Source organism: Oncorhynchus mykiss, chromosome 12, assembly GCF_057628025.1.
Source record: "Oncorhynchus mykiss isolate SJ-2025 chromosome 12, ASM5762802v1, whole genome shotgun sequence".
In the NCBI taxonomy this organism is placed as follows: domain Eukaryota; kingdom Metazoa; phylum Chordata; class Actinopteri; order Salmoniformes; family Salmonidae; genus Oncorhynchus; species Oncorhynchus mykiss.
Window position 1 is genome coordinate 36,110,743 of NC_143033.1, and position 72,089 is coordinate 36,182,831.

Consider the following 72,089-nt stretch of genomic DNA (forward strand, 5'->3'; position numbering starts at 1 on the left):
TTGACTGCACAATATGGCGGATATCTGTTTGGCTGTTTTGGTCTCTGAGCGCCGTACTCAGATTATTGCATGGTGTGCTTTTTCGGTAAAACTTTTTTGAAATCTGACGCATTAAGGAGAAGTTTATCTAAAGTTCCATGCATAACACTTGTATTTTCATCAACATTTATGATGAGTATTTCTGTAAATTGATGTGGCTCTCTGCAAAATCACCGGATGTTTTGGAACTGCTGAACGTAACGCGCCAATGTAATCTCTGATTTTTTTATATAAATATGAACTTTATCAAACAAAACATACATGTATTGTGTAACATGACGTCCTATGAGTGTCATCTGATGAAGATCATCAAAGGTTAGTGATTCATTTTATCTCTGTGCTTTTTGTGACTCCTCTCTTTGGCTGGAAAAATGGCAGTGTTTTTCTGTGACTTGGCTCTGACCTAACATAATTGTTTTGTTTGCTTTCGTCATAAAGCCTTTATGAAATCGGACACTGTGGCTGGATTAACGAGAAGTGTATCTTTAAAATGGTGTAAAATACTTGTATGCTTGAGGAATTGTAATTGTGAGATGTCTGTTGTTTTGAATTTGGCGCCCTGCACTTTCACTGGCTTTTGTTGAAGTGGGACGCTACCATCCCAAATGTCCCAGAGAGGTTAAAGCCTTCCCCAACCAGAAACCGTGGATTGATGGCAGCATTCGCGCATAACTGAAAGGCAATCAAACAAGCTAAGCGTCAGTATAGAGACAAAGTAGAGTCGGCTCAGACATGAGAGGTATGTGGCAGGGTCTACAGTCAATCACAAACTTCAAAAAGAAAACCAGCACCGGTCTGCTGTTCCCACATGCTTCAAGAGGGCCACCATTGTTCCTGTTCCCAAGAAAGCTAAGGTAACTGAGCTAATTGACTATCGCCCCGTAGCACTCACTTCCATCATCATGAAGTGCTTTGAGAGACTAGTCAAGGACCATATCACCTCCACCCTACCTGACACCCTAGACCCACTCCAATTTGCTTACCATATAGGTCCACAAACGACGCAATCGCAATCACACTGCCATAACCCATCTGGACAAGAGGAATAACTATGTAAGAATGCTGTTCATCGACTACAGCTCAGCATTTAACACCATAGTACCCTCCAAACTCGCCATTAAGCTCGAGACCCTGGGTCTCAACCCCACCCTGTGCAGCTGGGTCCTGGACTTCCTGACCTCATACTCAATATCAACAAAACAAAGGAGATGATCGTGGACTTCAGGAAACAGCAGAGGGAACAGCCCCCTATTCACATCGACAGGAGGATAGTGGAGAAGGTGGAAAGTTAAGTTCCTCGGTGTACACATCACGGACAAACTAAAATGGTCCACCCACACAGACAGCGTGGTGAAGAAGGTGCAGCAGCGCCTCTTCAACCTCAGGAGGCTGAAGATATTCGGCTTGTCACCAAAAACATTCACACATTTTTACAGATGCACAATCGTGAGCATCCTGTCGGGCTGTATCACCCACCGCCTGGTACAGCAACTGCTCCGCCCAAAACCTTAAGGCTCTCCAGAGGGTAGTGAGGTCTGCACAATGCATCACCGGGGACAAACTACCTGCACTCCAAGACACCAACACCACCCGATGTCACAGGAAGGCCAAAAAGATCATCAAGGACAACAACCACCCGAGCCACTGCCTGTTCACCCCGCTATCATCCAGAAGGCGAGGTCAGTACAGTTGCATCAAAGCGGGGACCGAGAGACTGAAAAACAGCTTCTATCTCAAGGCCATCAGACTGTTAAACAGCCATCACTAACATTTATTGGCTGCTGCCAACATACTGACTCATCGCTAGCCACTTTAATAATAAAAAAGGGGATGTAATAAATGTATCACTAGCCACTTTAAACAATGCCACTTTATAAAATGTTACATACCCTACATTACTCATCTCATATGTATAGTCATGGCCAAAAGTTTTGAGAATGACATAATATACATTTTCACAAAATCTGCTGCGTCAGTTGGTATGATGGCCATTTGCATATACTCCAGAATGTTATGAAGTGTGACCAGATTAATTGCAATTAATTGCAGTCCCTCTTTGCCATTCAAATGAACTGAATCCCCAAAAAACAATTTCCACTGCATTTCAGCCCTGCCAAAAAAGGACCAGCTGACATCATGTCAGTGATTCTCTCGTTAACACAGGTGTGAGTGTTGACGAGGACAAGGCTGGAGATCATTCTGTCATGCTGATTGAGTTCGAATAACAGACTGGAAGCTTCAAAAGGAGGGTGGTGCTTGGAATCATTGTTCTTCCTCCGTCAGCCATGGTTACCTGCAAGGAAACATGTCCTGTCATCATTGCTTTGCACAAAAAGGGCTTACAGGCAAGGATATTGCTGCCAGTAAGATTGCACCTAAATCAACCATTTATCGGATCACCAAGAACTTCAAGGAGAGCGGTTCAATTGTTGTGAAGAAGGCTTCAGGGCACACAAGAAAATCCAGCAAGCGCCAGGACCGTCTCCTAAAGTTGATTCAGCTGCAGGATCGAGGCACCACCAGTACAGAGCTTGTTCAGGAATGGCAGCAGGCAGGTGTGAGTGCATCTGCACGCACAGATGAGGCGAAGACTTTTGGAGGATGACCTGGTGTCAAGAAGGGCAGCAAAGAAGCCACTTCTCTCCAGGAAAAACATCAGGGACAGACTGATATTCTGCAAAAGGTACAGGGATTGGACTGCTGAGGACTGGGGTAGAGTCATTTTCTCTGATGAATCCCCTTTCCGATTGTTTGGGGCATCCGGAAAAAAGCTTGTCCGGAGAAGACAAGGTGAGCGCTACCACCAGTCCTGTGTCATGCCAACAGTAAAGCATCCTGAGACCATTCATGTGTGGGGTTGCTTCTCAGCCAAGGGAGTGGGCTCACTCACTCACAATTTTGCCTAAGAACAAAGCCATGAATAAAGAATGGTACCAACACATCCTCAGAGAGCAACTTCTCCCAACCATCCAGGAACAGTTTGGTGACGAACAATGCCTTTTCCAGCATGATGGAGCACCTTGCCATAAGGCAAAAGTGATAGCTAAGAGGCTCGGGGAACAAAACATTGATATTTGGGTCCATGGCCAGGAAACTCCCCAGACCTTAATCCCATTGAGAACTTGTGGTCAATCCTCAAGAGACAGGTGGACAAACAAAACCACACAAATTCTGACAAACTCCAAGCATTGATTATGCAAGAATGGGCTGCCCAGAAGTTAATGGACAGCATGCCAGGGCGGATTGCAGAGGTCTTGAAAAAGAAGGATCAACACTGCAAATACTGACTCTTTGCATCAACTTCATGTAATTGTCAATAAAAGCTTCTGACACTTATGAAATGCTATCTAAAGACACTGAGGCAGCAGACTGTGAAAATTAATATTTGTCATTCTCAAAACTTTTGGCCACGACTGTATATCCTGTACTCTCTACCATCTACTGCATCTTACCTACGTCGTTCGGCCATCGCTCATCCATGTATTTTTATGTACAGATTCTTATGAATTCCTTTACACTTGTGTGTATCAGGTAGTTGTTGTGAAATTGTTAGATTACTTGTTAGAACTAGAAGCACAAGCATTTCGCTACACTCGCATTAACATCTGCTAACCATGTGTATGTGACAAATAAAATTTGATTTCTCAGAACAAGAATAGACTGACGAGTTTCAGAAGAAAGTCTTTGTTTCTGGCCAATTCGAGGCTGTAATCGAACCCACAAATGCTGATGCTCCAGATACTCAACTGGTCTAAAGGACAGTTTTATTGCTTCTTTAATCTGCACAACAGTTTTCAGCTGTGCTAACATTATTGCAAAATGGTTTTCTAATGATCAATTAGCCTTTTAAAATGATAAACTTGGATTAGCTAACACAATGTGCCATTGAAACACAGGAGTGATGGTTGCTGATAATGGGCCTCTGTACGCCTATGTAGATCTTCCATTTTAAAAAATCAGCCATTTCCAGCTACAATAGTAATTTACAACATTAACAATGTCTACACTCTATTTCTGATCAATTTTATGTTATTTTAATGGACAAAAAAATGTGCTTTTCTTTCAAAAACAAGGACATTTCTAAGTGACCCCAAACTTTTGAACGGTAGTGTAAGTGTGTACCACTCTAGGGACACAGCACACTGTCACACAAGTACACTTAGACATGGACTCTTGAGGAATGAGGAACTCAAATTATGTGCAAAAAGGATTTTGAGGAAGCACACTTTCTTTTTGCTCTCTGGCCTCTTTAATTTTCAAACCCTGTCTTCATGTTCCATTCATCTCCATCTTCTCTGTGTGAGTCCTGTGAAGGCTCACAGTGCTGCCTTGTTGTGGAGTGCTGCCTACTTCTACAGATACTTCAGCTGTGGTGCTGCTGAGTGCATTTCAAGTCACCGATCAGGTGCAACAGTGTTTTTCTCTATTTCACATAAAACACACTCGTATGTGCATGTATGCACACATACGTGATTGCATTTTCACACACACAAGCACTCACGTGTGCACATAGTACATGTGCGCACACACACAGAGAGAGAGAGAGAGATCTGCATTTTCCCAGACTGTTGTCTTTTGGCCTTGCTCTGTTTTCCTCTCCGTCTCTCCCGCTCTGTGCAGTCACAAATACTTAAGGTTCGGTGCATAAAGGAATGAGTTGTTGTTGCCTTATTTGTTTTGTACTCTCCCTGTGTATTATGCTGCTGTAGAGAGGAATGGGAAAAGCCTTTGATGCTCCGTTGCCTAGCAGATGCTTTCAGTTTGCTTACTGAATCTCTATACTGAGCCCTCTCATTCTCCTTGGCATGACATGGGCTATTGACTGCCACTGCAGATGGGATAACAGGGGCCTGTGCTTCCAAATACCGTTAGAGGATGGAAATAACTTCGACATTCCACACACATACTGCGCGTGATGCAACAGAGGGACCACTCCAAGACCCAGTTCAACAGCACCAAAAAAAAACAACTCTTGGAAATCTCACAGAGACAGAGAATGAAAGAAACTTGCAGTTTAGTTACTAGATATATTGGGCTCTTGGCCAAACAGGGTGAATATTTTGCAAGTCATTTGGCATGGCATGGAACAAAAGAATGCAATTACCACGCAACTTTGGGAAACAGACACTTTGGCTAACCTAAAAACGATTCTGATATACAATGGACTCCTTAAGTGCTATTGTTGTTGAATTTGTGCTGTAAATGGGGCATGCAGAAATATAATATATTGAAGTGGAACTAGTGAACACTGAACTGTAGTGCTAATGTTATAACTGGCTAAGAAATGTGTCACTCTTTCACATAATAGACTTAACATCTTCTACCTGTCTCCGACAACAAGATGGAGGAAGCAACTGTTCAATAAATCTTTCATGAGTTTCATTACTGCATATTTCGTAGGGAGCCTGTCACTCTATAAATCAGCAAAGACAGCCCAATTCATCTCTGAAGTTCAGAGCTAAAAAGTGGAGCAGTGCAGTCAGACCAACTCATCTAGCATATTGTCTTATTGCAACTAAGAGAACCCAGTTATTACTATGAGCAAAATCAAAACACCAGTAGAATCTTGTTATCTTATCTATTGTGGTGTGAAATTCACTTTTAAAGCTATTGGAAGACGGAACAACAGGAACAATAGATAACAGCTCAAGAATATCAGTGAATTAAATTGGGTTATGATAAATAGCAGAGAATAGTTACTGAAACACACTTCCATAAGGCTTGCCTTATAACTCCTGTAAATCGTCAGAATGTGATGAAACTGAAATTATACTACAATCAACAAGATTGTAAGCATGTCTTTGATAGTTTGATGAATATGGTTGCTTCATTACTATGCCCTGTTGTTTTCTTGTATACAGTTACTATTGACATCGAGAAAGGACGCCCTATGTTGAATACAGTAAATGTCACTTGCACCACTAAAAATTGTAAATTAACACAGTGACCATACGAGAGGTGCGTTCAACAAGGCTTCCGTTTGCAAACAGTCGTAGCGAACTATTCTTGTTCACAGTTTGTTGATCATTTTATTAACACAAACATTCCAGTTTGTTATTTTTAGCAACACTTTCTGGTAAAACGAAGGATAGACCATGTCAAATGTTGATTTTAGCTGCAGCTTCTGCAATAATCAGTGACTTTTTAGACCTTGGTACTGATGTCACGGAGTGGCTACCGATTTTAATGTGTGTATCGACAAGAAAAAGTGAGCAGCCGATTGGAAGAGATTCGAGTGTTTTGTGGAGGAGGAAGTCATCCCTTGTTACAACGACTTTGCCTTTTTCGCTCATTTTAGGATGAGCTGAGAAACCTTTCAGGTAATTTGCATGTCTAGACGGTCTCGGTGTTTTGATTAAAGTAACCTAAATAAAGATGTCTAAAACATTCCCAATGATGTACCTGGCTAATATTATCTATAAGGAAGCACGAATGCAACCCAACCGCTTAGTTAATTGACCAACCAGACAGCTGGGTGGGTGGGGTGTACAGTCAACCAACCAGACAGCTGGGGTGTGACAGCTGATATAATCAATCAATCAATCGGTTATGTACATTAAGTATATTATTTATAAGGCCCCTTATCTATCAACAGTTGCACAAAGGGCAAATACCCGAATTCAAATGTAAAAATGTTCAAGTACAATGTAAAACAAAAAGGTACAATGTAGCCAACATTGTGAACAGAAAGCCTTTAATGAACACTACACCATTGTATCATTGCTAATTGCCTCTGTCTTACACACAGAACAACGGCAGGACTCTTAAAATGACTAAATCTAATTTTGCTTTGTTTTTCAGATATTGTGTGAGGAACTCAACCCTCTGGTTCCATACAGAGGAAAACTACTGGATTACTGGATTGGCTTCCATTCTATTAGTCTTACTCTGACTTACAAGGCCTGGTGTGATAACACGCGTCTTATCTCTTGGCTGGTACATATGACTATAATGCTTCTATTAGGCTGGTTCAGTCGTGTGCTAATACGCTGCTCTTTATCGTGACCTATTTTCGCAAATACAGTATATTCCAGATAAGAGTTAGATAAAAGCCATCGCAGGGGGAAAAAAGGTTTTTTTTCAATCATGGCAGGATTTAATTAAAATATTTTGGGTTAATTTCAGTTTCAGGCTCATATCTCTTTTTCCCTTTCATGCTGTCTGATGTTCATCTCTCATGTAATCCAGAGAATTGGTAGCAATTTGCAGACAGAAACTAGTGTAGGCGAAGTGCATAATGTTTTAGAAATGGCTGTGAGGTCAGTCACCCCACACAAAACCGACTGTTTCAAATGGATTGACAGCTGGAATGGTCCAGACCAAACAGTTTTAAAGATTTTGTTGAAGCTGTTCAAGGCTCAGATGTCAGAGTTCATTGGGAGGAAAGAAATAGCTTCAGGGCTTTTTCTACTCACGTCTCTTTCTCAAAACATCTCTTTCTCAACTTAAGCAGTTAATATCAACATATGAGATTATCCATTCCATCTGCTGAAGTCAGAGGATTTCCATTCCATTCCTGCCACCCGTACCCAGAATAATCACTAGATTATATATTATTGCATTGTTTCGATGCCTGAATAAATAACACATGGGTAAAGCACTGCTGGGGTTCATTACAATGATGCTGGCAGCCAATCTTTACTCAGAAGTTTCTGTGATTTGCAAAGGAAGTAAAAAATCTGTACCTAAATCTGTATTTATTACTATTTTTAAACACTTCATTTGTGAGCTCTGCAAGTTAGACTTCAAGGTCTACAATTCCAAACATTAAAAAGCAGGTTATAATGAGTTGGCACCCAATGTTTTCACCCTGATAATAATCAATTGTTTTGGACTGGGCCAATGAATCACTGTAGGTAAACACGCAAACACACACCCCAAAACACACAAGCACACACCTTTGGACCAACAGCAGTGAGAAATTGAGCTAATCTTCCACTGTTGAAGTGCAATTGTTCAAAGTCCTTCAGTAAGATAAGAGTGCCAGAGAAGCACTACTCATTCAGCCAACTCATACTTTGTTCTATACTTGAGGCTGATGTAGGAATTAAGTCATTAGCATATTACTCATATTTGGTCAAATTCAATGAATCAGCCCTCAAACACACACTGAAAAAAGAAGAGGTAGGAAGAGCATCACACTGTCTGTCCCTGTACTAGTTTGTCCCCATAGTGATCACTGTTTACTTCCCTGAAGCCAAGTAAGTTACAGTCTGACTGCCATTTAAAATTAAATTAGAATATATTCAGGTTAACAATGTATAGTCATTTCTATAATACAAACCTGTTTTACAGGTAGACAAGTATTGGTCATGTATGTAGAGCACATGCCATTAGGTGTGACTAATGAGGGATAATGAGATGTTTATTCAACCTTAGTATCAACTGGCCTTATAGTTATCCAATATAACCTTTAAACTGACAAAGTAGTATTTTTATTGTTCTACCTCAGAGACCAAACAGTTGGCTCTGTAAAAGTTGTGCAACACCCCCACCAACTGGAAAGATAGCAGAATTACACCAAGTGGTGGAAAAAGTACCCAATGGTCATACTTGAGTAAATTATACCTTAGAGAGACTCGTAAAAGTGAAAGTCACCCAGTCAAATCCTACTTGAATAAAAGTCTAAAAGTATTTGCTTTTAAATATACTTAAGTATCAAAAGGAAATGTTATTGCTAAAATATACTTGAGTATAAAAAGTAAAAGTATGAATCATTTCAAATTCCTTATATTAAATTAACCAGACGGCAACATTTCCTTGTTTTTTTAATTTACGGAGAGCTAGGGGCACGCACCAACACTCATACATAATTTACAAACGAAGCATGTGCTTTGTGAATCCGCCAGATCAGAGACAGTAGGGATGACCGGGTATGCTCTCTTGATAAGTGTCTAATTAGACAATTTTCCTGTCCTGCTAAGCATTCAAAACATAACGAGTACTTTTGGGTGTCAGGGAAAACATATGGAGTAAAAAGTACATCATTTTCTTTAGGAATGTAGTAAAGTAAACGTTTTTAAAAGTATAAATAGTAAAGTACAGATACCCCCAAAAACTAATTAAGTAGTACTTAAGTATTTTTTACTTAAGTACTTTATACCACTGATTACACCCATTACCCCGAGTAAAATTGTACTTAATTTGCTAGATTGCCTTGTGCAACCCATATTCCAAGTGATTTTAAAAATAACAACATGTTATTTGTTTAGATACAAAATTCAAAAAGGCACATCTGAGCCACCTCTGTTGCAGGTGCACGGAAGAATCCTGCACACTATTAGTATCACTAGTATCACTAGTGATACTAGTGAAACCTGCAAACCTGCACACTACTAGTATCACTGCTCTTTATTAAGCTTTACATCTCGGCCTCAAGGCCTTCGTCAGAGCTTTTTGAAGGCTGATACATCAAGCTTAATAAAGAGCAGTGATACTAGCAAGAGCAGTGTGCAGGTTTCTTATTTTTTCTAATGTGTTAAGTTACAAACACACAAGCAAACAACCAAATCAATCCTTCATTTAAACTGAGGCAAGTAGTGAAGTAAATACCATATACCAATACCACTGCTATCAGGGCTTATCTCATCTCTGAAACATCTTTAGGTTTCATCCAATGTATTTTCTCTATGAAATAGAGGCAGTAGCATCCTAAACACAGAATACCTCTCAACTCCCACCATCTGAGCAGCCCTTTGCTTTTGACCTCACAACTAACTGGAAAATATTAGTTGTAAAGACCTGACTCGCACAACTAAATGCAACTTTCATAAGCCACACTCCCACTGGAGCATGGCCCCAGCATGGGTACAGACACCTCATCCCCTTCAGCCCACTTCTCATCCTCACACTTGGACATAGGGTGTACAGACACCTCAATGTCCAGGCTGTTTTCAATGGTACCATCAACATCATCCTCTCTGCCATGTGCTGCTGGACCCTGCTGCTCTGCTGACATCTGGACCTCACAGGTTTTACCTCTCCCCTCTGGGTTGGCTGGCTCTATAGCTTTCTGGATGCTTGTCGCCCCCACCGAGGTGTGCACCGTCTCCATAACCTCCTCCACAAAGGCCCTGCAACTGAGGATGGTCTGGGGAAGTGGCACACTGCGGGCCAGCTCCTCCATGTGGCGGGCAAACTCCATGGTCTTGAGCTGGGTGACCTTGGCCCACTCCATGGTCTTGGCTGAGGTGATGATGGGGATGCGCTTGGCTATCTCGTAGGCCTTCTGGAGCTTCTCAGCTCCCTCGGTGCGGAAGAACTCGTTGATGGCCTTCTCCGTTTTCTTCAGGTGACTGCTGACCATGCAGAGGCGCGTGACATTGAGGATCATGGTGATGGTGAAGGCGATGAGACACACAATGACGTAGTACAGGCCCAGGCCGCTGTGGACGTAGGCCACCCGTAAGGTGATGGTGTAGTTGGAGGTCCCTGCCGAGCTGGAGGCTATGCAGGTGTATCGGCCTCGGTCTTCAAAACTGACCGTTGTGATATTTAAAACGCCCTTGTCCTGAATCAGCCATTTCCCACCTTCCGGAAAGAAATCAAAAGTTAGTTAAACCTGCTTTTAATAATACAATGTAAAACAATTAATCAGATGTTGTAAAGGTTTCAGGTAACTAAAAGTTGATAGAGTTGGCTGTATGTATTACCTCCCTCTTCCGCATCCAGAACGTGCCCTTTGGAATTGTACCACTGAATGTAATCTGGCTTTCCAGTGACATTGCACTCAATCAGAGTGCTGGCTCCCTCTTTCACTATGATATCCCGGAGAGTAGGTAAACTGGCAAGGTAGTGGATGGATACCAGAGAACGGTTCTGTTTTCCATCTTTTGTCATTTCTTCTGCATGTCCAGAGGCAAAGAGTTGTGTGATGATCATGCACACACACTTTGTAATCAGTGTGTAGCTGTGTGCTTGTGTATGTGACATGTTGGGGAGCAGTACAATCTTCAGTTCACATCAAGGGAAAGTTCTCTAAAACCTGTAGAACAGGAGTGTGGGAGGGGGGGGGGGGGGGGGGGTGAACAGGTGTCGAGGTAAAAGCTATTGCAGCCAGTCAACATTTCAATCACAGCCAACCAAAAATATATACATACACTGAGTATACAAAACATTAGGAACACCTGCTCTTTCCATGATAGACTGAAAGCTATGATCACTTATCGATGTCACTTGTTAAATCCAATTCAATCAGTGTAAATGGTAGGGAGGAGACAGATTAAATAAGTATTTTTAAGCCTTGAGACAATTAAGAAATGGATTGTGTCTGTGTGCCATTCAGAGGGTGAATGGGCAAGACAAAATATTTAAGTGCCTTTGTTTGGTATACTTAGTGTAGTTGATCTACATCATAGCCAATTATGGATCATAAATGTTTAAAAACAGTGGAAGAAAATAAAACGAGCAAATATGCATAAAGTAATCAACAACTATGATACCTGTAGTAAGGTACGTCAGCAGGTAGCTAACTAGCTAGCAAATGTCAGCTACACCTGTTGTTCAGTTAGCAAGCAAAAATGCCCTGATGGAGAATAATAACAGAACACTAGATGCCACAAAACATCTTAGATAAAATAATACAATTCATAACTACAGCAGCCAACAAAAATAAAACGAACAATAGCCATAGATTTGTTCTTTATCTACCTTCATGCACACAAACAGCAGCAACTGGTGACTTCCGCATTCAGCAGTGGGCGTGGTCAAAATCTGAAGAAACCAACCTTGCGCCAAAGATGTTCTCGTCTATCCGTCGTTGCGCTCTTTTCTTCTTCGATGAGGTTAAACGGCAGTTGGAAGCCATTCAATGTTGCATTACTGCCATCTATTAGACTGGAGTACAATTCCCTTATACTTTGCTTGAACAAAATAAATAAACAAATACCCTACCATCTTACACTACACTCACAAAAAAATAAAACCCTGTAATAATAAAAAGTAACGCCACCCGCTAATTATAATCCACTATTTAAATATATTTAGTCCTACCTCAGGCAAACAACCTGAACCTGGGACACCACCACTTATTTTTTATATTTTTAACACACCCTGTAACTCTGATGTCAAGTCTCGCACACCCAAATACCTCTCTGCAGCTGCCACCTCAACAATTTTCCATGACTTACATTCCATCCATGCAGTACAGTTAATAAACATTGCTATAAATGCTAAAAATCCAATCTGAATGAAACATATCACTTGTTGGCCTATCCCTGTTTACTGGTACAGATCTACTACTCACACCACTCCTCTTAGATAAAAGGGAAGGATCTCAGGATCCTTCCCCCTTGACCCATCTTCCTCTACTTTCTTCACTGCCTCAGCATATGACAACTTCTGGAAACCTCAACCTGCCTCTCTTGCACCGGACATTTCTGATCCCCAGCCCCGTGGGCACCCTCACAATTAACACCTACCACTACTTTCCCCGAATATGTATTCGGCAAAAAAGCTCGTACAGGATAACTTATATATACTAACATCACTTTGTCGGGCAAAGACTCATTAAAACTCAAAAGAACAAACAATGACTGTTTCACCACTCACGCCACCCTGCCTGTGCCGCACCAAACGACGAGCATCACAAACACTGGGAATCTTCCCCTTCAGTTGGTCAACTTTTACTGCTACCCAGTAATCACTCCTTTCAATGGCACCCTTTTCTTGAGAGTAAAACAATTCACAACTCTTGTCCCCATTCATTTAACATGGAGCGCCTGCTCCCTCTGACCAGCAGAAACACAAACAATTATCACAAGACCACTTCTGGTTACCCTCACCAACTCCACAGCACCCAACTATGTTTTCACCCACCCCAAAACCACAAATAGATCAGCCAAAAGGCAAGGGTCCACTTTTTTCCAAAAACTTCACTACTACTACTGCCACAGACTCATCTTTTTCCTGACCCACGGTGCAAGGCTCGGGCTCAAAGAACTTCACCACACCTACCATCTCAGATACTTTGCCCTCATTCACTTAAATTTCCCCTCCTGTCTTTAGCTCACTCTGCTTACACTTTCTACCATTCTTCTTTAACAAACCATCTCCTTTTTCCCCACCATTTTTAACCGGCTCAAGCTCACCCGCTCTCTCTCTCGCTCTCTTTGACCTCCTCTGCCTCTCTTTTCCCCTCCATTCCTCCTCCGTATTCCAAGTATACATCTCCTTATGATAATACTGCATACATCTTATTCTTACCTTCTCAAGGGATGCCATTTAACCGGCTGTCACAATCTCCATACAATCAGCACTGTATCTCTCTCCAGCAATAATCTTCTTCTTCTTTAAGTTTTATTGGCGAATCACAACCAACCGACAGGTGCATACACCGCCACCTACTGTACTGGAGTGTGAGGCCAGTCATGACCTGTCTACAGTGTATTCTCTTAACTAACCCTAAATTAATAATTACCTACAAACCTCAGAACTCCCATCACCCCCACCCAAAATACCACCCACTCCCATTCCGTCCAACCTCTCTGACTCTGTCAAACAACCTGTCCCTTTCTACGTCAAACATTTCACAAAATAATAATACATGTTCAACCATTACACATTCCAGTACCATGTTTCCCTATCAATTTCAAAGATAAATTAAATTTGGTAAACCCTAACCTCAATCCTACACAACATAACCTCCTCCCTTCTGTTCCCATTATATGACACCATCTCCCGTATAGATTTTCTTACACTATAAAAATGACAGAACTGTGCGCTTTCGTTTTCACTTTGGTTATTTTTGTTTGAGTGTTTAAAAAAAATAAATAATCATGAACACTATCCACGCTGCACGTTGGTCCACTCCTTTCGGCAAGAGCCGCTACATAGTCAGGCTATTGTTTGTCAAATCCAGAATAAATATAGATCTTCATGTGTATCAAATCTGTAGGCGATTGTGGGTTAAATCAATGACAAACAGCTGAAATGTTCAGGCTTCATGATCTGTGATCAAAACAGGCTGGGGTGTTTTCGGTTCTGTTTAGGCGTCTGCGTCTGTTTAGGCGGTTATGCGTAAGAACGCAACTGCACTGAAATGAATAGCCTGTCTCAATGCGATTATCCTGAATAAAAAGGTGTTCGGTTTATGGATAGACCAATACCGATTCTATCTTTTTGGTATTTTGTGGTAGGCTTAGCCTTCCACAAATATTCTAAATTGCGGAGCATTTAATAAAGCAAACACATTTCCCTGTGATGTTGAGGCTGAGCAAGCGTTTCGATAGGCTAGTAGACTATACGGATATAATCGTGGAGTTAATAATTGTTATAGCCTAGAGTATACCGTTATTTTTTGTAAGGCTAAGCAAACAAGGGTGGCATATGCTTTTTGCCAATCTCTATATCAAGGGTTAGGCCTATATCCTCACATACCCCCCCAATTCAAGCCCTGATAAGACATCTCCATGGAAATGTATAGCATAAGGATTGCATGGTGACAGTGAATGTGTCTGTTAAACCGGCAAACTTGTGGTAAACTGGGAACTCTGGCGAAAAAACGAGGACGAATCAAACACAGAGGAAGACTGAAGTCGGAAGTCAGAGATTGCAGAGTTCCGAGTTGTTTTGAATGTGCCACTAGAGACCTAGGCTACCTCTTATTACTGAATAGGGCTACCTCCAACAAATAATTTTCATTGATTTGAGAAAGAGACATATATACACAGTAATGGTGGATGGCTGCAAATTAACAAGCCTAATCATTTTTGTTTGAGGTGATATGACTGTTTTAGCTAAATCGACAAATGATTATTTTGGCAATTACATTTTTTTTTTCACAAAATCATTTACATGTAGACGTTTGTAAGGCATTCATGGTGAAATCTTTAATAATAAACTAAAGAAACACTTAAACTAACATGTGAAAGTGTAAGGAGAGGGAGCTGAAGACAGGAGGAGAAATTTAAGTGAATGAGGGTGAAGTATCTGAGGTGGCAGATATGGTGAAGTTTTCGGAGACTGAGGTATGCACTGTGAGAATCAGAAAGAATATGAGTTTGTGACAGTAGGAGTGATGTTTATGGAAAAAGTGGACTCTTGCCTTTTGTCTGATCCATTTGTGGTTTCACGTGGGTGTAAAAAGAGTGGGGTAATGTGGAATCGGTGAGGGTAACCAGAAGTGGTCTAGTGATAATTGTTTGTGTTTCTGTTGGTCAGAGGCAGAATGTGCTAGGGGAAGTAAAACGAATGGGGGCAAGAAAAGTGAATTGTTTCGCACTCAAGAAAAGGGCACCAATGAAAGGAGTGATTACTGGGGTAGCAGTAAATATAAAAGTTGACCAGCTGAGGTGAAAGATTTGTGGTGTATGTGATGCTCGTCGTTTGATGCGACACAGACAGGGTGGCGAGAGTGGGGAGTTTTGATGTTGAGTCTGCCAGACAAAGTGAAGTTAGAATATATAAATTGGGCCTCCCAGGTGGCGCACTGCATCGCAGCGCTAGCTGTGCCACCAGAGATTCTGGGTTCACGCCCAGGCTCTGTCGCAGCCGGCCGCGACTGGGAGGTCCATGGGGCGACGCACAATTGGCCTAGCGTCGTCCGGGTTAGGGAGGGTTTGGCCGGTAGGGATGTCATTGTCTTATCGCGCACCAGTGACTCCTGTGGCGGGCTAACCTAGGTCGCCAGGTGCACGGTGTTTCCTCCGACACATTGGCTTCCGGGTTGGATGAGCGCTGTGTTAAGAAGCAGTGCGGCTTGGTTGGGTTGTGTTTCGGAGGACGCATGACTTTCGACCTTCGTCTCTCCGAGCCCGTACGGGAGATGTAGCGATGAGACAAGATAGTAACTACTAATAATTGGGGAGAAAAAGGGGGGTCAAAATTCAAATAAAAAAAATAATAAAATAAAAATAATATATAAGTTATCCTGTACGAGCTTATGTGCCGAATACATTACGAGGTTACAGGTGTCAAGCTTATGGGCGTGTGGCAGCAGTCTGTAGGAGGAAGGGTCCAAGGTGTGAGAAATGTGCAGAAGGGCAAAAGAAAAAGGAATGTGTAGTATTGGGGAAAGTAGTGGAATGTGTTAATTGTAGGGGTGCCAATGGAGCTGGGGATCAGAAATGCCCCGTGAGAGAGAGGCAGGTTGAAGTTTCCAGGGTTAGAATAGTGCAGAAGTTGTCAAAAGTTGAGGCAGTGAAGAAAGTAGAGGAAGATGGGTTGAGGGGGAGGAGTAGTGAGAGTACTAGAGACTTTTTTTGAAACAGCACCTAGCAACAAATTTAGCTTCTTTTAAACATGTATTTGGAACTTGTTGATGATTAACTTAGTGAGACCAAATCATGGACGCTGGACAGAGTGGAATCAAGTATAGCAAAAAGGCAGTTTATTAAGGTCAAAGATATCTTGTCCTAGCAGTTTAACGTGCACGGACTTGATTCATATAGCTCAAAAGGAGTTAGCTGAAAAAGGGGCTTAGACAAAGGTTACAACAGTTTTTATACATTAAATAATGTAGGTTAGAGTCTTGTCGTGTCGCCTTCTGAATGGTCCCGAAGGGTTGGAGGCGGACCTGCTCTAGCCAGAGCAGGAGCCCCATTGGTGCACAGCAGAGTCTTCTGCTCTGGGCACCCGACCAGTAGACGGGGGATGAAGTGTGTGTGTTTATGCAAGAAGGTATTTGTGTGTCAGGGGATCGTGAGGTAGGGAGAACTGAGAGGGGCAAGTTTTATGGCTGGGTGTGTGTGATCGTACGATGGAATGTCTATGTGTGTCCTGGGGTCGTGAGACAAGAGAACTGAGAGGGGCAGTTTATTGTTGGGTACATGTGTTCGTTCCTGTTTGGGCAGGGATACGTGCAATGACTTGAGTCAGGCGGATTAATTTGGCGCTGTATAATATATGAGCTATGTGTATGAATATATGGATATATGACAAACTTTTAGCAAATTTTGAAAAGTGACTCAAACGCAAAAATGCATTTTCCCTCTATATGACACAAACCGATTTTCTCTGCCACACACTCAGTCACAACACAGGTGTCTGGCTGCAAAAGTGCATTGTGAGTGAAGTCAGCAGCAGGCGCTCAGCTCGTGCACAGGCAGCAGCAGGCCAGCAGCAATTTCAGCAAATTGCAAGTCATTGTTGGCTGACTGCAGCAGCAGTAGTATGTGTTCGAGGAGACAAACAAATGTTTGATCTTGAACAGAACTTACAACATCAATCAACATGTCTCAATCAAAATTGTAAAGCCAGAAGTACAGAAAAGAGTGTGAGTCTGTACCTGAATTTAAAGGGTGGCTGAAGCCAGTAATTGGGGATGATTGTCGTGCATACTGTGTGTACTGCAAATCAGATATGCTTGCAAAAATGTATGACATCTGTTAAGTCAATCGAATCTGGTATCAGGATAAGTATGACACTGAGTCAACGATTGTATACTATGTCCTTTTTATTAGCTAAGCAATAAGTGGTAAATGCGGATTTCGTATATACGGGCTCTCTGTCACACCTCGCAGGGCAAACAGAGAACTGACTTGTTCCTGACAAAGTTATTATAATATACTCTGACAGAAGTAGTTCCTGCTTCCGAGCCGGCCTGTCAGAGTAGGGACTGGGCGTGGTTTAAACCCACTCTGCCTATCGTTGATTGTTGGCGCCCGAGCTGGTCCCAGCCCCCTAGGTGCTTCAGCGGTCAGTCGTTGTAGTTATGTAGAATATATTATCACACATTAGTTATCACACACCTGGCTCCTGTTATCTAACAAAAGACCGTTTGTTCCCTACCCTACGTTCTGTTCTGTATGTGCCCCGAACAATTCATGATAACTGCCTACACCCAAGGCCAAACATTGTGCTACAGCAAAGCATATAAATAAATAAAAACCGTACTACCCAACAACGCAGTCTACATTACCACAGTTGGTTAAGAAAGTTGATAACTGCAAAAGCTCAGAAGCTACTGTGGCAATGGCCATTGCAGAGCATTGTTCGCTGCTAGCATGCGACCATTTAGGTATGGCTTGCAAAGCTGCCTTTTCAGATTCTGTCGCAGCAACACACTTCCAAGTCTGACGTACAAGTTGCAGTGAAGTCATTTGAGGGAGAGCAAACAGATCCTGTCAAGCTTTTGGACAATCTGGTACACCTCTTAATATCAATTTGCAGCAGAGTAGTCAACCCTATGGCAAAAATTGATGTCCTGAAAGATGCCATTGATGGACATCTCAGTCCATCACCATACCTTGTGTACCTTTTCGAGAGCACGGTGTACCAACTCAGTCTTGCGCCAGAGGACAAAAAGGTCATTCGGAGATGGTGTATCAACTATTGTTGCTTTAAGCAAGGAGCTGCAAGCAAGGCTCCCAGACAACCTTGAAGCCTTGCGAAACATGGCCTTGTTCAGTGTTAAGGAAACGCTAAAGAACAATAAAGGCACCAGTGAAATTATTAAAGTAGCTGAGCTACTGGTATACCAACCTCAAACAATTGATAAAATTGTTTCCCAATGGAGAAACATCCATCTGTTTAGGTGGGACTCAACTGAAAATACAGTCGAGTTTTGGAGTGAAGTCAATAACTACACGGACTCTTCCGGGTCAAATTAATTTGAAGAACTGTGCAAAGCTGCACTCGCTGCCCTCTCCTTGTACACTCAAATGCGGAGGTTGAACGGCTGTTCAGCCAAATCAGTGTGGTCAAGTCAAAGTTAAGAAATAGAATGTCACTGCACACTCTCAGCTGGCTGGTGATACCTGTTACCAGCATAAACTACCAAGTGAAGTTCTGCGGCTGTTTGGCACCACAGCAGCATACAGCTTTAAGGCCACTCCATCCTCTACTGCTGGTTCCAGCTCCGTGACAAAGCAGTTGGACAGTGAAGATGAAGAGGATTTCCTTGCCAATCTATGATTCATCATATTTCCAGTACGTATGTATACTCTGGAACTGGTGGAGACACACAGCTGATGGTGGCAGTGTGCACTGCAGTGTGTGCGAGAACAGTGGCAATATCTGGAGGAAACCATTGAACAGCTAACCAGCCAAGCAGCACAACAATCTGGAGAGAGATGGAAAGAGATGCCTAGTGCACACATCATTATTTGAGTTAAGTTGCTTGTTCAATAAGATAGCATATATACCTTGTTATTAGCTTGTACCTATAATTGTTGATCAGTTAGGTAGCATGTTAACTACCAATACACTGCTTAAAACTATAATTGTTCAGAATGTGTAGGTTTACTAGTTAAAAATAAAATAAATAAAATGTAATTGTTCAATAATGTGTAATTGTTTAATAATTCAATGTGTTGTGTTTAAAAATAAAAATATCTGATTATATAAAATGTGTAGGGTTAATATTACTTTTACAAATAAAAATATATGATAATAAATGAACAAATCTAAACTAACCATTGTCAAATCATATTTTTCGCAGAGATGGCCAGTCAATTTGAGTAACGTTATTGTGTATTCTACGTAACGATGCAGTTTTACGTTATTACGTAATGACGCCTTCACGCAATGACGTCACAACGTCATTTAGCAACAAATCGACCTGTCTCTAGCAAACTTCATGTGCTTTATGTATTGATTTGTTGTTAATAAAAATAAAAAATAAAACGAAAAGAACTGCCTCTAGCAACTTCCCCAGAAAATTAGTTGGAAAAACTGCGCCTTCCCGCTTACGTTCTATATGGAACACGATCTACTAACGATATATCCCTGTCAGGCCGACGTCGGCGAGATGAACAGTATGTGTGAGTAGTAGAACTACTCCCCAACAATGGTTTTGAAAAGCAACTGGGAGCTAATGCTTGTGTAATGTTCCCTCCAGGTCAGCAGTTGGCGTTGTGTACTGTTTTGAACACTATAAGTACGTGTTTATGCAGTAGAAGAAGAGATCCCTCACCATAACAAATTATCGTGTGACGTGGCTAATAGGGGGTTTTGTAGCTAGACCTTGCAAGATAACGAAGAAAATCAAGACGATCACACGAAATCTGGGATAAAATGTGTTAGTAACGTAAATAGATGGCATTCTTGATCAAGACCATGTGGCTTCTTTCTTAGACAATTGTCTATCACCTAGAAGACTTGGGAGCAATGACTTTAGCATAGAAAGCTAACAGCTAGTTAAGGGAAAGTACAACAATGTCTAGCCGTTGATGTGCTGTCACTGATGTTTTTTGGACACAGTTACGTTTGGCTCAGACAACTGTTATCTTAGCTAAACAATAACTATAAAAGTCTGAGTATCAGTCTCTATTCTCTGTAATTTAGTTTATCTATGTAGCTAGATTTAATCTGCAAGAATAGCCTGTCACTGGACTTCTCTTGCCCCAGATTGTGACTGGACTCAATTTGAGTAACGCCTGGGGCAAAGTGAACTTCTACTGTACATCCCACTTGTTTTGACTTATTGATTGGATATAAATTATTTTAAAAACTATGGTTTCAATGAAACATTACACAAATTCTTATTGTCTTTTCATCCAATAACAACAGGTATGTGTTAAGTTAAGATGTCAGACAGCGAAGCCCCTGGTGACCCTGCTGGGTGTTCAGAGGTCGCAGAGACAGAGGCCCCACCACTGCAGACCTCCACTGTTACGCCACCAGACAGTGCTCCACAGACACTACCTGGAGAGAGCACCACACATGACTCCACAGATGTCCCCCCAACCAGGAACGGAAGGAAAACCAGGAAGAGACCAGATCCAAAACCTCCAGTTGAAGTCCACAAGACTCAGGAGGAGAAACCTAAAGTAGATGGAGAGCCAGCCAAGGTAAGACATGCATGGATACAGCAGAATGAAAGATTCAACAAGCTTAGCTTCTAACCTTGGGGCCTGGATATGTTTTTTAAAAATGTTTATAGCTGTATAGGGTACAAACGATAGCCAGGTACAAATGTTTTCTCCCTCCATCTCTCTCTCTCCTCCAGACATCCAGTGAGTCAACAGTAGTCCAGGGAGGATGGGGCTACTGGGGGAGCTGGGGAAAGTCCATCATGTCAACGGCCTCGGCCACTGTGGCCACTGTAGGTGAGGAGAACCAAAAATGGTGTTTTCTGCTTGTGGCCATTTTGTGTTCTCATTATGGTGTTAAACAATATGTTTGCCCTTTCAGTGAGCATATGTAAACTTTAAAATATCTAAAAATACATTTTATTATGTTTGTTTCATTTTAAGGTCAAGGAATCACCCAGGTTATTGAGAAGGCAGAGACTTCTCTGGGAATCCCCAGCCCCACAGAGCTGTCTGCACAGATTGGAGAGGAGGACAAACAAGAGGGTAATGATGGCATACACTGGTCATCAACATGATCAACACATGAGTCATCACTCTAGATTTAACATCAGCCGTGATAAGCCTTAGTATATTTAGGATGCGTTTGTTGTGGAGATGTAAAGTGCTTCACTGTTCTAGCTATGCACGTTAGGTTGATGTCTGAGATCTACAGTGCGGTCTGAAATTATTGACACCCTTGATTTAAGATAAGCAAATATTACTCTAAAATATTTTATAGCTATTATGTATGCTACATTTTTTTGTAAATATATATTTGTATACTAATACAATTTCTCAAAGAGATTTTGACCTCTAACAAAGTTCACTGGTTAGAGGTTAACAAAGTTAGAGGTCAAAATTAACATCCCTGTTTTCAATACCCTTCAACAGCTCACCTTGCGAGGATAACGGCACTGAGCCTTTTTTTAAAAATGTTTCATGAATTGGAGAACGCATTGGGAGGGATCTTTGACCATTCCTCCATATCGAATCCTTTTAGACCCTTGATATCCTTTGACTGCGCTTATGCTCTGCCCTCTTCAATTCAATCCACAGGGTTTCAAGTCTGGAGACTGAGATGGCCATTGCAAAATGTAGATTTTTGTGGCCAATTAACAATGTCTTTGTGGATTTTGGTATGCTTAGGGTTATTGTCTTGCTGGAAGATCCACTTGCGACCCAAGTTTCAGCCTCATTGCAGAGGCAACCAGGACATTTTAGCCAAGTCAATAACCCCAAGCACACATCAGAATCCAAAAAGAAACTATTATTTGGCCAGAAAATCAACATTTGTACTGTCCGTCTCTGTCCCTGGACTTGAAACCCATTGATAACCTGTGGTTTGAACTGAAGAATGTAGTCCATAAGCACAGACGAAAGATATCAGGGATCTGGAAGGATTCTGTATGTAGGAATGATCTAAGATCCCTTCCAATGTGTTCTCCAACTCATTTTAGAAAAAGGCTCAGTGCCGTTACCCTCGAATGATGAGGTATTGAAAACAGGAGTGTCAATAATTTTGACCCATAACTTATTGAGAAGAAAAAAAGCATTACTTCTTAAACATAATCTCTTCCTCTGAGCAATTGTATTAGTATCAAATAATATAATTTAAGCAACAAAAAAATTGCAAAGAGTATAGCTGAGTATTTGAATTATTTACTTTATACAGACTTTTTGCTCATCTTTATTAAGGGTGTCAATTATTTTGGACCTACTGTATTTTACTTCTAGGTGAACCCAGTAATGAGACTGATAAAGGGGAAGGAGATGGCGCATTGGCTATGGGAAGCGCCATTGGAATGTTCTCATCCCTCAGCAGTGTTGTTCAAAGCACCGTAAGAAACAATGCTTCTTTGCTTTTTTTGGAGATTACCATCATATGTTGTTTATGGGCAAAAGTGACTTGGTTACTGACTAAATGTATATCTATATTTCAGGGGAAAACGGTCCTAACAGGGGGTTTAGATGCCTTGGAGTTCATAGGCAAGAAGACCATGAATGTCATAGCAGAGGGAGATCCAGGGTACAAGAAAACAAAGGGTCTGATGAACAGGACTAACACTCTTTCTCGGGTGAATATTGTTGAATGGATGTCAGAGAAGCCACCCCCAGTGTTGGGCTTATACCTTATTGGTGTTGGAAAAATTGAATTCAAGGTTTTTGTTTTGGCTGAAGGTCTTACGGGAGGCCAAGGAGAGAGAGGAGCAGGAAACAGCCAAGGAGATGTCCTCCGACACAGAAAATAAGGCCCATTACGGAATGCTGTTCGATGAATTCCAGGGCCTATCCCACCTGGAAGCTCTGGAGATTCTCTCCAGGGAGAGTGAGTCAAAGGTGATAATGAGCAAGTTCCACATTTTACTTTGTACAAAGAAACAAGTAAACAGCCTCTCAAAATATGATTGATTGTACACTGTGCACAGCCTACCATTGAAATCAGTACAACCTTTTACTAGCAATACTTTGCACACTTGTAAAGAGAGCACCTACAACCATTGCAACCTCTTGAGATATAAAAATGGATCCATGCCACTTTAAAATCCTCCTGGCTCCTTTTAGTAGATGTTATCTATGACTGAATCAGTTGTCTGTTGTGTGGTGTAGGTAAAGTCTGTTCTGACCACTCTGTCTGGAGAGGAGCTGGACCAACTTAAAGAGGACCTGGAGCTCATAAAGGAACCCTTCTCTCTGGTGGAGTTTGAGGAGGAGGAGGTGAACGAAAAGAAAGGTAGCCTATCGTCACAGAACTGCCACACAGTCTACTATCACAATGTTACATTTACATTCTTTTAGTACTACTAGTAAACAAAATACTTTTGGTGTATGCTTTTCTTCTGTGGGTGATAAGCCAACTTAAAAACATCCAATGTGTTATCTTGTTTCTGTGATAATACAATGAACAAAATCAATCCATTTTGTTTATTCATATTTATTTTCAGATGAAGATGGCGCTGAGTTTCTGAGGGAATTAACAGGGGCCCTGGATGGACTACACATATCCACAACATCTGACAAACTTCGCAAGGTTGGCACAATACATTTCTCTCTTGATTTCATTTAAAGCCAGATATTTTTCCGTCTCATGCTATTGGTCCAATATTGTAGCAGTGTTTGTTGCTATCTTCTGAAGAGTTTTGGTAGAACTGAGTTTTAAATGGACTGAGTTCACTACTCGTCTTTGCGTATTTGTGCCTGCAGCAATTTTTAGATTCTATATGTTTCTGGATTCTCCATTCATTGCATTTCAGGCAGCACCTCTTCTCCAGTTGATAGATCACTGATCTCTAACCTATTTTCTCTCTGCATACCCCTTATCAGGTGAGTAAGAATGCATGTGACCAGATTGCCCAAATGACCAAACTCATAAAGGAAGAAGGGAATGAAGAGGAAGTGGCAAAAACCTATACTGTTGAGGTATGAAAAAAAAAAAGATCAAGATCTGACTGACTATTGAAATGGAGCTTTACTCCTTTCTGTTTTAACTACTGATGTGAGAGTTGTTGATTCCTCTCAGGATGTCCACTCGTTGGCCATCAGAAACCTGGCTGAGCTCACAGCCAGATCCATAGAGCAGTTCCACAAAGTGGCCGAGACGATTCTATTCTGTACCAGCCAGGAGCTCACCACTCTGGAGCAGGCCAAAATCCTCTCGCAGTAAGTTCCTACACACCATCAGCCATCTACAGTGTTATATTATGAGTCATAGATACAGCCTTCAAAGTATTCACACGCCTAGACTTTTTCAGACTGAATTTAAAATGGATTAAATTGAGATGTTGTCACTGGCCTACACACAGTATCCCATAATGTGAAATTATGTTTTTAGAAATGTTTACAAATTAATTAAACATTATCATCTGAAATGTCTTGTGTCAATAAGGATTCAACACTTTTTTTTATGGAAAGCCTAAATAAGTTCAGGAGTTAAAATGTGCTTAACCAGTCACATAATAAGTTGCATGGACTCACTCGGTGTACAATAATAGTGTTTAACATGATTTTTAAATGACTACCTTATCTCTTTACCCCACACATACAATTATCTGTCAGGTCACTCAGTTGAGCAGTGAATTTCAAACAGATTCAACCACAAAGACAGAGCGGTTTCCATTGCCTCGCAAAGAAGGGCACCTATTGGTAGATGGGTAAAAATAAAAAGCAGACATTGAATATCCCTTTGAGTATTAATTACATTTTGGATGGTGTATCAATACACCCAGTCACTACACAGATAAAGTCATCCTTCCTAACTCAGTTGCCGGAGAGGAAGGAAACCACTCAGGGATTTCACCATGAGGCCAATGGTAACTTTAAAACAGTTAAGGAAATAATGGCTATGATGGGAGAAAGTTACTCCACAATACTAACCTAAATGACAGAGTGAAAAGAAGGAAGCCTGTACAGAATAAAAATATTACAATAAAAGCATCCCGTTTGCAATGAGGCACTAAAGTAATACTGGGAAACAAACGTGGCAAAGAAAGTAACTTTGTCCTGAATACACCGCCTTATGTTTGGGGCAAATCCAACGCATCACTGAGAACCACTCTAAATATATTCAAACATGGTGGTGGCTGCATCATGTTATGGGTATGCTTGTCATTGGCAAGGACTAGGGAGTTTATTTATTTTTGAATGAAAGAATAGAACTCAACACAGGCAAAATCCTAATGGAAAACCTTGTTCAGTCTGCTTTCCAATAGACACTGGAAGACAAATTCACCCTTCAACAGGACAATGGCCAACAATACACTTTAGTTGCTTATCAAGATGACATTGAATGTTCCAGTTGCCTAGTTTTGACTTAAATCTGTTTAAATCTATGGCAAGACTTGCTGTCTAGCAATGTTCAACAACCAACTTGACAGAAATTAATAATATAATACAGTGGGGCAAAAAATGTCAGCCACCAATTGTGCAAGTTCTCCCACTTAAAAAGATGAGGCCTGTAATTTTCATCATAGGTACACTTCAACTATTACAGACAAAATGAGAAAAAAAATGTTATATATGTGTTATATAATATACACACACACACACAGTTGAAGTCGGAAGTTTACATACACTAAGGTTGGAGTCATTAAAACAACTCGTTTTTCAACCACTCCACACATTTTTTTTTAACAAACTATAGTTTTGGCAAGTCTGTTAGGACATCTACTTTGCATGACACAAGTCATTTTTCCAACAATTGTTTACAGACAGATTATTTCACTTATAATTCACTGTATCACAATTCCAGTGGGTCAGAAGTTTACATGCACTAAGTTGACTGTGCCTTTTAAACAGCTTGGAAAATTCCAGAAAATTATGTAATGGCTTTAGAAGCTTCTGATAGGCTAATTGACTTCATTTGGGTCAATTGGAGGTGTGACTGTATTTCAAGGCCTACCTTCAAACTCAGTTCCTCAAAAGAAATCAGCCAAGACCTCAGAAAATAATTGTAGACCTCCACAATCTGGTTCATCCTTGGGAGCAATTTCCAAACGCTTGCAGGTACCATGTTCATCTATACAAACAAAAGTATGCAAGTATAAACACCATGGTACCACGCACCCTGCCGTTATACCGCTCAGGAAGGAGACGCGTTCTGTCTTCTAGAGAGGAACGTACTTTGGTGCGAAAAGTGCAAATCAATCCCAGAACAACAGCAAAATGACCTTGTGAAGATGCTGGAGGAAATGGGTACAAAAGTATCTATATCCACAGTAAAACAAGCCCTATCTCGACATAACTTGAAAGGTCGCTCAGCAAGGAAGAAGCCACTGCTCCAAAACCGCCATAAAAAAGCCAGACTATGGTTTGCAACTGCACACGGGGACAAAGATCATACTTTTTGGAGAAATGTCCTCTGGTCTGATGAATCAAAAATAGAACTGTTTGGTCATAATGACCATCGTTATGTTTGGAGGAGAAAGGGGGAAGCTTGCAAGCCGAAGAAAACCATCCCAACCGTGAAGCACGGGGTTGGCAGCATGTTGTGGGGGTGCTTTGCTGCAGGAGGGACTGGTGCACTTCACAAAATAGATGGCGTCACGAGGAAGGAAAATGATGTGGACATATTGAAGCAACATCTAAAGACATCAGTCAGGAAGTTAAAGCTTGGTCGCAAATGGGTCTTCCAAATGGACAATGCCCCAAGCATACTTCCAAAGTTGTGGCAAAATGGCTTAAGGACAACAAAGTTAAGGTATTGGAGTGGCCATCACAAAGCCCTGACCTCCAATCCTATGGAAAATTTGTGGGCAGAACTGAAAGTGTGTGTGAGCAAGGAGGCCTAGAAACCTGACTCAGTTACACCAGCTCTGTCAGGAGGAATGGGACAAAATTCACCCAACTTATTGTGGGAAGCTTGTGGAAGGCTACCTGAAACGTTTGACCCAAGTTAAACCATTTAAAGGCAATGCTACCAAATACTAATTGAGTGTAAACTTCTGGCCCACTGGGAGTGTGTTGAAAGAAATAAAAGCTGAAATAAATAATTCTCTTATTCTGACATTTCACATTCTTAAAATAAAGTGGTGATCCTAACTAACCTAAGACAGGGAATTTTTACTAGGATTTAATGTCAGGAATTGTGGAAAAACTGAGTTCAAATGTATTTGGTTAAGGTGTATGTAAACAATATATGTATGTATGTGTGTGTGTATATATATATATATACACATACATACATACATACATATACATGCATGCATACATACATGCATACATACATGCATACATACATACATACATACATACATACATACATACATACATACATACATACATACATACATGTGTATGTATATGTTGCTTTATCCCAAGCCCCCGTCCCCACAGGAGGCCTTTTGGTAGGCTGTTATTGTAAATAAGAATTTGTTCTTAACTGACTTGCCTAGTTAAATAAAGATTTTCAAAATATAAATATCATAGTATGTGATTGTTCTCTAACTCAACATTTTGTTCTCCCCTTACAGAATAACAATTGTTTTGTGTAAAGAGATATCATTACTTTCCAAGAAGTTCACCTCCTGTTTAACTACAATAGGGGTAAGACGGTAATTCTTTACGAACCTATATCACAAAGTATATTTAGCCTATCACTTAGCTTACACTCTTCGAAGCTGCATTCACAGAACTCTGCTTCAGATGTTTATATTCAAGGTCTTGCACAACAACTTTTCATCATGGAACTTGTGTACTTCATCACTATGACAACTAATAAATGGTATTTTGTGTTTCACAAAGTAATCATCCTTACTTTAAAGCAGTGGTATTCAAAGTCGTGGTCATGACCCCTATTGCGTCGCGGGGGAATTGGAGTGTGGTCCCCAAAACAAAAATAAATTAAGAGAAAAGATTTGTATCGGACAATATACAAATGTGTTTGGGAAAGAAGTTGATTAATGAGATAAATGTAATTATTTAAAGGTTGCTGGTTGATTAAAAAATATATATAACTGTTTTTAAGGTTGTCCTCGAATTTGGGGAGGGGTGTATGTGTCTTTCGGAGGGGTTGGGTAAAAAGTGGAAATTTCAGCTGAACCTTGTGAGCAATTGGCCAATAGAGTGATCTTAAACAAAAAATATGGTGGTGGATCTTGATTTTATGGGGCTATTTTTCTTCCACTGGTCTTGGGGCCCTTAAGGTCAATGGCATCATGAACTTGACCCAGTACCAGGACATTTTATCCAAGACAATAACCCCAAGCACACATCAAAATCCACAAAGAAATGGTTAATTGGCCACAAAAATCTACATTTTGCAATGGCCATCTCATTCTCTGGATTTGAAACTCATTGAAAACTTGTTGGTTAAATTGAAGAGGGCAGAGCATAAGCACAGACTAAGGGTATCAAGGATCTGGAAGAATTATGTATGGAGAAATGGTCTAAAATCCCTCCCAATGTGTTCTCCAAATCATAAAACATTTTAGAAAAAGGCTCAGTGCTGTTATCCTCGCAAGGTGCGGTATTGAAAACGAGTGTCCATTTTGACCATTACCTATTTGACAACTTGTAAAACAAAAACTCTTTCTCGGAGCAATTGTATTAGTATAAAATAATGTAAAGTAAGAGTACAGATTGTTGTACTTTTTTGAGAAAGATAAGTTAAGAGATGAGAATTTTATTAATTGAAGGTTACGTGTTGATGTAAAAAATCAAGTAAAATATACCGATTTTAAGGTTGTAATCAGATTTGGGTAGGGGTGTGGTCCCTGAAATTATGGCATAAGAAATTGGGTCCCTGCTGAAAAAGTTTAAAAACCACTGCTTTAAAGAGCTTCAATCCATTAAATAAATTGTTGCAGAGTGGTCGGTAACAAGTTGATGCAATCTTTCCATGCTGTAATGCTGACATTATTAATTCTAATGGAGATGACTTTAGTTAATTAGACCCATATAGTAGTGTAAATCAGTATGAACATGTGTATAAGATTCCTGCTTCACTGAGTCCAGAGACTAACGAGAGCAAAACATTTTGTTTTGCAGTCAAATAAAAAGGGAGATGTCCTCAATCCACTCATAACAGGAGTATTTTTGGAGGTTTGTATGATTGTGCATCACTGCATATCACAATTCTGTCTGAAACCTGAATATTGTGTGTGATTTACAAATGTGGTGCATTAAGTATCTACAGTATGTATGTATCTCCTCTTCTTTAGGCTTCCAACAGTGCATCGTACATCCAGGATGCCTTCCAGCTCCTCATGCCTGTATTGGAGGTGTCCCACATTCAAAGGAGTGCTGACTCTACCCAACAGTGACCGTATCACTCTCTCTGCTGTGCTAGCAAGGGACTGACAAACAAAAGCATTGACGTGTCATTTACTTCCTCAGCTGTCATTCATATTTAGTTTGAAGCCTAAACTAAATTGTCATGCCTCATAACAAATGCACCGTTTGATAGTGTTTACTCGTTGTGGGGAATTGTAATGCTTTTGCTGTTGTGTAGCACAGTAGATAGACCAATGCACACTATTTGAGGAGTCGAGCTGATGTGTTTGAATGACACTGATGTCTGCATTTCTCACGTCTCCATGTCTCTATTTAACAATTACTATGATTCAATTCATTATTCATAACACCAGGATTCAGGATCAGGATAACCTTGAGGTTCAGGATAACCTCAAGTTCTTAACCAAGTATACAGGTATTACGGATGAGTGTGATATCGCTTTGCCATACCTCCCTATTTATCTGCAAATGTAATGTATGAACAGAATATTAGTAATTGAATGAATTAACAACTATTTTAATTGTTTTAATGTGAAAAGTGGTAACTTGTGTCTTGGAACTATATCAGGTTTTCCTTAGACAGTTGGAGCTACATAACCGTCAGGTATTTTATGCTTTCCAAATCAAAGTAATTTCTTAAACAAAATCCTATTACAGCTTTGTATTGATTATTGTGGAATACCAAAGCCCAAATGAAGATTTGCGTAAATGTGATACTTTGTAAAGCATTTCGTTTGTAAAAATCTTTGCAAGCCAATGATCTCCTGGATAATTGGGTCTTTATTGTGCTGAAAACTTACTGTACATGGGGGGTCATGACAACAAACCACATTGGCAACTATAAAGTTCAAAACTAAAGTTATGTAGCTTGCTATAATATTATGCGGCTGTATATGCTCCGTGCTCTTCAGCAACTACAATCAGACTATTTGGGTCAGAGCTTCAAGAGAGAGTGAAGGTGCGCTTTTTTTTTTCTTCACTGCGCCTGCGTAAATGTTTATCTGACTTCCGACAGCAGCAAGTAAGCCAACGTTAACCAGTAACGTTAGCTATCAAGTACTAGCAGTAGCCCCAGCAGAAGTACAAGATCATACGACGGATCAGGTAAACATTGTTGATTGTGGTTTATACGGTTCATAGTAGCTAGCCAATACCATAATATGCGAGTCCAGCAAATTACCTAAGTGAGTTGGCTAGCTATCATGCCGTTTTCCAGCTAACGTTAGCTCTTCATACTAACCAAACGAACCAACGCTAGCAAACTTAGTTAGCCATTTCGCTAGCTAGTCTAAACTGATTCGGCCAGCGACTGATGAATGTTATGGAAGATTGCAGTGATGTGACAAGTTCGTAATTTGAATATCACCAAATTGGGAGAGGGGGGAGATTGACGAGGTAGTTAACATTTATGTTCGCTAGCCACACTGGAGGTTAATGTTATCTACCGTGAACATACTATGTTTCCCCCGGTAACTGAGTTAGCTATTATCATTGTGTTAGCTACATAGCTTGTTCGTCATTCCATTGTTGCTAGCTAGTTAACTAAGTGTTTGTACAAGAAACGTTCATAATTTGCAGAAAACAAAGTGGAGTCGTTTATCCAGCCAAGCTCGCTTGCTATTGAACTACCAGCTAACGTTAGTTAGCATCCCTCATACCGCAGTGATGATATCCAGGCCAGTCAGGTTTTGATTTAAGCGCCCAGCCATGTAGTTAGCTACATGTGTTTGATGTTGAATCCAGCTACTGCACACAGTTTTTAACTAGCTATCATTTTGCATTTAAAATGTAATGGTTGATTAGCTTAATGGCCTATATGAATTTAAACCTCTTGTTCCCAGATAGTTTTTTTTTCTTCTTCGCCACACTGCTCCCTGAAGGTGCTGCAGAATTATCGGTGTTTTCAGTCCTTTCCTCAACCTGCAAAAATGCCAGCCGCACTTGCAGATACCAGTCAGATTATCTGTGAGGTCTGGGCAAGCAATGTGGAGGAGGAAATGAGGAAAATCCGACAGATAATTCAAAGCTACAACTCCATTGCCATGGTAATCTATCGTGTCAAATATGCATATATTTATGCTTAGTAGGTCTGGGAATATTGATATTGCATTAAACCATTTTTTATTTCAGTCATTTAATGATGTCCTCCTTGTTCCACCAGGACACAGAATTCCCCGGAGTAGTAGTTCGACCAATTGGCGAGTTTCGCAGCACAGTAGATTACCAGTACCAGCTCTTGAGGTGCAACGTGGACCTTCTGAAAATCATCCAATTGGGACTGTCGTTTATGAACGAGGACGGAGACTATCCTCCTGGAACAACAACATGGCAGTTCAATTTCAAATTTAATTTAACGTGGGTGTTATTCCTTACATCCTTTTTACAATACAGCATAGCCAGTGATGGAATTAAAACTAGCATGCTTATTTGGGTAGGATTTGTTGCCTCATTAGAATACTTGAGTAATAGTTTGTTTTGTTCCTTTCTGGAAAAAAGACTGATGTTCTTTTGTAAACAGAGAGGATATGTACTCCCAGGACTCAATAGACCTACTCCAGAACTCCGGCCTCCAATTCAAAAAGCACGAGGAAGAGGGGATTGACACACTTTACTTTGCTGAGCTCCTGATGACATCTGGTTTAGTGCTGTGTGAAAATGTCAAGTGGCTCTCCTTTCACAGGTAGGGATGTGTGGAGAAATGTCAGTGGGCCTAGGCCCTAGTTTTTCCTGGTGACCAGGTTCAGCTCTGGGCCCAAGTCATTAACTCACAACAGTGCCTCAATTGTCATTTGAGAAATGTTATAATGATATACCTGCTGTTCTCATTTGCAGCGGGTATGATTTTGGCTACCTGGTGAAGCTCTTAACGGACACTCGCCTACCTGAGGAGGAACATGAGTTCTTCCAGATCCTCAATCTCTTCTTCCCTGCAATCTATGATGTGAAATATCTGATGAAAAGCTGTAAGAACTTAAAGGTAAAGACACATTCCTTGTAACCTGCTTATTCATTTATGTTATGGTATTAGCAAAGCCAATGAAAGCACTGTTGGCTGTAAAGCATGTCTGACAGTTTAAATCTGAGTCTCATGCATGCCTCAACTTTGTTGGCATGCTTAGCTTGATTAGCTAATGCAAGTCTTCAGGTCTCGGACAAGGTTACTCATCACACAAGCGTGGCTCATTGAACTGCCCCAGCTACACAAGCAATGTTGGTCTATTGGTAAAGAAATGTGACTGACAAGAAATGTGACTGACATGAAATGTCCTTTGACTTCCCCAAAGGCTGAGGTAGAGCATATGGCTGCAGTTGGCTGACTGTTGCCTGTGTGTTTGTTCAGGGAGGACTCCAGGAGGTGGCTGACCAGCTGGAACTGAAAAGGATTGGGAGACAGCACCAGGCCGGTTCCGATTCACTGCTCACAGGGATGGCGTTCTTTAGGATGAAAGAGGTACCTACTATTCTATTCCTCATGTCTCCTATCTTCCATGACATTTTCAACATTGTGCTTACACCTGTCATGTCCTTTCAAATCAGTGGTCAGGAAGGAAAATAACCTTTAAGGTTGACAGTCCCAGTTCAAGATATAGAAACTAGCCTTGATGATGGGGACGTGCATCTTGGGAGAAACTGAGTCTGACAATGTTTCTGTTACTTGAAACGTCTGAAGTAATTTGTCTTTTGCAGCTTTTCTTTGAAGACAACATTGATGATGCAAAGTATTGTGGGCGATTGTATGGATTGGGCTCTGGGTCCACTCAAAATCAGAACGGCATCTCAAGCTCTTCCCAAGAGGAAACTAACAACAAGCACTGACTGACCATGAGGCCATCAAGTGGAAGACTCACTTGTTTTATCCCATCCGGTAGATGTTTCTCTTCTCCTCTCACTCCCAGAAGAAAACATGAGATTAATTTCTGTATTGAACTTCACCAGCTGCAAAAAGGGCATTGGTTACCACACTCTCCCCTTGAAACCATTTTGTTCTGTCATAGTTGATTTTACTGCGTATTGCCACCATTCAAATTCCCTATTGTACCACCATTGAGCCTTTCTAGCACCCATCTCACAGGTCCAGTATTCGAAAACCTTTTATCTGTGTGTTACAGCATTGCAGTAACTACCATTCTTTTAAAAGCATGGGACCAGCTCGTGTATTGTACTGCAAATGATAAGTGTAGCATTTAAGTGCTTGACAGCAATTCCCTGCACTCCTGCTTTTCATAACAAACTTTATTTAGACCCAACTGTAACTCAAGCATCAGTAGGTATCGTTCCCAAATCATTTCCGTGTTGGATACATGCTTGTAGGGATTGTACACTTTAAAAAAAAACAAAAAAAGAATTATGCTGGACAGGTATGTAAACTATAATGTACATTTTCACTGCAGCCAACCTGTTTTAGCATTTTTCCTTTCAGGAAGGAGATTTTTAGGTGGGTACCAGGTTGGTCTGAGTATGAACTTGTTTACAGGGGCACCCTGCAGTTCTGTAACATTTGCTTTTAATTTGTTCACCGCTCAGTTTAAACAGATGTTTTTGGTTGCTATTGTTTTTACAACATACATTGTTTGAAACAGTTGTATATTAAAACATTTTCTATTTTCAATGTGACATTTTTAGTATTTTGTCATGTCTTGTTTTAAGGCATGCCCAAAAATGTATTTCCTATATTTAGGCATGCCTTACTGAACCAATTGTGTCGCTGTTTTAAGGTTGAATTGGGTTACGTAGTTGGGCTGCATTCTGTCACGTAACACAGCTACTTGACTTTTCATCCATATTGTATCCTCTTCATTATTGTGCCTAGGCTAGCATACATGTATCCTTCCCAGACCAAGCTTGAGCTGTTAACTGACAGAGCAAGACCTGCATCTGATTTAAAAAGGGTAAAGGTTCTAAGTATTCTTGGACAGGTTCATTTCCACCCTGAGGTAGTTGGATCCTCTGCATAATTAAGGCTTTTCCACGTATTCCTCCTTAACATGAGGGATACTCGTTGTGAGGTAATGTACACAGAATTGGGTGCCATTGTTTTGTAAATATAGGGTTCTAGTCCATTGCACATAAGCGCAATAAGTATCAAACCGCATTACTTCAATTGTTTCATTCCAGACTAAAATGCTACACCTGATGAATCAGTACATCAATTTATTTCATATTTTTAGGCTGGTGTTCATATACCCAAATCTCATGTAAGTCAGATGTATTTTAGTGAAAAGGTTTACTGATATACAGTGCCTTCGGAAAGTATTCAGACCCCTTCACTTTTTCAACATTTCGTTAAGCTACAACCCTTACTCTAAAATATTATTTTTTTTAAATCCTCAGCAATCAACACACACTAACCAATAATGTCAAAGTGAAAACAGAATTTGAGAAATGTTAGCCAATTTAGAAAAAAATAAGTATTCAGACCCTTTGCTGTGAGACTCGCAATTGAGCTCCGTTGCACCCTGTTTCCATTGATCATCCTTGATGTTTCTACAACTTGATTGGATTTCACCTGTGGTAAATTCAATTGATTGGACATGATTTGGAAAGGCACACACCTGTCTATATAAGGTCCCATAGTTGACAGTGCATGTCAGAGCAAAAACCAAACCATGAGCTTGATGGAACTGTCCAACCACAGATCTGGGGAAGGTTACCAAAACATTTCTGCACCATAGATGGTCCCAAGACCACAGTGGCCTCCATCAATCTTAAATAGAAGAAGTTTGGAACCACCAAAACTTCCTAGAGCTGGCCACCCAGCCAAACTGAGCAATTGGGAGAAGGGCCTTGGTCACTAGTCAGGATCGAGGCAAAGATGAACAGAGCAAAGTACAGCGAAAACCTGCTCAGGACCACAGACTGAGGCTAAGGTTCACCTTCCAACAGGACAATGACCCTAAGCACACAGCCAAGACAATGCAGGAGTGGCTTCGGGATAAGTCTGAACTCCTTGAGCCTGGACTTGAACCCGATCGAACATCTTTGGAGAGACCTAAAAATAGCTGAGCAGCAACCATCCCCATCCAACCTGACAGAGTTTGAGAGGATCTGCAGACAAGAATGGGAGACACTCCCCAAATCATCCAAAAGGCGAGGTCAGTACAGGTGCTTTAAAGCAGGGACAGAGAGACAGCTTCTATCTCAAGGCCATCAGACTGTTAAACGGCCACCACTAACATTGAGTGGCTGCTGCCAACACACTGACTCCAGCCACTTTAATAATGGGAATTGATGGAAATGTATGTAAAATATATCACTAGCCACTTTAAACAATGCTACTTAATATGTTTACATACCCTACATTACTCATCTCATATGTATATACTGTACTCTATATCATCTACTGCATCTTTATGTAATACATGTATCACTAGCCACTTTAAACTATGCCACTTTTGTTTACATACCCTACATTACTCATCTCATATGTATATCTACTGATATCTACTGCATCTTGCCTATGCCGTTCTGTACCATCACTCATTCATATATCTTTATGTACATATTCTTTATCCCTTTACACTTGGGTGTATAAGGTAGTCGTTTTGGGATTGTTAGGTTAGATTACTCGTTGGTTATTACTGCATTGTCGGAACTAGAAGCACAAGCATTTCGCTACACTCGCATTAACATCTGCTAACCATGTGTATGTGACAAATACATTTGATTTGATTTGAAATGCAGGCGTGCCAAGCTTATACTGTAGCATCATACCCAAGAAGACTCAAGGCTGTAATCGCTGCCAAAGGTGCTTCCATAAAGTACAGAGTAACGGGTCTGAATACTTATGTAGATTTGACAATCAATGTTTTTATTTTGAATAAATTAGTGAAAGTGTAAACCTATTTTTGCTTTGTCATTATGGGGTATTGTGTGTAGATAGGACAATTATTTTTAAATAAATTTTAGAATAAGGCTTTTCGTGGTAATTATTCTAATCAAAGGAGAGACTTGAGAACCTGAGTTGAAAGACTCAGATCCTGGATGTTCATGACAAACAGATGTGTGGAATGGGTCAAACGATTAGGATTTGTATGAAATAAATGAATAATTCACAGTATCTGCTGTGTTGACTGTTCTCATTGTAAGGAAACCAGGGCTTGGCCCCCAAGATGAGGGTCCTCTCATTATCCATACCCGAGCCATCTCCTCCCTGGTACCTCATAGTACACAAACACCAACTCATTCTATGGAATATTGTCTTATCACCAAGCCATCGTAAATCAACTGTCAGCATTAAGCCTCAGAGGCTTTTCTCAGTTTACACAGACACATGAGCGTTCTAAGAACCCTATTCTGTTGCCTCTCAGAAAAACAGTGTGAATGTACTAATACAGGAATACATTCTAATATGAAAGTATTGTGACTAACATGTAATTCTACCACATTCCCCCATTTTGAGACTCAGTCTCAACTTTAAAGATTACAACTTTAAAAAAGACATTAATAAAAATAAAACATCAAAGAACTGACGCAAACATATAGGATATTTTTTGTCTCCCTTGCACTAGTATATTACCATCATATGGGTCACTGAGCTTATAACCTTAACCTAGTGCATAAATTCTTCATAGAACAAGAAACATTAAAGCAATAATGAATTGCATGGGTCCCTGCATGTGACCGGCTGCTATAGCACGGGCTCAGCTTCCTCTGAAGAAACTGAGCACTGTCTCCCAACTTCACCTCCAACATATTCTGAGCGTTCTACCGATTTGTTTGGTGAGGTCATGATACACAGTCACCTGCAAGAACCCATGAAGAAAAACAAAAGATACATACAGTTTATATAATTCAAGGCTATATCTTCATAGACAGTGAAAAGCAAATATTTAATCCATAATGCAGTGCATGCAACAATGGAGTTTAATAAAAAATAAGCTTTAGTTATCTAGCACACTCCAATGGATCAGCATGGTGGAAACAATTTGTTGTTGACAACAATGTTGTTGACAAGCATATAGTCAATTCGTATTAATATTCAATTTAATGAATGAAATTACGACCCTATTTTCAGTAGTTTCCACCAGCAAACCATTGGGCAACACAAAAAATTATTAACTCGACTGAGAAAATCCATCGGTTAGGGTAAGTTAACCAAAAGTGGACATACGCCAATCAGTTTCTGAGACTATTGCCCAGACTTTGTAGACAGTCATAATGCTTAAACCTTAGAAAACATTATTTTTTTTTCACCCCTCATATGTCTACTTTTGTACACACATGCAATTTGTCAAATATTCACAGAATCCATATATAGCATTAAAATCTTAGGTACTCATTAATTAACTTCATTTGCATTTCCAACGACTCCATCACCCAACTCCCAGCAGAACCCAAAAAACGTTGGTTTCCGGGACACTGCCCGGTGGGTCATGGGAATGATGCTCCACTCGTGTTCTCAATGGTCCTCTAACCTCCCAGAAACCACAGACGTGCCGCTACTGTCTAAAATAACATCCCACACTTAATAATACAAAATTATATTTACTATGATAGGCAGTAGTGGACTGAATCCCAAGATAACGTTATATATCAAAACTTATTATCCAAATCTAAATCAGATTATTATACACACTATTCAATACCTTATTATCCAAACCACAGATTAAGACTTATTTCCACATTCACACAACTCTCATATCACATTCACACAATGCTATTCCCAAACACACTTAATGTGTATAACCTGCAGGAATATTTTATTTTTATTTTATTTTATTTTATTTATTTTACCTTTATTTAACCAGGTAGGCAAGTTGAGAACAAGTTCTCATTTACAATTGCGACCTGGCCAAGATAAAGCAAAGCAGTTCGACAGATACAACAACACAGAGTTACACATGGAGTAAAACAAACATACAGTCAATAATAAAGTATAAACAAGTCTATATACAATGTGAGCAAATGAGGTGAGAAGGGAGGTAAAGGCAAAAAAAGGGCCTTATAACAGGGTCCAGATTTGGAATGTCAAATCTTTTGCATTTTACCATAACCAATAATGTGATTAACATAGTGTTGTAATTCTACCAGTCTGTAACCTAACAAAATGTGGAAAAAGTCAAGGGGTCTGAATACTTTCCGAAAGCATTTTTACATTAACAAAGTCAGACTGAATAAAATAAACATCTACATCTAAACCATTAAGATTGGAATTGCTGCGAGGCTTTGCGGAGAGAGGCTGTACACCATATCTGCGGAAGAAAGCCACTGCTTCTTGCTGGAGGAAATCAGGAACTGTAGCAGAATTGGAAATACAGAAGAACTAAGCAGTACTCCAGAACATTTGGGTATGGATATTTCTGAAATGGGAGAGCAAGAATATTAACAAAAAATACGTATTCAGTGAACAGTTTTTAAAGATGCACTATTGTCACGTGAATTTTCTATCCCAATGATAATAACTGACAATCAATAGCACTGACCAATCCCTGAGGTTTGTAAGACCATGGGTATAATAATAATTAGTCAAAGACTCAGCTTATGCAAAAGGTTAGTACAGTTTATTCAGAGAACATTCTAAAGTCAAGAATACAAAGACATCCATTTTGTAGCTGTGCACATACTTCCACACAAACAGTAGATATCCTACGCACATACATACACACAAACAGAAGATATCCTATGCACATACTGTCTCACTACCCAGCCGACAGAGATCAGGGAGACCTTGACCTTGAGACGTACTCCCTGTTCTCTCCCAAATCTCTAGTCAGGTCGGCGCCGAATTTTGAATAGACAGTCTGTGTTTAAAATACCATAAAGACCATAATTCTGACTAGAACTACACATTTATTGATTATAATTTTATACATTCTAATCAATTCCATACACTTTTATGGTTTCAGGGTGGAATATTCTAATTGTTCAATTAACAGATAAATCCCATGAACAACTATGCAGAAATCGCTCCGCCATTTCCTGGTTGCAAAAATTCTATTAGTTTGCCTATTTTCAGTTTGTGACAAAACAAGCCAGTGTAGTGCAGTGAATCATTGTACCATCTAAACCACTGTGAAATATCTTTTGCATACTAAGGGGGCTGAATAATTTTGCACGCCCAATTTTTCAGTTTTTGATTTGTTAAAAAAGTTTGAAATATCCAATAAATGTCGTTCCACTTCATGATTGTGTCCCACTTGTTGTTGATTCTTCACAAAAAAAATACAGTTTTATATCTTTATGTTTGAAGCCTGAAATGTGGCAAAAGGTCGCAAAGTTCAAGGGGGCTGAATACTTTCGCAAGGCACTGTAAGTGGATAGTTTGATTTCACAGAAGTGTGATTGATTTGGAGTTACATTGTGTTGTTTAAGTGTTCCCTTTATTTTTTTGAGCAGTGTACTTTTTTGCCCCACTGTATGTGCGCTGCGTGTAGAGACGCTAGACAGCCCTGAGCCCAGAAAAGGAGCTCCCGTGCTATAAGATTGAGGTGGTGGGACCTCAGTCCACCTTGATGGTTGATGTAAGCCACCACTGTGGTGTTGTCCATTCTCACCATTCCATGTCTTCCTTTTGGATGTGGAAGGTAAGACCTCAAGGCCAGCAGTACAGCTCAGAGCTCTAGTGTATTGATGTGCCTGCCGCTCCAAGGGTGTAGTCAACAGCCGCTGGCCGACCTGCCCTTGGTCACATCCCCCAGCCGATCTGGGAGGCGTCTGTGCTGATCAGCTCCTGGCGGCACATCCTCAAATGTCCACCCCACCTGAGAGAAAGGAGCGACAGCGCCACCTCAACAATGCCCTGAGGCCCTGTGCGGTCACCGCAGCTGGCGTTTCGGGTGCAGACGGTGGGAGTTGATCCACCATTGATGAGGCATGAGATGGAGCATTTCCAGGGGAATCAGCAACGAGGCCGCCTTCAGCAAGCCCTACAGTTTTTGGCAGGTCAGGGCGGATACCACCCGCCCCTGCCGAAAGTGGTCGAGGCAAGCTGGATCACCTGAACCCTTCTGGTGGGCAGGCATGCTCTCATGAGGACTGAGTCCAATTCAATGCCAATGAAGGCCATCCTCTGGGTGGGCATCAGATGACTCTTCTTGTCATTTACAGTAATGACCAGCCCGCTGATATGGGTCAGGAGCATGTCTCTGTCTGACAGGACCTGGGTCCTGGTTGGGGCACAAATCAGCCAATCGTCCAGGTAATTGAGGATCAACAATCCTCGGGACATGAGAGGTGTCAGGACAGCATCCATGCACTTTGTGAAAGTGTGGTGTGCCAAGGGGAGGCCGATTGGAACAACCATGAATTCTTAAGGGAGAGCTTATGTCGTGACCCCCTTGGATTAATAGGAACCTGGTGAGGGATAAATTACCCAGTACCTCTGCAAATACCGGGGAAGACCCTTGTGGGAAAAACAGGCTGTTGCTTCACTGCACGCTGTGCCCCTCCCCGTTGTCGTCCCTTAGCACGAGGTGATGGGGCAGGAGAGGGAGCCCACCGTTGTTCGGGTGCAGGTGGGTGGCGACGGTCCATCTGCCTTGGACCCGGGGCCTGAGGAGGCGGCATGAACCGTCTCAGGGTCTCCCGGTCCCTACGAACATTATTGGTCTGCTCTAGAATGCCATCAACCCCTCTGCCAAACGTCAGCCTTGGGGTGATGGGGTGAATGGCAAATGTGCTCTGGAGAGCAGGTGGCAGACAGGATTGGGCCAGCCAGAGATGGCACCCAGAAGGTAACCACATGCACCATGGCCTGGAGCAGGGAAAGCAGGCGAGAATCCTCCATCACTTCCCTGGGGGAGTTCCTATGTGCCCTCCTGCAGCCAGGAAAACAGTCTGCAGGTAGGCCTCCAGCATCATAGTAAGGCCGAGAGAGCAGAGGGACCCAAATGTGGCTTTCAAGTCCTCATCAAATACTCTGGGGGGGGGGGGGGGGTTCCGCCCTGGCAGAGGCCCAGCTCACCTGCAAGGTTCAGCAGAACTCAGCAGAGATGGGGACAGATGGAGAGTCATCACTGTCCCCCAGTTGATGTCCAGTGCAGTGGCTACCCAAGTGAGTAAGCTCCTCATAGCCTCTTGAGCCGCTGGGGATGATGAAGCCCCGCTGGCGGCTTCTGATGGCCTGTCAGCCCTGCTCACGGTGGTGAACAGTGCCAGCATCACCCAGGAACCGCATATCACTGGCCAACAGGGAACAACTGTTGTCGCCATCGAAGCTATCAACCTCTTGATACAGGGCATGCACCCTCTGTACACGGTGGTCCCAGCTCTGCCTGCGGTGGCTCTGGCCATGCTTCCTGGGAGGAGTACTGGGCCAAGTAGAGGGACTAACAGCTCGCTACCGCACAACTCCTGAGGGAGGGAGCTCGTCCCCAGCCTGAGCCAGAGCCTGGCTGACCCACTGTCACGCCCTGACCATAGAGAGCCTTTTATTCTCTATGTTGGTTAGGTCGGGTGTGACTAGGGTGGGTTATCTAGGTTATTATATGTCTATGTTGGCCTGGTATGGTTCCCAATCAGAGGCAGCTGTTTATTGTTGTCTCTGATTGGGGGATCATATTTAGGCAGCCTTTTCCCACTGGGTTTTTGTGGGATCTTGTTTTTGTGTAGTGCCTGTGAGCACTGCATTGACTTCACGTTTCGTTTGTTCTGTATTGTTTTGGTGAGTTTAATTTATTAAACATGTGCAACTCTACGCACGCTGCGCCTTGGTCCGATTCTTACATCAACGGCCGCGACACCCACTTGCGCATGGCCTCCAATCGCGCCAGGTGTAGGCGTTCTATGAACACCACACAAAACAGGCATCCAGTAGGGCGCTCCACCGCCATCTCTGCGTTGCTAAAACCCAGACAGCGCATACGGATCCCTAGGGGGATGCCACCATCACACCTGTCACAAAAGGAAGTCATAAACTCAGCCAAGCCAACATGGCCACAGAGCATGGTTCCGACACCCTGGGAGAGCTATGTCGTGACCCGCTTGGAGGAATAGGAACCCGGGGAGGGATAAATTACCCAGTACCTCTGCAAACACAGGGGCAGATGCTTGTGGGAAAAACAGGCAGACAAAAAACAGCAACCAGGTAATGGATTTGATTTATTTGTTTTGCACCAACTGCAATATTATCTACCGGTTTAATATCCAAGCAGTAAAAACAGAACCATATGGAGTAACGCCCATTAATTTTGAGGAACCCTAAAGTTAAAGTCTCAAAGTAGTTTTACACAATACTCACACTCTGCAGGGTGAAGTCGAAGTGAGTATACTTCCACACAAGATATTACACTTACCAGTGACTTACCAAGCGAACTTCAGAAAGTTTGTACCTCAAACCATACGGACGTCCACCGAGAAAATGAAAGAGAACTTGTCGTGGCCATGGGGTCTATATATAGGGGCGGACCCCAGCTGTGACACAGGTGTATACGGGAGTAAATCTCACGGAGTGATACCAATATATTGGAGTGATCCAATATAGTGAAACATAACGATTTTCCCCAACCGCCTCTCACGGCCCCTGCTCTCTCCTTCCTTTCCTCCGGTCAAATTCAAATCGACACGAAAGGCTGCTAATAATAATAAAACGTAGTACTATTGATACTTGGCTGCTCATTCATTGCGGCTGCAGCCCGAGCGGAAGTACGGAGAAGCACGTTTTGTAATATCGTTGAATAAAAACTTAAACATGAACTCACTCATAAAAACAGCAGCTCTTTGCTGTATTCATTGACAATCTTTCTGTTGTCATGGTTTAACAAGTTATTATATCTTACGTAGGCTAGTAGCCTATTAAACTTGGCTGTGGCCAGGGTCATGGAAGCTCTGTAGCGACGGTGATTTGAGATATCCTGATTGGGCAGCGCAATAGGTGCACTCGAATTAGTCACAGATTTTCTGGTCCGCCGAGAAGGCGGAGTTTGTGTCATGGGAACATTTTGCTTACCCGGTGCGCAGGACTTTTGAATCAAGTGCACCTGCCGGCAACAGCTCAACACAATTTTAAAAGGAGTGCAAGCCTTTATCGTTCGTTGGCTTTTTTACAGAAAAATTTGGTGATCGACTAGAAACGTCTTGAAGATCGACCGGTTGGCGACCACTGATCTAAGGAGATCTCTGAAGCTGCCATGCTACTCTTCTACCATTAAAATACATTTGTGCATGACACAAGTAATTTTTCCAACAATTGTTTACAGACAGATTATTTCACTTATAATTCACTATATCACAATTTCAGTGGGTCAGAGTTTACATACACTAAGTTGACTGTGCCTTTAAACATCTTGGAACATTCCAGAAAATGATGTCATGGCTTTAGAAGCTTCTGATAGGCTAATTGACATCATTTGAATCAATTGGAGGTGTACCTGTGGATGTATTTCAAGTTCTACCTTCAAACTCAGTGTGTAGTAGGATGTCCCTTGGGGGCATCCGTACCTATGTAGGACATGCAAGGGTTAGGTTAATAAACAGGCTGGATGGTACTTTTGTCTTTACTCTCCAGTTTGATCACCAAGTGCCCTACCACTGGTAAAATGTTATTACTGGGCCCGTACAGTTTTTTGTTTGTAGAGAGCAAAGGGCCATCTCTGCTATAGCTATACAGCCTAGTTGGGATAGCTGTCACTGCTGCCCCAGTGTCTAGTTTAAATGACACAACCTCCCCATTGAGTTTAATGTCAATGCCAGCCAGTATTGTTTCCCTTTACTTCTCCCAGCAAGATGCTGTCCTGCTGTACCTCCTCTGAAACCTCATGCATTTGCTTTAATCGACAGACAGCTGAAAAGTGTCCTCTCCTGTGACATTTCCTGCATTCAGCATCCTTTGCTGGGCAATCTTTCCATCTGTGGAAAGGGGATTTCCCACATTTGCGACAAACATTTGAACTAGCTACTGGTGCTGTCTGTGATTGTTTTCTCCACGTCTGTCTCTGTTTTGTGTTCCCCTCCGTTTTTTTAGCTCTGTATGAAAATGCATGTATTTCCTCACTCTCTTCGTTCTGCAAGGAGCTGCTGTCGTGCAGTATCGTCTGCTGTCTTTTTACTGTCTCACTCTGCCTAACCTGGTTTACAGCTTTGGACAAGGTAAGCTGGGAATCCAACTGTAACTTTTCAGAAAGTGATATATTCCTTATTCCGACTACAATCCGATCTCGGATCAGCTCTTCCCTGAGCACGCCAAACTGACAATGTTCTGCTAGTTTGTGAACAGTTGTGATAAAACTGTCGGTGGTTTCACCCTGCTCCTGTTTGCGCATATTAAACCTAGCTCTCTCAAAAATAATGTTGTGTCTCCCTACAAAATGCGTTTCAAAACAGTCTTTAACGGCACTGTAGTAAAGTTTCTCTTCCTCGGTCAACGTTGAAGCATTTAATATATCCTCGGCTTCATCACCCATAGAGTTGATCAGTGTATTAACTTGAAATGCCTCATTTTTCACGTTTAAGCCTGATGCTACCCTGTACCTTTCAAAGCGCCTGATCCATTTCGGACAGTTTTGAATGTCCATACAAACAAAATTATCTGGGGGACTAACGAGAAATCGGTCAGCTCTAGCCACTGGCCTGTCCGTGTTTGCGCCAGAGCCCGTTGAACTTGGAGTCGCAAACCCTGAAATCCCGCCAGCTTCTTCCTCTTGCAACATGTTGCTTAGCAGTAGCTTAGTCCTTGCTCGTTAGCTAGCAGAATAATGATATGCGCTGTTTTATTTCCAACACTGTGCCCTCCCTGCTTTGAAACAGCCTGAATGTATGATTTATTTGGTACCTCCTTCACGTTTATGTGAATTTTAAAACCACTTCTGACACCATGTAGTGTGAACCACGAGGTTCTAGCTCCAGCCTGTTTATTAACCTAACCCTTACATGTCCTACATGGGTACGGATGCCCCCAAGGGACATCCTACTACAAGTGCCTCTTTGCTTGACATCATGGGAAAATCAAAAGAAATCTGCCAAGACCTTAGTAAAAAAATTGTAGACCTCCACAAGTCTGGTTCATCCTTGGGAGCAATTCCAAACGCCTGAAGGTACCATGTTCATCTGTAAAAACAAAAGCATGCAAGTATAAACACCATGGGACTACGCAGCCGTTACCGCTCAGGATGGAGACGCATTCTGTCTCCCAAAGGTGAATGTACTTTGGTGTGAAAAGTGCAAATCAAACCCAGAATAACAGCAAAGGACCCTGTGAAGATGCTGGAGGAAACAGGTACAAAAGTATCTATATCTACAGTAAAACGAGTCCTACGAGTCCATAACCTGAAAGGCCGCTCAGCAAGGAAGAAGCCACTGCTCCAAAACCACCATAAAAAAGCCAGACTACGGTTTGCATCTGCACATAGGGACAAAGATCATACTTTTTGGATAAATGTCCTCTGGTCTGATGAAACAAAAATAGAACTGTTTGGCCATAATGACCATCGTTATGTTTGGAGGAAAAGGCGGGAGGTTTGCAAGCCAAAGAACACCATCCCAACCGTGAAGCACGGGGGTGGCATCATGTTGTGGGGGTACTTTGCTGCAGGAGGGACTAATAGATGGCATCAAGAGGCAGGAAAATTATGTGGATATATTGAAGCAACATCTCAAGACATCAGTCAGGAAGTTAAAGCTTGGTCGCAAATGGGTCTTCCAAATGGACAATGACCTCAAGCATACTTCCAAAGTTGTGGCGAAATGGCTTAAGGACAACAAAGTCAAGGTATTGGAGTGGCCATCACAAAGCCCTGACCTCCATCCTATAGAAAAATTGTGGGCAGAACTGAAAAAGCGTGTGCGAGCAAGAAGGCCTACAAACCTGACTCAGTTACACCAACTCTGTCAGGGGGAATGGGCCAAAATTCACCCAATTTATTGTGGGGAACTTGTGGAAGGCTACCCGCAATGTTTGCCCCCAGTTAAACAATTTAAAGGCAATGCTACCAAATCCAAAATAAGTGTATGTAAACTTCTGACCCACTGGGAATGTGATGAAAGAAATAAAAGCTGAATGATTATTATAAATGATTCTCTCTACTATTATTCTTACATTTCACATTCTTCAAATAAAGTGGTGATCCTAATTGACCTAAGACAGGGAATTTTTACTAGGATTAAATTAAACTGAGTTTAAATGTATTTGCCTAAGGTATATGTAAACTCCCGACTTCAACTGTATATTTAAAATAGAGGACAAAACACACATCACAACACTACACAAAGAGAGACCTAAAGACAACAACATTGGCAACAGATAACACAGTATGGTAGCAACACAACATGACAACAACGTGGTAAAAACACAACATGGCAGCAGCACAGCATGATAGCAGGACAAAACATGGTACAAACATTATTGGGCACAGACAACAGCACAAAGGGCAAGAAGGTAGAGACAATAATACCTTACACAAAGCAGCCACAACTGTCAGTAAGAGAGTGTCCATGATTGAGTCTTTGAATGAAGAGATTGAGATAACTGTCCAGTTTGAGTGTTTGTTGCAGCTCCTTCCAGTCGCTAGTTGCAGCGAACTGAAAAAAGGAGCTACCCAGGGATGTGTGGGCTTTTGGGGAACTTTAACAGAATGTGACTGGCAGAATGGGTGTTGTGTGTGGAGGATGAGGGCTGCAGTAGGTATCTTAGATAAGGGGGAGTGAGGCCTAAGAGTGTTTTATAAATAAGCATTAACCAGTGGGTCTTGCGAGGGGTAAACAGAGAGGACCAGTTTACAGAGGAGTATAGAGTGCATATCTGATGGCCAAATGAAAAGAATATCGAGCTGCTCGAGAGCACCCTTACCTGACAATCTATAAATTACGTCTCCCTAATCTAGCATCAGTAGGATGGTCATCTGAATCAGGGTTAGTTTGTCTGCTGGGGTAAAAGAGGAGCGATTATGATAGAGGAAACCAATTCTAGATTTAGCCTTAGCCTGTAGCTTTGATTTGTGCTGAGAGATGGACAGTGTACCATCGAGCCATACTCCCAATTACTTGTATAAGGTGACTATCAGGTATGAAGTTAAGACCCAGATGCAGACAACGTCAAATAAATAATGGTTTAATAATCCAACAGGGGCAGGCAATAGATAGGTCAAGGCAGGCAGGGGTCTGTAAACCAGAGGTGGGTCAATGGTACCGGAGGGCAGGCAGGCTCAGGGTCAGGGTGGGCAGAGGTTAATAATCCAGAGGTTGGGCAAAGGTACATGTCGGTAGGCAGGGTCAGGGGCAGGCGGAGACTAGACAGCGAAGAGTCATCTCGAAGTCCTGGTTGGCTCTGGGGGTGGAATCCGGAGGACAGGCCGTGACGAGAACTTTGGACCCCGGTTGGAGACCATGTCCACCGGGAATCCATGGATCCGGAAGATGTGCTGCACCATAAGCTGGGCCGTCTCCTTGCCCGACGGTAGTTTGGGGAGAGGAATGAATTGGGTGGCTTTGGAAAACCGGGCGACCACAGTAAGGATGGCAGTGTTGCCCTCAGACGGGGGAGACACGTGACAAAATCCAGGGATACATGGGACCAGGGATAGTGAGGGACAGGAAGTGGTTGGAGAAGACCAGCCGGAGTTTGCAGAGGAGTCTTGTTCTGTGCTCAGACCGTGCAGGCAGCGATAAACATGGCAACATCCGGAACCATAGCAGGCCACCAAAACCGTTGTCGCACGAAGGCCAGTGTCCGAGGAGAGCCCGGGTGACAGGCAAGCCTGGAGGAATGGGCCCACTCCAGGACTGCGGAGCGGACAGCGTCAGGCACAAACATCCAGTTATCTGAGCCCTTCCCAGGGTTCAGCTGGGACTGCTGCGCCTCCCGGACCTGTTTCCCTATACCCAAGCTGAGTGCCGTCGCCAGGCACGAGGTGGGAAGGATTGTCTCGGGCTCCGAGGTAGTAACCGTGGGGTTATAGCGGCGAGACAGGGCATCCGGCTTGACATTCTTGTACCCCGGCCGGTAGGAGAGGGAAAAGTTTAACCGGGTAAACAGCAGGGCCCATCTCGCTTGCCTGGAGTTGAAGCGTTTGGCTGTGTGGAGATACTCAAAGTTTTTGTGGTCGGTCCACACAATGAATGGATGTTCCGCCCCTTCTAGCCAGTGCCTCCATTCCTCCAAAGCCATCTTCACCACGAGAAGCTCCTGATTCCCCACATCGTAGTTCCTCTCTGTGTCATTGAGGTGGTGGGAGAAGAAGGCGCAGGGATGCAGCTTAAGGGCCAGGGCAAAATGTTGGGACAGGACAGCCCCCACTCCGACATCTGATGCTGAGGCTTTGGGTGTCGGAGTGGGGGCTGTCCTGTCCCAACATTCTGCCCCTTAAGCTGCATCCCTGTGCCTTCTTCCTTCACTGGAATCAGGAGCTTCTCGCGGTGAAGATGGCGTTGGAGGAATGGAGGCACTGGCTAGAAGTGGCGGAACATCCATCACGAACTGACTCCACCACGCACTGACTAGAAGGGTCAGGATGAACCAGGATAGGAGCAGTGGTGAAGCAGTGTTTAAGATCCTGGAACGCCCTGTCAGCATGCAGAGGACCACATGAATGGAACCTTGTAAGAGGTGAGTGCAGACAGGGAGGAGGCCAGGGTGCTTTAACCCCGGATAAAGCGGCGATAAAAGTTGACGAACCCCAGGAAGCGTTGCAGCTGCACCCTGGACATAGACTGAGGCCAATCCACCATCGCTCTCACCTTCTCGGGATCCATCTGGACACTCCCAGCAGAGATGATGTAGCCCAGAAAGGGAATGGTGGAGCGATGGAACTCCATGAGGACCCGAAAAGATTTGGACTGGCTTCCCCACAACAGAATGACATGAAAGGGGTGCGAGTAAGGGAAGCAGAAAAGTTCTCCATGAGACCCACCAAAGTAGTCGCTCCTACCGGTGAGCCTGGTCTTTTACCGGGCAAGAGGACACAAAATGACCAAAAGTATCGCAATACAGACTGCTCCTTGTGTTGATCCTGTGTTGCTGTTCCGCTGGCGATAAACTAGCTCTGACTAGTTGCGTAGGTTCGGGAAACAGTGCCTCGGCCATATTCAGTGACTCTCGAGGAAGGTTGGAAAACTTTGGGTGCTCTTGGCAACGTTGGGGACTTCCGGGATGACTCGGAGGTGAGGTGGAATCCCTGGACGTGCGAGCAAAATTGAATTTCCTCTCCATCCGTCGTTCCCGCAATCGGCCATCGAGGCGGATGCTCAAAGCAATGAGGGAGTCAAGATCCGTGGGTAACTCCTGAGCAGCAAGTCCGTCCTTAACCTCCTCCGAGATGTCATGCAGGAACATGTTGAACAGTGCTTCCTGGTTCCACGCACTGCCGGAGCTGGATTAGCTTCCAGGCAGTTTCTCTCCTGGAGAACAGGGCATCAAAAACCTTCCTCACCTCTCCCACGAATCCCTCCAGACTCACGCACATGGCCAGCTGTTGTTCCCATACGGCGGTATCCCAGGTGAGAGCCCTCCCAGACATCAGCGGGATGAGGTAGGCTATCTTGGAGCGATTCGAGGGGAAGGAGGAGGGCTGAAGCTCGAAAATTAGGGCACACTGAGATAGGAAAGCGCGACAGGTGCTAGGCTCTCCATTAAAGCATTCCGGGGAGGGAAACCGGGCTCACGGGAAGGTGGAGTGGCCGGTGGGGCGGCGCTGCTGACCGCCGAGTTACTGAGAGGTGGTGGGGTTACCACCGTGGCAGGCTTCCCCCAGACAACCAGCGGAATTGCTCCAGCAGCATGTCCAACGCCCGGTCATGGTGCTAAGCCAATGTTTGGACCCCCTCCGTAAGACCACGAAGCAATTCCTTGTGCAATGGAGGCTCCTTGGGAGGAGATGGCGTTGCACAGCTGGCCAGGGTCTGCTGGGTCAGTCATGGCTAGTTCGTACTATCAGGTATGAAGGTAAGACCCAGATGCAGACAACGCCGAATAAACAATGGTTTAATAATCCAACAGGGGCAGGCAATAGACAGGTCAAGGCAGGGAGGGGTCAGTATACCAGAGGTGGGGCAACGGTACCAGACGGCAGGCAGGCACAGTGTAAATACACTGGGGATAATGTTGTGTCAAGTTTGCTGGATGTCCTTTGGGTGGTGGACCATTCTTGATACAGACGGGAAACTGTTCTTGACACAAACAGATGTGCCTGGCACCTACTACAGCACCATACCCAGTTCAAAGGCACTTTAAATCTATTGTCTTGCTCATTCACCATCTGAATGGCATACATAGACAATCCGTGTCTCAATTATCTCAAGGCTTAAAAATTCTTTATTTATTTAATTCTTCTTTTACCTGTTTCCTCCCCTTCATCTACACTGATTGAAGTGGATTTAACAAGTGACAATAAGGGATCATAGCTTTCACCTGGTCAGTCTATGAAATGCGAAAGTGATCTTGACTCCAAAAAGGTTGGTGACCACTGACCTAGAGGAAATAGCAGGCTGCCCGTCTCACTTCATCTGGCCACGCCCTGCAACAGCTCTTCTAGTGCCACCCCCCAGTCACCTAACAACCAGCGCACTGTGCCCAGGGTCACGTACAGGGACAGTTGTGTCAGAAGCTGGAAGAGGACAAGAGCCATTACAGTTGGTTCAGATGAGACACAAGAGGCACCACTGTCTTCAACAGAGTAGATATTTCCCAAAAAGTCTACAAAAGTACATTTGCTGACTATATGGTCAGTATCAGTCAATATCACTCTCCATCCCATCAACAGAATAATTATGCAAATCAAATCAAAGTTTATTTGTCACGTGCACCGAATACAACAGGTGTAGAACTTGAAACAGTGAAATGTTTACTTACAGGCTCTAACCAATAATGCAAAAAAGGTATTAGGTGAACAATAGGTAAGTAAAGAAATAAAACAACAGTAAAAAGACAGGCTATATACAGTAGCGAGGCTATAAAAGTAGCGAGGCTACTTACAGACACAGGTTAGTCAGGCTGATTTAGGTAGTATGTACATGTAGATATGGTTAAAGTGACTATGCATATATGATGAACAGAGAGTAGCAGTAGCGTAAAAGAGGGGTTGGCGGGTGGTGGGTGGAGGGACAGAATGCAGATAGTCCTGTTAGCCAATGTGAGGGAGCACTGGTTGGTCGGCCCAATTGAGGTAGTATGTACATAAATGACTATGCATATATGATAAACAGAGAGTAGCAGCAGAGTAAAAAGAGGGGTTGGGGGGGCACACAATCCAAATAGTACGGGTAGCCATTTCTACGGTAGAGGTCTTTGGCACCTCTAAGGTAGAGTGAATGGGACAGGTCACTTTCACCAGAGATCTTCGCCAGACTGGCGGGCGTCTTTCAGTAAAACTGGGTCGTTTTTCTTTGCGATTACCTTGCCAGCGTCGAAGCTGGAGTCCACGGCGAGATAACAGGGTGATACATTTGATTTGATAAATACACAGCGTGTTCCATTAGCATCAAGTCAGCTGTTCAGAGGAACCGTCTTTTTCTCTACCTGCGTTACACAGTGCAATTTTACACCGACATGCAGTTTTATTAATGAAGATGGGTAAATGTTAGTCTGTTATTTACCATTTAGCAGCAGTAGTCAAGTGGCTGTCTTTCTCCAGCACGGTTTCCCAGGTGGTGTTGAGCACAGGGTCACCTGGCTGCAGCCTAGCTACGGCACAGAGACAGACAGCACAAACATGTCACTCACAGCTTAGAGATTCCAATGATCACTCCCACTGATAGGTCAGTCACAGATAACAATCTAAAATCCTACCACTAAGTAGAAGGGAATTACTCAATTGGATCTTCATGCAACACTCACTTTTATATTCTTTATACAATAATTTATGTGTAAAATAACCTGTAGAGCTAAATGACCTGTAGAGCTGGTGGGACATGAGGAGGTCTATGGCCTCGTAGACCTTGTTGATGGACAGGAGATGCGAGGCAGCCTTGAGGAACTGTTTCTGAAGACACAGCAGCTTCACATAGGCATCCACTATACTCAGCCACACCTGGTAGCAAGCTGAGGGTTTCACAAATACTATTACACCAGCATGCATACATACTGTACAGCACTGTACCACAGAGAAACACATTACTTTGTCAAGGAGCAAGATAACAACAAATTATATTAATTGCCTAGTTGGTTGCTGAATCAGAAGAGCTCAATATTGTGAATATGCATTCTAAACTGGAAAAAATAGGAAAACATTTAAACTTTAAATTAGTGCTCTTTACCCATACATGCAACAGAGAGCAGGTGATCACTCAGCTCTCCTTTCCCAGGGGCCTCCTGCAGAGCACCTGCGATGTCACCTTTCTACAGTCTTGGGTACACCACAGACTCATAGTGACCTGCCTCCACACACCTATAGAGTACCTACTCATTCAAGGGTTTTTCTGTATTTTTACTATTTTCTACATTGTAGAATAATAGTGAAGACATAAAAACTAGGAAATAACACATATAGAATCATATAGTAACCAAAAAAGTGTTGAACAAATCAAAATATATTTTATATTTGAGATTCTTCAAAGTAGCCACCCTTTGCCTTGACGACAGCTTTGCCCCCGGTGATGCGTTGTGCAGACCGCACTATCCTCTGGAAAGCCTTGCGGTTGAGGGCGGTGCAATTGCCGTACCAGGTGGTGATACAGCCCGACAGGCTGCTCTCGATTGTGCATCTGTAAAAGTTTGTAAATGTTTTAGATGACAAGGCAAATTTCTTCAGCCTGCTGAATTTATATGTACATATTGTATTCATCCCTTTACATTTGCGTGTATTTGTGTGTCTTAGGTAGTTTGTGAATTTGTTAGATTACTTATATTACTGCATAGTCGGAACTAGAAGCACAAGCATTTCGCTACACTCGCATTAACATCTGCTAACCATGTGTATCTGACCAATACAATTTGATTTGTATTTGAAACCACTACTAAAGGACACCAATAATAAGAAGAGACTTGTTTGGGCCAAGAAACCCGGACAATGGACATTAGACCAGTGGAAATCTGTCCTTTGGTCTGATGAGTCCAAATTAGAGATTTTCTGTTCCTACCGTCATTCATAGTTTTGATGTCTTCACTATTGTTCTGCAATGTAGAAAATTGTAAAAATAAAGAAAAACCCTTGAATGAGTATGTGTGTATGTGTTTCTGACTGTGGCCAGGTTGAGACAGTCCTGCTGGAGGTCTTCCCTGGGCCGGTGGTCCATGGACATACTGAGGGGCAGCATGGAGTGAGGCTTCCTCTTCTTTAGAGACACCTCAAGAAGAAAAGACAGCAAACACTAAAGGGGGTTGCAGTGGATGGAGACTGATCATGCAGACTTATACTTGTCATGATAAGTAAAGGAATAGGACTTGTAACTGTGTGTTAGTTGACATAGGGTGCTGTGGTTTTCCTGGTCAGGTCAGTGGTCAGGAAAAATTCAGGGCTCTATGAACAATAATGTTCTTGTTGGTTTCTCCACTTTTTTTCATTTCTTTCTTTACAGTTAATAAGGATTTCCCTCCATTTGTGTACTTTCTCCACCACTGGTCTGTCCATTTAATTACTGGATGAAGAAACTGAAAGGAAATGAGTAGTAAGTGTGACATGATAATTCTTAACTTGTACAGCAGCAATTAAAGATGCAATTGAAGATGACTGGATTGAGACAGCCTGAATGTAATGGTGGACTGGACATGGCTACAGTGCTACCTGTCACAGATGAGATACTAGTGGTCAACTCCACAGTGATGCTCTGTGTTTGTTACCTTTGGGGGGCTTGGGAACTCCTGCTTGGACACGGCCCACTCCTGCACAGTGAAGTAATTTGCTCCCGTCCAGACCTGGTCTGGATCCACAGGAGACCACTGCACACACTGCTGCCGGCCCCTGTGAGCCCTGTAGTTACAAATCCCCTCCTCCTTCTGCACATCCCACAACTGAGGATCACATATAGAACAGTAGTTTTAATAGAATAATAATATAATACATTGCAATTCAATAGCGGCTGATTGGAATTTGTAGCAGCAAAACCCTATTCCCATCTACAGTATATACAGTAATGTTTATGCATTGGGACTGACTTGTGCTGTACCATCACGACAGACGTGACCAGTCGCCTGTCGTGATGGGGCCTGTCGTGATGGGGCATATACAGTGAGGGGGGAAAAGTATTTGATCCCCTGCTGATTTTGTACGTTTGCCCACTGACAAAGAAATGATCAGTCTATAATTTTAATGGTAGATCTATTTGAACAGTGAGAGACAGAATAACAACAAAAAAAAACAGAAAAACGCATGTCAAAAATTTTATAAATTGATTTGCATTTTAATGAGGGAAATAAGTATTTGACCCCTTCTCAATTAGAAAGATTTCTGGCTCCCAGTTGTCTTTTATACAGGTAACGAGCTGAGATTAGGAGCACACTCTTAATGGGACACCTATCCACAGAAGCAATCAATCAATCAGATTCCAAACTCTCCACCATGGCCAAGACCAAAGAGCTCTCGAAGGATGTCAGGGACAAGATTGTAGACCTACACAAGGCTGGAATGGGCTACAAGACCATCGCCAAGCAGCTTGGTGAGAAGGTGACAACAGTTGGTGCGATTATTCGCAAATGGAAGAAACACAAAATAACTGTCAATCTCCCTCTGCCTGGGGCTCCATGCAAGATCTCACCCTGTGGAGTTGCAATGATCATGAGAACGGTGAGGAATCAGCCCAGAACTACACGGGAGGATCTTGTCAATGACCTCAGTGCAGCTGGAACTATAGTCACCAAGAAACAATTGGTAACACACTACGCCGTGAAGGACTGAAATTCTGCAGCGCCCGCAAGCTCCCCCTGCTCAAGAAAGCACATATACATGCCCGTCCGAAGTTTGCCAATGAACATCTGAATTGTTCAGAGGACAACTGGGTGAAAGTGTTGTGGTCAGATGAGAGCTCTTTGGCATCAACTCAATTCGCCGTGTTTGGAGGAGGAGGAATGTTGCCTATGACCCCAAGAACACCATCCCCACCATCAAACATGGAGGTGGAAACATTATGCTTTTGGGGTGTTTTTCTGCTAAGGGGACAGGACACCTTCACCGCATCAAAGGGACGATGGACGGGGCCATGCACGTCAAATCTTGGGTGAGAACCTCCTTCCCTCAGCCAGGGCATTGAAAATGGGTCGCGGATGGGTATTCCAGCATGACAATGACCCAAAACACACGGTCATGGCAACAAAGGAGTGGCTCAAGAAGAAGCACATTAAGTTCCTGGAGTGGCCTAGCCAGTCTCCAGACCTTAATCCCATAGAAAATCTGTGGAGGGAGCTGAAGGTTCAAGTTGTCAAACGTCAGCCTTGAAACCTAAATGACTTGGAGAAGATCTGCAAAGAGGAGTGGGACAAAATCCCTTCTGAGATGTGTGCAAATCTGGTGGCCAACTACAAGAAACATCTGACCTCTGTGATTGCCAACAAGGGTTTTGCCACCAAGTACTAAGTCATGTTTTGCAGAGGGGTCAAATACTTATTTCCCTCATTAAAATGCAAATCAATTTATAACATTTTTGACATGTGTTTTCTGGATTTTGTTGTTGTTATTCTGTCTCTCACTGTTCAAATAAACCTACCATTAAAATGATAGAATGATAATTTCTTTGTCAGTGGGCAAATGTACAAAATCAGCAGGGGATCAAATACTTTTTTTCCCTCACTGTATATCATATACAAACGGGACAGTAATGGTATACACAGTGTATACAGTGCATTCAGAAAGTATTCAGACCTCTTGACTTTTCCCACATTTTGTTATGTTACAGCCTTCTACAGTATATACAGCCTTATTACAGCCTTGTTCTAAAATTGATCAAATAAAAACATGTCATCATCAATCTACACACAATACCCATAAGGACAAAGCGAAAACAGTTTTTTTTGTGCAGATGTATTAAAACTTAAACAGATACCTTATTTACATAAGTATTCAGACCCTTTGCTTAGCAACTCAAAATTGAGCTCAGGTGCATCCTGTTTCCATTGATCATCCTTGAGATGTTTTTTGAGATGTTTCTACAACTTAATGTGGTAAATTCAATTGATTGGACATGATTTGGAAAGGCACACACCTGTCCATATAAGGTCCCACGGTTGACAAGGAATGCCAGAGCAGAAACCAAGCCATGAGGTTGAAAGGATTTGTCCGTAGAGTCCAGAGACAGGATTGTGTCGAGGCACAGATCTGGGGAAGCGTACTAAAACATTTCTGGGGCATTGAAGGTCCCCAAGAACACAGTGGCCTACATCATTCTTAAATGGGAGAAGTTTGGAACCACCAAGACTCTTTCTAGAGCTGGCCGCCTGGACAAACTTTAGCAATAGGGGGAGAAGGGCCTTGGTCAGGGAGTTGACCAAGAGCCTGATGATCACTTTGACAGAGCTCTAGAGTTCCTCTGTGGAGATGGTAGAAAGTTCCAGAAGGACAACCATTTCTGCAGCACTCCACCAATATGGCCTTTGTGGTAGAGTGGCCAGACGGAAGCCGCTCCTCAGTAAAAGGCAGATCAAATCCCGCTCGGAGTTTGACAAACGGCACCTAAAGAGCCTCAGACCATAAGAAACCAGATCCTCTGGTTTGATGAAACCAAGATTGAACCCTTTGGCCTGAATGCCAAGCGTCACGTCTGGAGGAAACCTGGCACCATCCCTATGGTGAAGCATGGGGTTGGCAGCATCATGCTGTGGGGACATTTTTCAGCGGTACGGACTGGAAGACTAGTCAGGATCTAGGTAAAGATTAATGAAGCAAAGTACAGAGAGATCCTTGATGAAAACCTGTACCAGAGCGCTCAGGACTTCAGACTGGGGTGAAGGTTCACCTTCCAACAGAACAACGACTCTAAGCACACAGCCCAAAGGATGCAGGAGGGGCTTCGGGATAGGTCTCTGAATGTCCTTGAGTGGCCCAGCCAGAGCCTGGACTTAAACCCGATCGAACGTCTCTGGAGAGACCTGAAAATAGCTGTGCAGCATCACTCCCCATCGAACCTGACAGAGCTTGAGAGGATCTGCAGAGAAGAATGAAAGGAACTCCCCAAATACAGGTGTGCCAAGCTTTAAGCGTCATACCTGTCACGGATTCCTCCGGTACTGTTGCTCATTCCAAACACCAGCTCCGGAGTCTACGTCACCGGCATCTAGGTGTCACTGAACTGTTTCATTACGGACACATGGTCCCGTTCCCCTTGATTAGTAATTCTATGTATATGTGCCCTCTGTTCACCATTGTTTGGTCGGTTATTGTTCCCATGTCCGTTGGTCTTGTGAGTACCTGTGCTTTGTTGTTTCGGCTTTCATGCTGCTTGTATTGTGTACTCGCTATTACGGGTCTCGTCCTGTGCATTATTACTATGGTATTTATTAGAGGTTTAACCTCGCTCTTTTGTTTGGGTTTACATCCCTGTGTTTTGTATACGTGTTTGTCTTGGGCTTCGTCCTCGTGCTTTTCATGGCATGTTGTGTTTTTGGGTAGAGTATTAAAACCCCCTATTACGTATTCCTGTGCCTGTCTCCAATCATTTATACAATGTGACAGTACCCCAAAAACTCAAGACTGTAATCGTTGCCAAAGGCACTTCAACAAAGTACTGAGTAAATGGTCTGAATACATATGTAAATGTGATATTTCAGGTTTGTATTTTTAGACATTTGCAAAAATGTCTAAAAACCTGTTTTTGCTTCGTCATTATGGGGTATTGTGTGTAGATGTATGGGGGGGGGAAACAATTGAATCTATATTAGAATATGGCAGTAACATAACAAAATGTGGAAAAAGTCAAAATCAAATCAAATAAAATTGTATTTGTCACATACACATGGTTAGCAGATGTTAATGCGAGTGTAGCGAAATGCTTGTGCTTCTAGTTCCGACAATGCAGTAATAACCAACAAGTAATCTAGCTAACAATTCCCAAACTACTACCTTATAGACACAAGTGTAAGGGGATAAAGAATATGTACATAAAGATATATGAATGAGTGATGGTACAGAGCGGCATAGGCAAGATACAGTAGATGGTATTGAGTGCAGTATATACATATGAGATGAGTATGTAAACAAAGTGGCATAGTTAGTTCTTCAGACTGCAACTGAAGAAACTTGTTGAAATTGCCCTCATTGACCACATTGACTGAACTTCATGTCTTAATGTAATGATGGACTGTCGTTTCTCTTTGCTTATTTGAGCTGTTCTTGAGATAATATGGACTTGGTCTTTTACCAAATAGGGCAGTCTCCTGTTTACCAACCCTACCTTGTCACGACACAGCTGATTGGCTCAAACACATTAGGAAGAAAATAAATTCCACAAATTAACTTTTAACAAGGCACACCTTTTAATTGAAATGCATTCCATGTGACTACCTCATGAAGCTGGTTGAGAGAATGTCAAGATTGTGCAAAGCTGTCATCAAGGCAAAGGGTGGCTACTTTGAAGAATCTCAAATAAAATATATTTTGATTTGTTTAACAGTTTTTTGGTTACTACATGATTGCATATGTGTTGTTTCATATTTTGATGTCTTCACTATTATTCTACAATGTAGAATAATAAAAAATAAAGAAAAACCTATGAATGAGTAGGTGTCCCCCATTTTTGCCCTAAGAACAGACTCAATTTGTCAGGGTATTAAACCCTACAAGGTGTTGAAAAAAACATTACACATGCTGACTCCAATGCTTCCCACAGTTGTGTCAAGTTGGGTGGATGTCCTTTGGGTTGTGGACCATTTTTGATACACAGGGGAAACTGTTGAGCGTGAAAAACCCAGCAGTGTTGTAGTTCTTGACACAAACTGGTGTGCCTGGCACCTACTACCATACCCTGTTCTAAAGCACTTAAATCTTTTGTCTTGTCCATTCACCCTCTGAATGGCACACATACACAATCAATGTCTCAAACGTCTCAAGGCTTAAAAATCCTTCTTTAAAATCTCAAAACCATTAGTTTTACATTGCTACCATTCCAAATAGAGCCCTCTTACCGGCTCACTGCTGCCTCTGCACCCCATTTACCCTCTGCATCATACCTTGAGATGTGCACTCTTGTCTTTAACACAGATCATACAACATATCAACAGGAGATTTAAACACTCAGATCTCAAAATATGATTTGGCAAAAGCATACACACCCGGGGAACTCACCTCACCTATGACGGCGGTCGTGGACCTAGACCACGGCGTTGCTGGATCCAGAAGCCAGGATATTCTACAGCTTGGGCAGGGAGCTGTGGTCATGGTGTCAGCGCAGCACGTTGATGATCTTATGGTGCTGCTGGATGATACCCAGCAGCTTGAGAGTCAGACCTGGTACACCTCTATGGACCTGAGAGAGACAAAACCAGGAATTATAGCTGCCCCAATATAATTTTAAGCACTTTGAGACCTAGTTAAAATGGATACATAAATTAAATGACCACATTCAAATCACTTTTTCCCAAAGTGCATTTAAACTTCGTAATACATTTTACAGTAAAACCGTCAGTACAGCTAGTCTCCTTTTAGACAGGCACTCATCAATCATTTTAGATGACAGTTGCCTCCAGTTAATTCTCCAGGCCTATACACAGTTTAAGGGAAGACGACTCTCCCGTCCTCATTGCCAATGGCCACAACTTTACCATCTGGTTTCCAGCTGAGATCTGTGTGGGGTGGCAGCTTGTGCTGCAGAAAATAGAACATGACCTTCAAAATGTATTCAAATTAACACCATTATATTCAATTGCACATCGCCACATGCAGTGACTGGGTAAAATACTTAGGGAGTTATGTAGAGGGTCCTGCTGAAAAGTAATAGATAAATACATAAATGTAGAGAGCCTCTCCATCTCACCATGATGCTGTTGGTGTACTTGATGACCCTGTCAATGTCTGTGACCTCTCCTGTCAGTTTCCAGGGGTTATGCTGTAGGATGAGGCCCTCTCCAGCACAGCTATACAGGCTGTAGGACAGCCAGTCTCCTGCTCCACCAGGAGATTACACACTGACTGTTACACACTGTTTTAGCACCCTGTTGTCTCTCTTATTCATGCACACACACACACACACACACACACACACACACACACACACACACACACACACACACACACACACACACACACACACACACACACACACACTTGCAAAGGCATACAGACCATCATACTCATCCAGCGTATATTATGGTAAAGTCTGACACAACACTAATCAGTCAACGATAACCCTCAAGAGGTCACATCTCAGTCTCAATGTTCACATGCCACTCTAGGCCACCAGCAGGAGGAGGAGCCACGCCAGCAAAAAGTATCTAAACAAATTAACATGGTCTTTGTTGGTTTAGAAACCATCAGCAGATCCTTCACACAGCAGCAATTATGTTTACTGTTTCAAAAGGCTGAATGACGGATATGGTAATCAAAATGTCATCTGCCGGAAGCTGGTAAAATTAACTTTCCACCATCTTGATTTCCCAATGAACGGCTCAGGGAGAGAGGTAAGCGTTTTCTCAACTCAATTATGGAGTATATTACAAAAGCGTCAAGAGATGTTTTCTGCTGACTCATGGCTTTGGCACAACGCCCACTCGCAGAAGTTGCTGGGTCAGAGAGTGCTCAGCATACAGTACACACACTTAGATAGACTTAAGAGCTTACCAATTGACAGAGGGGTGACTGGGGGTTCCCAGGCTAATGTGTACACAGCCTTTTTGTGATAAGTGCTGGATACCTGAGGAGGCCTGGGAACAACACAATAAAGACCATTCATTAATGTCATAACAGATATGAAATGTAATTATCTTGGTGAGAAATTACGATAATCACTAACAGTTAGAATTTGATTAAACCGCCACTATACAGTATCTCAGATATAAATAGATGTATAAATATAGCAGCCTGGTCTCATAGACTAGACATACCATAATAAACGTAAAGTAAATTAAAATCCGGACCTCTCAAATTTGTATGATTGGTTACGTTTGGTATGGTTACATAAGCCAGAAGGCTTCTTAAGGGAAAAAAGGCTAAAACTAAAGTTGGGTGGTTGGTTGGGAAGGATGAATGGATGGTTGGGCCAATAACGCATAACGCAAACGTTTAGCAACCCAAAGGTTGTGTGTTCAAAAATCATTACAAACAGCATTTTTACAGATTTTGCAACTACTTACTACATTTTAGCTACTTAGCTGACCCTTCACCTTTAACTTAATTCCTAACCCTAACCTTAACCCCTAACCCCTAGTAGGCTTGGGTGGTATCCAGATTGTAATACTTTCATACCAACCTTGTAACATCCCGGGATATTCGTTAATACCAGCACTGAGCACAAGGGGTGCAATTTTCAAACCCCACTGAGCCTCTGAGATTCGAAGGTTACCAATGCTAACACGTACATGTAAAATTCCATATTGAATGCTAAGTAAATGCTAATGAGCGTTGCAAGCATTTTATACAGTCTCTGACCTAAACTATTTGCAGGACAGAAATGCCAGCTCATAAACTTATGCAAGTAACTAAAAAATGCTACTCACAGTTTGCTGCACGCACAAAACAAATATTAGACAGCAAAGCTCTTGATCCAGGAGGGAAGTCTCTGCTGTTACCAAGCAAAGCTTGATTTTGCAAGAAGCTAAGCACTTGGCTAGATAGTTAACTAGCTACTAAATTAGCAAACCAAATGCACAACTGCAGAGCATTTAGCACATTTTAGACAGTTAACTTAATAGTTATAAAATATCTAGCTGGTAAACATTTTGTTGTGAATTCCATACCATAACTAGATCACGTGGCGCGTGCTGCACAACAGTGAGTGACTCACAAGGTTCTGGTCTCTCATCGTTGTGTACTTGTAAACAAACACCATGTCATAATAAAACGTGACAGGTGAAATGAAGAAGACAACCTAACGTATTGCGCAAGTTCATGACAGGTATTTACTTAAAAAGTAGCTACAAGTATTAAAATGTATTTAAAAAAAATTAATAAATAGTTTCAATGGTATTGAAGAACCATCCCTGGAGCAATTTCTAAATACCCCGGTATACGGTATATAGGGTTTACACCTCAAGCCTAACCCATAGCCTAGCTAACGTAAGCCACCTAGCTAACGTTAGCATTAGCCACCTAGCTAAAGTTAGCGTTAGCCAGCTCACTAACATTAGCCACAACAAATTGGAATTTGTAACATATTTAGAATTTTTTTAGAAAATTCATAAGATATTGTACGAATTGCAATTCTTAACATATTGTACAGATGATTGACATCTACAAATGAATACATACCATACGAAATGTAACATATACTAATTTCATTGTCCCGGATTTACATTTACTATTTTACACAGATGCGCTAGCCATCTTCACGTTTACCATAAACCAGTAGACAATAACTGATATCAATATGCCCTAAGAGTCTCTTACCGCTGTGACTTTGGCCAGAGGGTCTTGGTGTCGTACTTGTTCTGGATGGAGAGGCTGCTCCACACTCAGATCATGCAGTCTCCCACCCCCCTGGCCAGGCAGCCCCACAGGAGAGAAGATCAGGGGGTACACAAGGTGGAGGTCCCACATGATCAGCTCACCCCTACACACACAGGGGGAAGTTAGTACAAAATGACTGCTCAAAATACCAAGTATTGGCAAGTTGCCGACTTAATCATATTTATAATGAATAATGGTACTATCCTCAATTATGTTTTCATAGTTCATACCCAAAGCAGCTTGACACGACTTGTGATGGCTTCCCCTTGGGCTAGTGCACAGTGAGCCAGATTCTCTACTTGACCCCCCGGGTTCCCCTCTGTCCCTCTTCTCTTCAGGAACGGCAGCTTCATGGTCATCACACCTGACAGAGGAGGGGGACATAATCATCTTTAACTACAAGAGATGGGACCCTCTTAAAGAGCAGACTGCACCAACTCTCAATAGTTGTATGATAACCATAAAAAGCTATGGAGCATGCAGGTTGATAACTCAGTTAGGTTGTTGTCTTACCTTTGCCCTCCAGATTCTCCTTGTCTGGTCCTTGCTCCAGGATGCAAGATAACACCCCTTCTCTGTGCCCTCTGTTACCCCATTGGTTGTTTCTGAAATATAATTTTGTCAATCAAAGGGGTAAATGTCTTCTGTTAACCAGATCTGATGACTACAAATACTGTAGATAGTCTTCTCAGCATGCCATTTGTCACTGACTGAATACATTCTGTACATTCTAACCTCGGTGTTGTTGTTGGGCATGCTGTAAAGCACCTCTTTATTGGGCAGTGGGGCCCAGGCCAGGGTGTGAATCTCATCGTCATGGCCACGGAGATGATGCACTACCTCACCCTTCTTACTGATGTCAATCAGCACAATCATGCATTTTTTGTATCTAAGAGAGAGAGATTGAGATACATAGCCGTCTGGAATGCATTCCTGGGAAGTAATTTGTCCCTGGTATTTGCAGTGCGTGATGGATGCATTTTAATGGGTTCTGTAAAGTACACTTCTCAGCATGAGCAGTTATTGTAGCTCAGTTGGTAGAGCATGGTGCTTGTAATGCCAAGGTAGTGGGTTTGATTCCCCAGACCAACCATTTGTAAATTGTATGCACACCTGACCAAGTCTCTTTAGATAAAAGCATCTGCTAAATTGCATATATTACTATACATGCATGCACCACTTTTGTGGAAGTATGAAAGTGGTCAACATTCAGAATCTTGATGAAGATACAATAAATCAAATGCTATTCACATTCACGTCTATCTAATTAAAGTGCAGCTTTCCTTCTGCATAATAAACAGTACGAACAGTTCCTGTTCCCAAGAAAGCAAAGGTAACTGAGCTAAACGACTTCCGTCATCATGAAGTGCTTTGAGAGACTAGTCAAGGACCATATCACCTCCACCCTACCTGACACCCTAGACCCACTCCAATTTGCTTACCGCCCAAATAGGTCCACAGACGATGCAATCTCAACCACACTGCACACTGCCCTAGCCCATCTGGACAAGAGGAATACCTATGTGAGAATGCTGTTCATCGACTACAGCTAGGCATTTAACACCATAGTGCCCTCCAAGCTCGTCTTCAAGCTCGAGACCCTGGGTCTCGACCCCGCCCTTTGCAACTGGGTACTGGACTTCCTGACGGGCCGCCCCCAGGTGGTGAGGGTAGGCAACAACATCTCCACCCCGCTGATCCTCAACACTGGGGCCCACAAGGGTGCGTTCTGAGCCCTCTCCTGTACTCCCTGTTCACCCACGACTGTGTGGCCACGCACGCCTCCAACTCAATCATCAAGTTTGCGGACGACACAACAGTGGTAGGCTTGATTACCAACAACGACGAGACGGCCTACAAGGAGGAGGTGAGGGCCCTCGGAGTGTGGTGTCAGGAAAATAACCTCACACTCAACGTCAACAAAACTAAGGAGATGATTGTGGATTTCAGGAAACAGCAGAGGGAACACCCCCCTATCCACATCGATGGAACAGTAGTGGAGAGGGTAGTAAGTTTTAAGTTCCTCGGCGTACACATCACAGACAAACTGAATTGGTCCACCTACACAGACAGCATCGTGAAGAAGGCGCAGCAGCGCCTCTTCAACCTCAGGAGGCTGAAGAAATTCGGCTTGTCACCAAAAGCACTCACAAACTTCTACAGATGCACAATCGAGAGCATCCTGTCGGGCTGTATCACCGCCTGGTACGGCAACTGCTCCGCCCTCAACCGTACGGCTCTCCAGAGGGTAGTGAGGTCTGCACAACGCATCACCGGGGGCAAACTACCTGCCCTCCAGGACACCTACACCACCCGATGTCACAGGAAGGCCATAAAGATCATCAAGGACAACAACCACCCGAGCCACTGCCTGTTCACCCCGCTATCATCCAGAAGGCGAGGTCAGTACAGGTGCATCAAAGCTGGGACCGAGAGACTGAAAAACAGCTTCTATCTCAAGGCCATCAGACTGTTAAACAGCCACCACTAACATTGAGTGGCTGCTGCCAACACACTGACTCAACTCCAGCCACTTTAATAATGGGAATTGATGGGAAATGATGTAAAATATATCACTAGCCACTTTAAACAATGCTACCTAATATAATGTTTACATACCCTACATTATTCATCTCATATGTATGCGTATATACTGTACTCTATCATCTACTGCATCTTTATGTAATATATGTATCACTAGCCACTTTAACTATGCCACTTTGTTTACATACTCATCTCATATGTATATACTGTACTCAATATCATCTACTGTATCTTGCCTATGCCGCTCTGTACCATCACTCATTCATATATCTTTATGAACATATTCTTTATCCCCTTACACTTGTGTGTATAAGGTAGTAGTTTTGGAATTGTTATCTAGATTACTTGTTGGTTATTACTGCATTGTCGGAACTAGAAGCACAAGCATTTTGCTACACTCGCATTAACATCTGCTAACCATGTGTTTGTGACAAATAAAATTTGATTTGATTTGATTTGTATGATTGACCAAATTGTCATAAAAAGTACGAAACCTGAGAAGGGTTAAACTATATCAGTTTGCTTGTATAACAAACATTTTTATTAATTTGATTAATAATTATTTTTTGTTCATATGGTTAGCCAATTCTATATGTCCTATCAGATAATATTTGTATATAAATATGATCAGGGGTATAACTTTCACTGGGGACAGGGGAGACATGTCCATTCTGAAATTGGATTTTTGTTCGCCCCAGTTTTATCATTGGAATGTGATACAAAACGATGCAACAGTGTGCTTTGGGACCATGCAGACACATCTGAGCGGTCGGGTAGGTTGTTTGGAGTTTTTATCTGACTGGATAAAAACTGTATTTCTAAAACCAAAGTTGTGTCCCTGAATATTATGCATTTTAACAATAAAACGAGAAGAGACCACAGATAGAAGAAGGATAAAGGAAAACATTACCAAAGAGAGGAACATGGAGGAGGAAGACCAGAGGTTGTGGATGATGTACAGTATTTATATAATGTACAGTACTTATATATTATATAAGTATAACTTCAGGGATGTGTCTCTTTTTGTTATTTGAAATTATGAAGCTGAATCAATGTCCTGATAATGTTAGTCTACTGATACACCAAAAACACAACATTTCTAGTGAGGTTTTAGGATGGTTAGATTAAGCTGAATAGTTGCATTTATTTTCTCATAGAGCCAAAACTCAACAGCTCTCACTCACCACTAGGGTCCATGTGCTTTTTGTTCAATTAATATTTCCTATTACATGACAAGATAAAAAAAGAGTAAAGGGTCATTCCTCGTTTAATTGATTTGACTCTAGAATCAAACAGCACATAAACAGTTTTTGTTTGTTGTTTTAATTGTCTAAAAGGAAATATTAAATAAAGAGAAACGGAATAATTATTTGATTAATCAAATGTTGTGTTTTTAATTATCGGTTCTGGTTCAACCCGTGTAACATACATTTTGGCCAATTAATAGTCGTGGCTTCCTGACAACATAGAAAATGATAAATGGGTCTTTCTTCATGTTTTAGATCTACAAATGTAATAGAATAAACGTTTTAAAAAAAAGTTTCTCATTCCAATGGTTTGATGATTAACCGTGGGTCATATTTTCCCTTCTACCATCAGGCAGGCGGTACAGGTCTCTACGTTCCTGCACTAGCAGGCTCAAGAACCGTTTCTTTCCAGCTACAGTAACCCTGCTGAACTCTGTGACACGGCACTAGCCATATCCACCCGCCCACTGCTTAGTACGGCCTCTCAGGGACCTTGTTGCACTACTGTCTTTGCACTCTTCACGGTACTACTGGACTCTGACATTGCTTTGCAAAGTCTGATTAAGGACATTATTCAGTTGTACATGAACCTGTCTACCTCAGTAACCTCATTGCTGCTATCCCTGCATTTTAGTTGCATGCTTCCTTGCTTTGAATTTGCCTTCATTGCACATTTAGACTTGCCATTTGCTTTCATTGCACATTTATACATCATACTTAATAACATACTTTGTACTTAATTGTTTCACTTGTAAATTTGTTGTACTCTTTTATTTTCTCTTCTGGTCAGATGCCAACTGCATTTTGTTGTACTGTACTTGTTCAATGACAATAAAGTTTAATCTAATCTAATCTAATCTAATCATGTGATCAGTACTGAGTCCAAATTGGCTAGATCAGTGAGACAGTCACTTCCACAACTTTTACTACATTAACAACTAACCAGTAGCCTACATAATAGTGGACAGGCTCTATAATATGCCACTGATCACAATAAGCTTCAGTGCCTAAGAGCTTAGATAACATTACCACATGGGCAGTCAGCCCAGTCTGGTGAAATTCACGTGTTAAGACCAATGATCTATACAGTGGTCATGACTCATGGATAACAGTTTTTAGTTTTGCCTATGTCAGGATCTGGCCATGTGTGATGAGCCTATATGCTACATCAATAATAAGGTATAATATTTAAAAAACAGCTCTTATTTTATTTTACCTTTATTTAACTAGGCAAGTCAGTTAAGAACAAATTCTTATTTTAAACGTCAGGAAATGCGGACGTTGCGCATCGCAGAGTTTCAATTAACGTATCATATGCTATAGGTCACGGGGAGTTTCAAAGAAAGTGTCATATGCTATAGGTTTGATACGCACAATGCTTAAAGACCAGGGCCCGGTTTCCCCAAATCATCTTGGTTCATCTTTATGGTTCTAACAACGAACTTAGCCTTAATAAGATGCTTTTGGTAAACTGGGCCTTGGGCCACATTTCCCATAGCCTTCCTTTAGTGTTAAAATCATCGTTTGAACCATCTTACGATGTATCTTTAGCAGCAGAGGAATTTCCCAGAGCCTTCCTTAGTAACATGGCTCTTGAAACCGATGCACATCTACGAGTAATCCAACCCACTCTTAGAGCGCTAAAGTGCACTGTCAGGCTTATTTTCTGCCTTTACCTCACAATATATAATTCTAAAACAATGTATAAATGTTTTGTGCAAATGGAAATTATCATACAATGATAAATGTTTAATTTGGGTAATGTATAGGATCTAAATTACACTGAACAAATATATAAATGCAACATGCAACAATTTCAAAGATTTTACTGAATTAAAGTTACAGTTCATATAAGGAAATCAGTCAATTGAAATAAATTCATTAGGCCCTAATCTATGGATTTCACAAAACTCAGAATACAGATATGCATCTGTTGGTCACAGATGCCTTAAAGAAAAGTTAAGGGCATGGATCAGAAAACCAGTCAGTATATGGTGTGACCACCATTTGCCTCATGCAGTGCAACACATCTCCTTCACTGTTGATTGTGGCCTGTGGAATGTTGTCCCACTCTTCTTCAATGGCTGTGCAAAGTTGCTGGATATTGGCGGGAACTGGAACATTCTGTCATGCACGGCAATCCAGAGCATCCCAAACATGCTCAATGGGCGACATGTCTGGTGAGTATGCATGCCATGGTAGAACTGGGACATTTTCAGCTTCCAGGAATTGTGATCCTTGCGACATGGGGCCACGCATTATCATGCTGAAACATGAGGTGGTGGTGGCGGATGAATGGCACGACAGTGTGCCTTAGGATCTCGTCACGGTATCTCTGTGCATTCAAATTGCTATTGATAAAATGCAATTGTGTTCCTTTTCTATAGCGTATGGCACCACATACCATAACCCCACCGCCACCATGGGGCACTCTGTTCACAACGTTGACATCAGCAAACCACTCGCCCACACAATGCCAAACACGCTGTCCTCCATCTGTCCGGTAAAGTTGAAACCGGGATTAATCTGTGAAGAGCACATTTCTCCAGCATGCCAGTGGCCATCGAAGGTTAGCATTTGCCCACTGAAGTTGGTTCCAACTCTGAACTGCAGTCAGGTCAAGGTCCTGGTGAGGATGACTAGCATGCAGATGAGCTTCCCTGAGACGGTTTCTGACAGTTTGTGCAAAACTTTTTGTTTGTGCAAAACACAGTTTCATCAGCTGTCCGGGTGGCTGGCTAGCCTCCCTACACTGGCTTCCTGTCAAGGCAAGGGCTGATTTTAAGGTTTTACTGCTAACCTACAAAGCATTACATGGGCTTGCTCCTACCTATCTCTCTGATTTGGTCCTGCCGTACATACCTACACGTACGCTACACGTGCAGGGAATGGCCTCTCCTCCGGTCGCCCTAAGTGCAGCACCTCCCAGCTCCATGAGCTTCGGAGCAGATTTGGTCCTTGCGTACATACCTACACATACGCTACGGTCACAAGACGCAAGCCTCCTAATTGTCCCTAGAATTTCTAAGCAAACAGCTGGAGGCAGGGCTTTCTCATTTAGAGCTCCATTTTTATGGAATGGTCTGCCTACCCATGTGAGAGACGCAAACTCGGTCTCAACCTTTAAGTCTTTACTGAAGACTCATCTCTTCAGTGGGTCATATGATTGAGTGTAGTCTGGCCCAGGAGTGTGAAGGTGAACGGAAAGGCTCTGGAGCAATGAACTGCCCTTGCTGTCTCTGCCTGGCCGGTTCCCCTCTTTCCACTGGGAATCTCTGCCTCTAACCCTATTACAGGGGCTGAATCACTGGCTTACTAGGGCTCTTTCATACTGTCCCTAGGAGGGGTGCGTCACCTGAGTGGGTTGAGTCACTGATGTGGTCATCCTGTCTGGGTTGGCGCCCCCCCCCCTTGGGTTGTGCCGTGGCAGAGGTCTTTCTGGGCTATACTCAGCCTTGTCTCAGGATGGTAAGTTGGTGGTTGAAGATATCCCTCTAGTGGTGTGGGGGCTGTGCTTTGGCAAAGTGGGTGGGGTTATATCCTTCCTGGTTGGCCCTGTCCGGGGGTGTCCTCGGATGGGGCCACAGTGTCTCCTGACCCCTCCTGTCTCAGCCTCCAGTATTTATGCTGCAGTAGTTTATGTGTCGGGGGGCTAGGGTCATGTTTGTTATATCTGGAGTACTTCTCCTGTCCTATTCGGTGTCCTGTGTGAATCTAAGTGTGCTCTCGCTAATTCTCTCCTTCTCTCTTTCTTTCTCTCTCTCGGAGGACCTGAGCCCTAGGACCATGCCCCAGGACTACCTGACATGATGACTCCTTGCTGTCCCCAGTCCACCTGACTGTGCTGCTGCTCCAGTTTCAACTGTTCTGCCTTATTATTATTCGACCATGCTGGTCATTTATGAACATTTGAACATCTTGGCCATTTTCTGTTATAATCTCCACCCGGCACAGCCAGAAAAGGACTGGCCACCCCACATAGCCTGGTTCCTCTCTAGGTTTCTTCCTAGGTTTTGGCCTTTCTAGGGAGTTTTTCCTAGCCACCGTGCTTCTACACCTGTATTGCTTGCTGTTTGGGGTTTTAGGCTGGGTTTCTGTACAGCACTTTGAGATATCAGCTGATGCACGAAGGGCTATATAAATAAATTTGATTTGATTTGATTTGGAGGTGCTGTCCTTTCAGCGGTGCTGAATTACAGGCGCGCCCTTAATGTGTAGATTTGGTCAAGTTTTTTGAGTAGTACATTGTACACGCCATTAAAAAGACCTTTAAACCTAGTGTAAACCTAATATTGTGGTGATAATGTCTGAAGGACATTTGTTTGCTTTTGCTGTTCTCCAAATAGCATTTTAGAGTTTAAAAATTGTGTCGAAGTACAGTAAATGAGCACCCCAAATAGCCATACCCTAGGTTTAGCTGAACCGATGGCTCATAGTTTAACACCATCTGCTCTAATTCGCTCAGGGAACAGTAATTGAAGAATATCTAAATGCATATTCCTATGAAACTGATTGAGATCAAATGGTTGGCATGCAGACCAGTGCTTGACTTGGACTGAAATAGGTTCCGGTGTGGTGAGATAATGCGTAGGTTGGAATAAGGCGATATGAGCGCTTATTTCAAAGAGCGCTCTGTATGCCATGTCCCAGTGAGCCGAGTTTGTTAACAAAACAGACCATGGGACGCCTTTTCACACAGAGATGCATTTGTCGAAAGATGGCGCTTGTTCTGTGTAAACTGTGCGATTATATTGGAGACAGGTTTAAAGCAGTGAATGTCATCTATTAGTTTGCTGTTATAGTATTTCTAAATAGCTGCCATATCAGCCAGGGAAACGAATTGTTCTCACTTTATGATAGAACACTCAGAGTTTTCTGCCTGACTGTGGCGCTATTTCAAATTAGGTGTAGACCTTACAGTGAAATGTTTACTTGCAAGCCCTTAACCAACAATGCAGGTTTAAGAAAAATAAGTTTTAAGGAAGTATTTACTAAAATAAACTGAAGTAAAAAATAATAATACATTTTTTAAATATATATAATAAAATTTAAATAATAAGAAAAAAGCTGATAATTAAAGAGCAACAATAAAATAACAGTAGCAAGGCTATATGTAGGGGGTACCGGTACAGATTTAATGTGCGGGGGCACAGGTTAGTCAAGTTAATTGAGGTAAAATGTACATGTAGGTAGAGGTAAAGTGACTATGCATAGATAAAAAAGAGTAACAACAGGGGTTGGGTGGGTCAATGTAAATAGTCTGGGTAGCGGTTTAATTAGCTGTTCAGGAGTCTTATGGCTTGAGGGTAGAAGCGCTCTGGTACCGCTTGCCATGGGGTAGCAGAGAGAACAGTCTATGGCTAGGTTGGCTGGAGTCTTTGGCAAGTTTTAGGGGCCTTCCTCTGACACCACCTTAT

At 42.4% G+C, this 72,089-nt stretch overlaps 3 protein-coding genes and 1 pseudogene across 9 annotated transcripts; 2 read left to right on the forward strand and 2 right to left on the reverse strand.

Moving 5' to 3' along the window:
• Positions 1-6,716: 6,716 nt before the first annotated feature.
• On the reverse strand, positions 6,717-13,354 carry LOC110537510 (microfibrillar-associated protein 3-like). 2 transcript variants are annotated; one of them, XM_021623603.3, is made up of 4 exons: positions 13,243-13,354; positions 11,689-11,874; positions 10,692-11,023; positions 8,795-10,569 (listed from the first exon to the last, which is right to left on the reverse strand). In XM_021623603.3, exons 3-4 carry the CDS (start codon positions 10,969-10,971, stop codon positions 9,794-9,796), a joined length of 1,056 nt encoding a protein of 351 aa, XP_021479278.1. In that variant the 5' UTR covers positions 10,972-11,023; positions 11,689-11,874; positions 13,243-13,354; the 3' UTR covers positions 8,795-9,793. The 2 variants fall into 2 exon arrangements, with proteins under 2 accessions (XP_090048506.1, XP_021479278.1); XM_090192380.1 differs by lacking the exon at positions 13,243-13,354 and having other exon boundaries at positions 6,717-10,569; positions 11,481-11,746.
• A 5,564-nt stretch (positions 13,355-18,918) lies between these two features.
• On the forward strand, positions 18,919-30,255 carry LOC110537511 (protein FAM114A2). Of its 5 annotated transcripts, none has more exons than XM_021623606.3 (14): positions 18,919-19,086; positions 20,488-20,768; positions 20,927-21,026; positions 21,174-21,275; positions 22,506-22,609; positions 22,712-22,846; positions 22,950-23,108; positions 23,379-23,502; positions 23,714-23,799; positions 24,093-24,188; positions 24,289-24,428; positions 27,737-27,809; positions 29,253-29,306; positions 29,426-30,255. In XM_021623606.3, exons 2-14 carry the CDS (start codon positions 20,505-20,507, stop codon positions 29,525-29,527), a joined length of 1,539 nt encoding a protein of 512 aa, XP_021479281.2. In that variant the 5' UTR covers positions 18,919-19,086; positions 20,488-20,504; the 3' UTR covers positions 29,528-30,255. The 5 variants fall into 5 exon arrangements, with proteins under 5 accessions (XP_021479281.2, XP_021479284.2, XP_090048508.1 ...); XM_021623609.3 differs by lacking the exon at positions 18,919-19,086 and adding an exon at positions 19,485-19,739; XM_090192382.1 differs by lacking the exon at positions 18,919-19,086 and adding an exon at positions 19,487-19,733.
• Positions 30,256-30,380: 125 nt separating this feature from the next.
• On the forward strand, positions 30,381-34,107 carry LOC110537512 (CCR4-NOT transcription complex subunit 8). Of its 2 annotated transcripts, XM_021623610.3 has the most exons (7): positions 30,381-30,602; positions 31,340-31,543; positions 31,660-31,853; positions 32,017-32,178; positions 32,331-32,475; positions 32,839-32,949; positions 33,186-34,107. In XM_021623610.3, exons 2-7 carry the CDS (start codon positions 31,427-31,429, stop codon positions 33,312-33,314), a joined length of 858 nt encoding a protein of 285 aa, XP_021479285.1. In that variant the 5' UTR covers positions 30,381-30,602; positions 31,340-31,426; the 3' UTR covers positions 33,315-34,107. The 2 variants fall into 2 exon arrangements, with proteins under 2 accessions (XP_021479285.1, XP_090048509.1); XM_090192383.1 differs by lacking the exon at positions 31,340-31,543 and having other exon boundaries at positions 30,477-30,602.
• A 13,905-nt stretch (positions 34,108-48,012) lies between these two features.
• Positions 48,013-72,089, reverse strand: part of LOC149979158 (gem-associated protein 5-like) — a 25,752-nt pseudogene continuing 1,675 nt past the window's right edge.

Bases quoted from the DNA above. Each gene is read 5' to 3' on its own strand.
- LOC110537510 (XM_090192380.1), bottom strand. From the start codon at position 10,971: ATGTCACATACACAAGCACACAGCTACACACTGATTACAAAGTGTGTG. The intron at 10,570-10,691 runs GTAATACATACA...TCTTTCCGGAAG, and splicing joins TCTGGATGCGGAAGAGGGAG to GTGGGAAATGGCTGATTCAG.
- LOC110537511 (XM_021623606.3), top strand. From the start codon at position 20,505: ATGTCAGACAGCGAAGCCCCTGGTGACCCTGCTGGGTGTTCAGAGGTC. The intron at 23,503-23,713 runs GTAGCCTATCGT...ATTTATTTTCAG, and splicing joins GGAGGTGAACGAAAAGAAAG to ATGAAGATGGCGCTGAGTTT. The intron at 24,429-27,736 runs GTAAGTTCCTAC...CTCCCCTTACAG, and splicing joins CAGGCCAAAATCCTCTCGCA to AATAACAATTGTTTTGTGTA.
- LOC110537512 (XM_021623610.3), top strand. From the start codon at position 31,427: ATGCCAGCCGCACTTGCAGATACCAGTCAGATTATCTGTGAGGTCTGG. The intron at 31,854-32,016 runs GTGGGTGTTATT...TTTTGTAAACAG, and splicing joins AATTTCAAATTTAATTTAAC to AGAGGATATGTACTCCCAGG. The intron at 32,950-33,185 runs GTACCTACTATT...TGTCTTTTGCAG, and splicing joins CGTTCTTTAGGATGAAAGAG to CTTTTCTTTGAAGACAACAT.